The sequence below is a fragment of the Tetrao urogallus genome (assembly GCF_951394365.1).
Source record: "Tetrao urogallus genome assembly, chromosome: Z".
Taxonomy (NCBI): Eukaryota; Metazoa; Chordata; class Aves; order Galliformes; family Phasianidae; genus Tetrao; species Tetrao urogallus.
Window position 1 is genome coordinate 65,401,567 of NC_136816.1, and position 64,128 is coordinate 65,465,694.

At 41.6% G+C, this 64,128-nt stretch overlaps 1 protein-coding gene across 1 annotated transcript; it reads right to left on the bottom strand.

Annotated features, from left to right (window-relative positions):
- Positions 1 to 49,841: 49,841 nt before the first annotated feature.
- Positions 49,842 to 59,897, bottom strand: SUB1 (SUB1 regulator of transcription; the record flags this gene model as incomplete). Its single annotated transcript, XM_079548634.1, has 4 exons — positions 59,684 to 59,897; positions 58,000 to 58,119; positions 52,209 to 52,317; positions 49,842 to 49,921 (listed from the first exon to the last, which is right to left on the bottom strand). Exons 1-4 carry the CDS (start codon positions 59,753 to 59,755, stop codon positions 49,842 to 49,844), a joined length of 381 nt encoding a protein of 126 aa, XP_079404760.1. The 5' UTR covers positions 59,756 to 59,897.
- Positions 59,898 to 64,128: the final 4,231 nt, after the last annotated feature.

The window sequence follows — 64,128 nt, forward strand, 5'->3', positions numbered from 1 at the left end:
GGATCTCTTGCAGGATTTTCAGTATGTTCTGCACTGACTAGAAAATACATGAGATCAGGTAATCAAAATAAATTATTTTTATTTTAGAATGGTTCATACAGATTCTAAAAAGATTCAAAGTGAAGTAGCCTGTATAAATTGGTTGAAGGTTGAGGAGAATAACTCCTTTTAATTTTTTGCCCTCCTTAATGCACTTTACTCTTCATCAGTGGCATTCAGGGAAACTCTACCCTTGGCAGACGTACTTCCCATTTCAAGCACAACCCTCCCCTTGCTCCAGCACTGCCTTGCTGCTGCAGCACCTTCTCTTGAAATAAATTATTAAGAACTTGTAAATTGTATGCCAGAAATTATTCTTCAAAAGGTCAGGCAGATCAAATGACTTCCACATCAGCTCAAAGCTACTCCATCAAAAATGAGATGAAAGCACTGGTGTGCCTGATCCTCATTCCAGTCGTGCATCCCAGGTTTCAAAGGTCAATCTTTTTTTTTGAGGTTAAGGGTGTAGTCAGCTACCTTGAAGCTCTCAGAGGTTTTCCTGTAAGATTTGTTGTCTGTCTGCACTTTTGAGCACATTGATCAGATCTCCAGCATTCACACCCATTGGGGTGGCCTTTTTATCATGATCGCAGCTGAGCAGGATTTATCTTTGCAGCCTGCAATGTGACAGGAAACAAAATGCCATCTTCCAGCAACAAAGTTTTGAAAGAGACATGGCTGACATTGTTTTGCTGGTGAGCTGAACAGCATCTACATCCCACCACTTGTTACATCATTGCTTTGCATACACCATCCTCTTTCCCACCAAGGATTATCAACAGCGAAGGTTACTTGCAGTTCATAGAAGCTCTCCCCAGAAGAAGTGCTTTTCCAGGTGCTATCTGTGAGAAGGAACACAGCCACTCTGAAGGCTGAGCACACATGGAAACATAGACGCCAAGACTGGTGGAGGCCAACCTTGCTGTGACCCACAGGGTGGGGCCAGGAAGTCTGCAGGGCTGCTCATACCTGCTCTGTCTTCCTCTTTACAGTTTGCTTTTGTTATTTGTTTCTCTCCTGGTCAGTGGTTGAGTCTGATGACAAAGTTGTCCCTTCAGTAACCCAGGTGATGGTCAGAACCCACTGGTCATCTGCTTTGTACACAGACTGTAACGTTCTCCTGTTAAGTTCTCCCAACGGAGTTTAGGGGAGGTGATCCAGACAGTGCTGCTTTTACTCCTGTGTTGCCAGCTGGGCACTTTGCAAGGAACCACAAGGGTGCAAGTACATACAGCCCTTTTGGGAGGCAGTAGCACAGTATTAGATCTTTTTCACACTCCAAGAAAAGCCAAAGTCAAAGTCTGCAAAGAATGAAACACAGTGACTGTGACTAGTTCAGAGAAAAAGTGAGCTCTGGCCAGGCCTGGACAGCATCCATACATCACAGTTAGAGAAACTGCAGCACTGCCACCATGAGAAGAAGCAGCCACTTACCCCACAGAAGAAGCTAACGTGTGAAAGCTGCTTGAATATCCTGCTCTGTATTTTAAGTATTTTAAGAATGAAAAGCTTAAGATTTCATTTCACTTTAAGATTCATTCTTAAAATGCTACTCAGTCTTAAAATTTGCAGAGATTGAGGAATTTGAGAGAAGTCTTCCAGCATCAAACATGTGAGAGTAAGTTCACTGTTCATTTTAATGCATGTCATAGGGTATAATGATACAGCAGTACTGTGGATGATCTACAGCAGCTTTGTTTGCTTTGCCTATGGAGATGCTCCATGCATGAATGTGGATGAGGGTATAGACCACGCTCAACCATGCCTTTAATCAAGGCAGTGGAACAGTACACTGAGACTTCCTAGGAGTGACATGCTGAAATTCAAAAAGATACTGCAGCCCTTGGGAAGACACTGATAGAGAAAGTGCAGTGATGTAAGACAAGCTGGTTGCCATGGGTTTAATTCTACTCTCATTCTTTTACACCAAGTTTTCCTTTTCAAGGCAACAGAGGTAGATTGTTATATACGTATATACACAAGTACATAAATAACAGGGCTCTTCTGGCAAGAAATGTTTGAAAGTAGTGCGGGAAGCTCCCTTAAGTCACTGAACAGATCCCCACCACTGTAAATATGAAGCCAATGATGCCAGCTCAGGTTTTTTGATAAATAATTTAGAAGAATAGAATTATGCTGACTTGTACACACTAGAGAGATCAGCTTTGAAGACTTGTGCCAACAGAAAGATTATTAAAGTGTCTATAAAAAATATCTTTTTTTATTTGGTGAATAATATACATCTCTGCTGTAAAATGGCTAGACCAAATTATGGAACCTATAGATATCATCTAATGCTCAATTCTGGAGTAATATATTTAAAATTAGGGTGATTACTCTTCCTTGTAGGTGTTAAGGACACAGGTAGTTGGATACCAAAGTTGTATTCAAATTCCTTTCTGCTGTCACATTCTGGTATGACCCAGGCTGGTAGAGATATGCAACATCTGCTGCATATGGTGTTGTCATTTCTAAAAAATGTCAGCACTGAGCAAATATTTGCTGGCCAAAACAGAGCCTCAGGTCAGACATATGTGGGCATGTTTAAGTCTCAGTGAAAGAACTGCATTCTTACCCTTCCAAAAGTTGAGATGTGAGTGCTTTAAATATGTATGTCTCTCCTTCAAGATTTCTTGCAAAGAGAAGGAACTGCTTCCCTCCAAAGAATTCTGGGCAGAGAAAAGACAAATTTTAAGCAAGGAAAGACAGAAATGCAAGGAAAAAAAAAAAAAAGGAAAGTAAAAAGCAGAAACTTCACTCTGAGCTTCAAAGAGAGGTGGAGATGTTGGAAACTTTATAATAGGTATTTTTCCCTCTTCATTAGTGCCCAAAGCTCTTTCAGCAAAGCACTGCTTCTGCTAGGATCACACAGGGGCACTCCGTGGTAACAGGAGTTAACAGGAGTTCAGAAGGCATAGTTATACTGTCACAGGATATCCTAGACTTCTCTTCAACAAAGCTAAATAGTAAAAAAAATCTAGAATATCCAGAATATCCAAATAAATACATGCAAGACTCAAACAGAGGTGTAGGGAAGAAATCAATCCAATGTAAAGGTATACCTATGTATGCTCCTTGCCAAACTGTCTGTCTTGCGTACTCCTTGCCTGCGCAAATGCTTCTCCTCCTGGTCAGAACACCTTGGGAACAAACAGACTGACCATTTTAAGGATCCAGGTGAATTTTTGGGAAATAGTATTTTCTGTGCCCTCAGACAGCTTGCAAGTTTTTTTGGTTTTTTTGGTTTTTTGTGTTTTTTTTTTTTTTTGTGGTAATGTTTAACTAGGACCTTTTCACTGTGAGCTGATTATTAACATGGATTTCACACCACTGAGAGAATGTGCAAAGTCTACAAAGAAAGACATTGTCTGCTTTGTTTAACAAATGACATTATTTCCCTTCTGCCTAGCAACCTGTAACAGCACCAGAGGATTTGTAACAGGGAGCTATTAGGACAGAGCATTTCAAACTAGTCAACAGGTTTCATGCTTTCACTGCACTGTAGCTTAGCCAAGAACTTGTAAAAGGATAAAAAAAAAAAAAATCAGATACTTAAAATTTCATCAGGACTATAAGGAAATACATTTTTCAATAGTGTTTCAAAATACATTTTTGGAGAACAGTTAACAACTTGAGTCTTCCCAAAATAATGGAAGCTTTAAAGGATACTTATATCTTTCTGTGCAGACAGTAAGATTGCCACCTTACCATGATGTTAATTTTCATAGTGAGGAATAAAGCAATAAAAATATGACCATGTTACTGTAAACATGAACAGATTTGTAATCTGGGCTATGTTCTCTCACTTCTTCATAGTGACCATAATTCTCTTCATGTCTCTGCTATACTGAAAATTAAAGAATATCTGCATTTTAAAATTTCTTTATTTGAATGAAGTTACTTAGACTTGCCTACAGCCAAGCCATATGAGTTATGTTCTGTAATTCATGGACAAGAAGATGAAAGCAAGAGGTAGGTTAAAGATTATAGCTGTCTTCCTGGACGCAGCAGTAGGTCTTGTGGATGCTGTACAGCTAGGAAGTGGAGAGCGGGACATTTCTACAATACTCATTTATCAATCTAGAATGGTTTGATGAGCTGACATAGCATCAGTTGAGACTGAAAGCACATCAGGGAGCAGAAGGAGATGCATATCTTGTACATTATGGCAAGGTAGAACTGAAGGTGACAAAAAGACTTCAAGGAAGTGACAATACCAGAAGTCCCATTCCACAAGACCAGAGTGAGTAGTCAGGCTGACCACAGCCTAGGGATCACCAGACAGGTCCAAGGTGATGAGGCAGGGCCAAGACCAAGCCAAGAAGGCAGCCAGATCCAGGTGCCTATTTGCTGGCCATGAGCTCAAGCATTCAAGCCCAAGTAGATATTGGACAAGGCTGAAGAACACGTTGGTGCACACAAGCCATGGATTACACACAGAACATCATGCCTTTCCAGTTTCTGCCTGGAATAGAAAGGACATGAAAGTTCCCTACCTCTTTAAGATACTGAAGGGCCTCAAAAAAAGCTTCTGTCATTGAGGCTTAGAAACTCCAACTGCAGGTGGTGCTTGGTGCCTCCATAGATCTCACTGACAGAAGCTGCAGTGATACACAGGAAATGTTGTTCATCTCAAGGGGAGACCAGGCAAGTACAATGAAGAGAAATCCACTGACAGTTACATAGAAAACAGGCTTAACAAACACCTGGGCTAAAGACAAAGGTTAGAAGTCTGCTTCAAAGAAACATCCTATTTGCTTTTCCTGGATTTGCTCTTCCCTGTCTATTACTTACAGCCTCTTCAGAAACAGGATGCAGAGCTGGAACAGAACTTGGTCTGACCTGGGATAGCCACTTTGATGAACTTCCTCCTCATCCTAGAGGATCAGCTTCATCCCTCTTAAACTGGGAGAAATTCAGCTCCTTGCACAGTTATTAGAGAGAGAAATGAACCTCAGAAAGGCTCAGCCAAGAATCATCTTGCTCCATTCATCTTGTAAAGAACAGTTCCTCAGATTCCTAGTCGAAATGAATCTGGGTCCTAATACCCTTGATTGAATTTTTCTAAAAGTGAGGCAATAAAACATGAGTTTTCAAAGTCCTTGTTTCTTTGACAATTATTCATGGAAGTTCAAAAACTTAATTTTTTCAAATAATTGAAAAATTTGGCATATTTTCAAGGATATTTTTATGATACGTCCCTTACTTTATTTCCCACATATAACAGGTAAATTATAAATAGGTATAACCCTGTGAAGCATCACACAATCCTTTCTGCTGGTACTGTTTCTGCTTCTTGAACAGCTCTGCCAAAAAATCAGGTTCTTTCTTTATCCCTGTCCAACCAAGCAAACTGAACTGTGATTCTGTAAAACTTTGTTGGGGACAGGCAAAACAAAGCCCCATACAATAACAGGTCTCTCTACAAATGACCTAGCCCACCTTTTTCAAGCCTGAGCTGTCTGAACCCAGAAGTCCAGAAGACATTAGAAAATGGCCAAAAGCAGTTAGAAAAATCCTACAGCACACGCATTTACACAGAGACAAGGCAGCAAATGAAATACTATATGAACAGTCAAATCTCAGACCAACTTTCATTTGACTGCAAATGAAAGCCATTGTTGCTATACAGCACAAGATGGCTTTGAATTTTCTAGTTGTCTCTTAGAAGCTGGGAAAAGCCACGTTAGTATTTTTCTACAGTTTAAAATTTTTAAAACTTTCTTAAAAGGACCCCTGAATGTTTCCTTCTACATATGTTTAGGCAGCAGTAATTTTGGATAAGAGACTATGTCACAAGTAATTGTGAAAGAAAGATTTTGTAGATATAGGTACAGATTTCCCAGGTAACTAGCATTAGAAGAAGAGTTAATAGCCTCAAGTTGCAGTAGTGGAGGTTCAAGTTGGATATTAGGAAAAATGTCTTCTCTAAAGGAGTGATGGCGCATTGGCACAGGCTGCCCAGGGAGGTGTTGGGGTCACTGTCCTTGGAAGTGTTCAAGAACCATGGAGATGTGGCACTGAGTGATGTGGTGAGTGAGCATGGTGAGGATGGCTTGGGGTTGAACTGGATGATCCTAGGGGTCTTTTCCAACTTTAATGACTCTGTGATTACATGATTTGCACTCTACATATAGATATATAAGATAATATAACAACAAAGCAAAACAAAAGGCTGGTATATTTTTTAATGAACTCAATACTCAGAACTCAGATTAGGGTCTACACAGGTAGTGAAACCCATGGTATCTGATAATTAAGCAATACAATTAATTTTTCATTGAAGGTACCATACCTATATACACGGATGCGGAGCATGCACATACATGAGAAGCAACAGTGAACTTCGCTTCTTTCCTCCCACATCACATGGATTCAGTGATTATTTTAACAGCACCATTTGTTTTTCCTTATTTCCATTGTTTAATTGGAACAAAAACAACTTGCAGCCTCACTTGCAGAAATCGTAAATCTCCCGGTTCAGCAGAGTGCTCAATCGAATTGTGTTGGAGCTCCCAGGCTGCATGAGAACTCAGGCAGTCCAGGAAGTGTTTATGCAGATAAGAGATTTGCAGTGAAAGAGAAAAAAAAATAAAAAAGTTCAGGGTTCATGTGGGATTTCAGTTATTCGTGGGCTCGGAGCAGAGCGTGGGTTGCAACGAGGGCAGCATCACACCAGGATGGTCAGCTCAGGAGATGTGAGCACCTCGCACACTGCCCAGAAAGAGTTAACGAACTGCGCAATGCATGGCGTGGCCTGCAAACAAAAGCCAAAGTAAACAAAAAGCAATAATTTATCCCTCAGAAGTCATCAATTTCCCCCATTCTCACACCAAGCACTGCAGCCAGCAGCAGGAAATCCGGACTGCCTTTAAGCTTACAAGGATTGCTCGCTACACTGGGTTGGTGTGGGATGTGCAGGGGCCTCGTGAAGGAGCCCTGTGGAAAGGTCAGCATGAGAGAGAGGGTATCAGGCTGGTCCTCTGCTGCTTTCCTGATGGAAAGTGAGCAGGAAGAGAACCAGGATTGAAGGTGTCATGGTGCTGAGAGCCCAGGTTCTAGGGCAGTGATGTCACACAGCGTATGCAGCAGAGAAGACAGGATTGATGACTCATTCTTAGCTGTTAAAATATTATGTGGAGTCTTAATGTCAAAGGACTTTTAACTAATTAGAAAAATACTTCATCCAAGTTTCTGAATGAAGTTGTTCTGGGAAACTTTGTGAAGCTGCTGGATCTCATGTGAGCCCAGTGACAGGGGCTCCTGTTCTGCTTGCACGAGCAGAGCGAGTAATTGAATTAAATGCAAGTAATACAGGATGTTTCCTTAACCATGCCAGGAGACACTCTGTGATCCTCAAAAGGAAGGTGCTGGAGGAGCACAAAAATTGCATAAATTCATGATTTCACGGTCACTGCAAAAGTTATTAAGAGCTAGGTAAACAAAGTTATTTTCCCAGTAGCGTGAATGAAGCAGGAACTGAGAGGCTTAGTTTGATTTAAATTGTGACAAAACACTCACAAACCATACTAAGGACTTAGGCCAAGCAGTTAGGGTGCTTTCAGAGCACAGCTCCTGAGCCAGGTTGCCTTGTCTTATTAACAGTGGGAATCTTAAAGGTCACAAACGTAAGGCTGTCCAGAGAAGGTCTGGAGATGGCATCAAGGTACCAGTCCTGTCCTCTTGATTTTGTAATTAGATAGCACAAGTGCAAAAGCGATATTTCCATGATTACTAGTTCTACACAGCAAACCTCTATTCAGGTTATTCCAGTATTTGCAACAAGCAACTATCAAATACAATCCAGAAGAGATAATTGGGGGATAATAGGGGTGGAAGCAAAATCCCACAGCAGGAAATACATGTTTAAAATGCAGGTGCTGTATCTGACTGACCGGGGACATAGATTGAGTTATTATAGACAACATGCTTAATTCAGTGTACAGCTGCAGACAAGAGCTGCTTTTGAGATGATACCAAACATGTTGAACTTCTACATTTAAAGTAACAGAGTTTAATTTGATCAATTTGGAATATGCTTTTAGGGATCCTCATGCTGGTAATTCCATGTTATAGCTTTCCCAGATACATCTCACTTCAGTTGGCTCCTCTATTAATACAGATCATAGAATCATAGAATCGTTAAGGTTGGAAAAGACCACTAATGTCATCTAGTCCAACAGTCAATCCATCACCACCATACCACTAAACCACATCACTCAGTGCCACATCTCCATGGCTCCTGACCACCTCCAGGGACAGTGACTCCACCATTTCCCCAGGTAGCCTATTTCAATGCCTCACCACTTTTTGAGAAGAAATTTTTCCCAGTATTCAACCTGATCTCCCGCTTGAGTGACTTGAGGCCATTACCTCTAGTTTTCCTCATCAAATACAATTGCTTGTCATTCAAAACACCCTCCCAGAGGAAGTTCATAGTCCACCACCAGAATTCCACAGCCTTTGTTTTCTCTGGATGGAACCAGACAGTGGAAATTACCAGGCATGTTACTTGGGGGATGCAAAGGGTACAAAGACAGAGCCGGGTTCTTTTCAGTGGTACACAGTGCCAGGACAACAGGCAAGGAACACAAACCAGAACATCAGGATTCCATCTAAATATTGGGAAGCACTTCTGTGCTGTGCAGGTGACAGTGCTGGCACAGGTTGCCTAGAATGTGTGGAGTCTTCTCCTCAGAGATCTCCAAATCCACCTGGATATGGTACTGAGCACCCTTCTCTGGGTGGCTCTGCTTGAGATAGATGGAACCAGAGCTCCTGCCAACCTCAGCCATTGTGACTCTGTGTTTCTGCAAAGCTAGGAGTCAGCTCCTTTCTCACTGCATCCATCTTGGAGATGGTTTGTTTGTTTGTTCTGCTCTATTGAAAGAACTCCTCTGGAGTGGACAAAAGTTAGTGTTTGCCCAAGGCTGGGAAGCATCAGCAGCAATGCCACAGCTCTTCCGTGTTGCTCTGGACAAAACAGAGCTGAGTCCAGCAGAACAAGTGACTTCATTTTTGTGTAAAAGAGTCTCCAGCCTTAATATTCAGGCAACAACATGCAGCTCCTACCACTAACATCACCCTGCAACCGACTGTGTTCATTGGCATGCTCGCTTGTTTACTTAGGTGTGTGACAGGCTTCCGTTGTTATTTGGATCAGACCTGCCTCATTATGTTCATTCCAAGCACTGCTTGCATGCTGTTTTGTAGACATCTCCTAGACATGCAGGGCACCAAGGGGATTAATAACATTCATCCAAATGTTTTCCCAGAGGTTGGTGTGAGAAAGAAATATTCATATTGACCTCACAGACTTGGGATACAGATCAGATGTACTCAGAATATGGAGAGAGCTAAGACTTGATGTGATGGAGGGAGAATATCACACTTCACAGGATTTCAAGCTGGAGACTTGGAGCCTTGGAGATTTCTTTTGTGGAGACTCAGTGTTATTTCCTCTACCATGAGACCAAGGAGAAACTGCTCTGTGCAGTCTGAGGCCTACAAAGAAGGGTACAGAATCACAGAGTTAAGAATCACAGAATCACAGAATCACAGAATGGCCCAGGTTGGAAGGGACCTCAAGGATCATGAATCTCCAACCCCCCTGCCACACAAGCAGGACCACCAACCTCCACATTTAACACTCGACCAGGCTGCCCAGGGCCCCATCCAATCTGGCCTTGAACACCTCCAGGGACGGGGCATCCGTAACCTCTCTGGGCAGCCTGTTCCAGCACCTCACCACTCTCTCTGTAAAGAACTTCCCCTGACATCCAACCTCAATCTTCCCTCCCTCAATTAAAAAACATTTCCCCTTGTCCTGCTGTTATCTGCCCTTTCAAAGAGTTGATTCCCCTCACGTTTGTAGACTCCCTTTAGGTACTGAAAGGCTGCAATGAGGTCACCCTGCAGCCTTCTTTTCTCCAGGCTGATCAAGCCCAGCTCCCTCAGCCTGTCTTCGTAGGGGAGGTGCTCCAGACTCCTGATCTCCTCTGGACCCTCTCCAATAACTCTCCGTTTTTCTTGTACTGGGGGCCCCAGACCTGGACACAGTATTCCAGATGGGGCCTCACAAGAGCAGAGTAAAGGGGGACAATCACCTCCCTGTCCCTGCTGGCCACCCCTCTTCTGAAGGAGCCCAGGATACCATTTGCTTTCTGACCTGCAAGAGCACACTGCTGGCTTATGTTAAGTTTTTCATCCATCAGGACCCGCAGGTCCTTCTCTGCAGGGCTGCTCTCAAGGACTGCTCCTTCCAGTCTGCATAGATGCCTGGGATTCCTCCGGCCCAAGTGCAAAACCTTGCACTTTGCTGTGTTGAACCTCATTAGGTTCAACTAGCCAATGTGCTGTGAGTGATTCAGGTAGTAATCTCCTGAGGTGATTTTTTGGGCAAGGTGGCCCTTGATTACCTCTTCTCATTGCAGAAGACGTGTATATAGGTATTTCCTAAATGAAAGTAATTTCAGATAATGATGTTGTATGTACGCATGTGTATATTTCTTGTGGATCTGCTTAATAGATGGTAGATGGGCATTGCAGAAAAACAACCTACATGCTACGACTATAATGAAATATCACCTCCCCATCCTTTGTACTCTGCTCATGGCAGCAGTGTGGGTCAACAGACAAGGACAGGTTTAGCCAGACATTTGGTGAGAGTGAGGATCAACTATGGTGGGTCTGGTGGTCCTGGTGGAGCTCATGAGTACAAGCAGGGTCTGGAACAGTAATGTGAACACTCGAATAAATCACCTGAGCATGAATACAAGCAGGGCGTGAGAAGAGAAATACAAAAGTGTATCTTTAGTAGGTGTAGTTAATATCAGCATGATGGGTTATAACTTTAGCATTACACTTAGAAAGAAAGAATAGGGACTATGTGTCCACTCTTGTTGAATGGATGCAAAACAGCAGTTCACCCCATGGAAAGGAAGAAGCTGACACATAGTAAACATGACATTCTCCACACCCCCAACTCAGGAAAAAATTAGATTAGTAGAGGTAAGAACTTGCATATAGTTGACTTAATACTCTTGTACTTTGACCAGCATAGATTAAAGATACTTGCTCACTTTCCTCATTGCATATGTACAACCCCAGATCTGCCATTATCAACTCTAGAACTAGAGAAATAAATATTAGTTTCATTATATGGTCAGGTAAGGTTCATGCTATTTTTGGATGAAGACAGGGTGCAAAATCCATGAATGATTTCATTAAGGAAACAAAGATTTACAAAAGAATTTACCAACACACAAGTGATGATTGGAAGAGTGCGGTTATACTCCCAGGGCCAGTTGGGCATGGGAAATTGGAGGCTTTTTGTTTTGCTTCTAACAAGAAGTAATTCCACAAGTGGAAATCATGTTTATGACCCTTTTCATAAACCTTTAAAGCTACTTGTTTCTGTTGGACACTAAACAGGATTTTGGCAAAGGACTGACAAAGGAATAAGCTTAACACTCAGTGAAAAGCACTGTAAGAACTGGATAAAACCTTGCAACTTTTGACAATTATTACCCTTAAATAGGTAATAGGTTATTACAAGGAACGATCCCGAGCAGTAACCATCTGCACTCACAGCTATTACTAATTCATAGGCACTTAAACAGAAACATCATTTCAACTTCAGCCCTTTCCAAAATCAACATTCACCAAGCTCTTGTTGAAATCAGCAGGCACAGGGCCAAGACTACGCATTCTTACCAGTATCTTCAGCTCCACTGAGCTGAAGGTCTACCAGCTAGAGCTGGAGTTTTTCGCACATGGCTGAAGCCTGCTGGGATGTGGGAGTGGTATCTGAAACCAGATGACTCTAGGTATGGTTGATTTGTCGTACCACTGACTTACAACGTTACTCATTGTCAACTAATGTTTTTCAGTTCTTGTAGCCACACTGACAAACCTATCTTGCTTTTCCATTCTACATTCACTTTTTAGATTTCTACTGATCACAAAACTGTAGGGGCTGGAAGGGACCTCTTGAGAACATTGAGTCCAACCCCCCCCGCCAAAGCAGGCTCCCTACAGCAGGCTGTGCAGGTAGGCCTCCAAGCAGGTCTTGAACATCTCCAGAGAAGGAGACCCCAAGACCCCACTGGGCAGCCTGTTCCAGTGCTCTGTCACCCTCACTGTGAAGAAGTTCCTTCAAATATTTGTGCAGAACTTCCTATGCTCCAGTTTATGGCTGTTTCCCTTTGTCCTGCCCCCACTAACCACTGAAAAAGGTCAGCCATGTCCGTCTGACTCCTGCACTTAATTATAAACATTAATAAGATCACCTCTGAATCTTCTTTTCTCAAGGCTGAACAGACTCGGGTCACCTAGCCTTTCCTCACAGGGGAATTGCTCCTTTAACATCTTTGCAGCCTTCTGCTGGACTCTCTCCAGGAGATCCTTGTCTATTTCGCACTGGAAAGCCCAGAACTAGATACAAGTGACACCTGACCAGGACAGAGTAGAGGGGGAAGATCACCTCCCTTGACCTAGTGGCTACCCTCCTTTTAATGCACCCCAGGATCCCAGTGGCCTTCTTGGCCACCAGGGCACACAGTGCTGGCTCATGGCCAACCTGTTGTCCACCAGGACCTCCCGGTCCTTCTCAACACGTTTCCTCTCCAGTAGGTCATGCCCTAGCCTGTACTGTTACTTGCAATTATTTCTTCCCAGGTGCAAGACTCTACACTTGCTTTCATTAAGCTTCATCTGCTTACAGCTGCCCAGCCCTCCAGTCTTTCCAGGTCTTGCTGAATGGTAGCACAGCACGTCTTTGAAATACATGGAGGAATGAACTAGGCTGTAAAAAATGCTCCTATTCAATCTTTATTTCTACAGATTACTCTAGGGCAATCAAGTCATATCTTACATTGACAGTTCCACACTTGGAATCCATTCCTGGACCTCAGCTTTCCCAGAAGCCATAAAATGGACTAGTTCCTTCAGCTGTTCTCTAACATTTAGCTGTATAATGTAGGCACAGGATTCTAAAAGCAGATACTTCACTTCTGGTCAAGTGCTTGGTCATCAGACAAACTGAAGCCCTGCTGCCACATCTGCCTCCAGGTTTCACCTATTCCACTACTCTGTCATCCAGGGTCAATATACTGGCCTTGTACCTTCCCCATTAGCATCCCATAGCACACAAATGGACACTTTTCCAGAAGTTTCTTCATGGAACATACAGCAGTCTTATCTCTGTCCATCACAAAGTCCTGACAAAAAGTATCCCAACACTTCCAGCGCACTGCAAGCTGCACACAGAGAGTGAGGATGTTATATACTATAGTAGCAAGAGGCAAGTATATTGTCCATTGCTTACATAAGATCATAAGGAATCAAAACTTCATTTAAAAGCCTCTGATTTATCTTCCCTTTTCTCTGTTTTCCACCAGGACTCACTCACTGACTTAGTTTACAGCAAAGAACTGTTAAAAAGTACTGCACTGAGAACTGTTATGGATCTCAGCTGCCAGGAAATGAAGTGTGAAATGGCAATAAAGTCAGAAAGCACAGCACACTTTCAAACCCTGCTCTCAGTGGCCTAGTTAAGAGTTCTCTCAGAGGGCTGATGGACTTACCTCACAGGGTGCTGGGATGGTCTGTCTGTGTGCAGATTGCTGGAATATCCAACTTTCTACCTCCCAAAACTTCTGTTGTTTCAGAGAGATGATAAGGAGAAGGAAGGTCCACAGGATACAAATTATATTTGTATCAATTAACTGAAGAAAAAAAAAAAAACAAACTGAAGCAAGATTTAGGGTCAGAGAAGTTAAGGTAATCAAGTTTCTTGACCGCTTTTGGATTTCTTCAGTTTAAGGCAACATGAGCTGTTGGATATTAGGCAGTGCTTTCCGGCTTGCAAGAACCTACTATTTCTCTGTTCAAGGAAATAAATCACTGCGTCAAAAACAATATTGAGATACAGAGAAGGACCTTGACAGTCTGAAGAAAAAATTCTCCCAGACCAACTAAAACTGCCAAGTATTATCAGCCAGACTAATGTTATGCTTTCAGACTCCCCCAGTGTTTGCCAACAGTAGAAGAAAACTTCATCCCTTCTTTACAGGGTGCAGTAGAGAGAAAAATGTTACCAGTCCCAAAGGCTTTATTTTAGGGCTTCTGTGGTTTACACTTAGACTTCATTTACAACACCAGAATACCAGCACAACATAAGGGAACTGTCCATTATTGGTGATTTTCAGCCTTGATCATCAGCTTCGATTAATTATTTTAGTGGTAGTCAGTTCACATGTTAAAATAATTTCCCAATTAAATTCTATCCTCTTCAGCAAGGGAGAAGGAGTGGAGAATGTATATGGCAGTCAACTAGCTTCTCCTTCCCCAAAAGGAAGGACTATAGGTCCCTCCACCATGATTTCCATGATTCCTGCATAGCATAATTTCTGTTCTCTTGGGAGACCTTGGTCATCTTCAAAACAAGGACTAAAAAATCTACAATTTCAATTTTTTAAAAAAAGATCTATAAAAATTGCTAGCACTATCAGTCCAGTGCCAATTTGAATTGCCTTTGGTTTAACCTGTGCCTTACCCTGAAAATCCATCTACCAGTGAATAATCTTTACGATAGTCTTCCATCACTGGATAGTGTGAAGCAAAGCTCACAACAAGCTGTGCCCCTTCCTGACACCCCACACTTATTTTGTTGTTGGTTCCAGGCTGGAGAGCTGGTGGAGTGCATTCTTGCCAAGCCTAATCTTAAAATCATAGAGATTTATACAGTTTTGTATCAGCCCTTCATCCTAATTCTAGAATTGGGCAGATGGCAGAAAGCAAAGTGTATTCTAAGAGTATGTATTGGAATGCCATAAGAAAAGATAATGACTAAAATTTGTTTTCATAGTGAAATATTTAATATGCATGACATACACTACACAATTACACACATTCTTAACATGAAATGGAAAAACGTTTCCAGAAGGCATCATCTTCCAACAATTCTTTCAAGTGAATGCCAAAGGAGGGGAAAAAAAGCTAGGAAGATTTCTGTATAGAACATACCATCATTGTCTCCAAATCTATCAGATGTGTTTTCATGAAAATTAGAGTCAGGTTAAAAGAGAGGCATCCAAAATTTATTTTTTCTTAGGGTGGAGATAAGTCAGTGATTCATGTAAGATCACTGTTTCACGTAAGACATTCTGTTTCCATTAGGGAAAGTCTGCCTATGACAGCTTCCAAAACATATTTGTCTGTATTTACAGTTTCAATTAATGTTTAGTTTAGGCTAGATAAGATAAAATATCCCATAGAGGAGGGTAAAACTATCCCGATAGTATATCCAGCAACACCAAAACCTGTTCATTTTTAAGAAAATGTTCTTATCTGCTTTCTGATTTCTGTTCCATTTGCTTTCTGACCATATTTCAATTACTCGTCCACTCCTCTTGCATGTATGGCGTGTGAAGCCATCCCAAACCAGCTGCAGTCCAAAAGCCTCCCCTCTGTTTCCAGACTCCTATATCTGCCTCTTCAGTCATGAGCTCTCTATCTTTCTCCATATAGTTTTAGAAAATTCACTATGATTGCTGATTTAAGAGCCTGGTGCTAACTTAACATTGAAAATGATATGTCATTATTCCACCATCACTGTAGATGTCTATTTCTCTGACTAATCACGTGAAAAAAAATGCTATTATTACTTTCTTGTCTATTAAATGCTAGGCAAGCAACAGACAGCAACACAAACTAATTACATTGATAAGTGGTGTCCCTCAGGAGACAGCACTGAGTCTGACGCCCTTCAACGTCATCACGAGTGAACGGCAGTGGGACGGAGCGCACCCTGAGCAGTTTGCGGATGACACCCAGCCATGCGGTGCGGTCGACACGGCCGAGGGACGGGATGCCGTCCAGAGAGACCTGGCCAGGCTGAGCGGTGCGCCCAGGGGAACCTCCTGAGGCTCAACACATCCAAGCGCGAGGCGTCGCACCCGGGTCGTGGCAACCCCCGCTGCCAGTACGAGCCGAATATACTGTATATAAGGAAGAAATTTTTTTGCAACCTGGAATAGGTTGCCCAGAGATGCGGTGGATGCTTCATCCCTGGAGACACTCAAGGTCAGGGTGGATCAGGCTCTGAGCACCTGATGGAGCTGTGGGTGTCTCTGTTCATTGCAGGGAAGTTGGACTATGTGTGTTGTAATACTCCCTTCCAACTCTAATGATTCTATGATTCTACAGTTCTATGATTCTACATTCTACTTTCAGGCTGGGATTATATCTAGGTTTTACAATAAAATGAAGATTGCTAGTATCACCCATTCACTATTATTACATTTATTTTTGAGTGACACTTATTTCAGACAACACGCTGGCAACATTTCAAGACTCTGATCCAGGAATCTTCAACATATGGGCTCTACTAATGTGCTGAATAGAGGTAGGGTATAGCAGAGCAGCAAGCAGGAGAAAAGCAGACATTGCAGTGAGTCAGCTGCTGTGGATGCAGACATCTGTACAAAACCAGGCAGTGATGTGCAGCCCCATGCCCTGGGCAGGTCTCAGGAAGCTGGAAACTACAGGCTTGTTGTAGGTTCCACTCTTAATTTCATGCACCCAAAGCACTCATGGGATCTTTGTTCTATTCACTAGTTGTTTTTTTCCTAGATTTCTCTTTGAGGCTTATTTCAGTAGTTGATTTTCCTCCCCTGACTTCTACAGTACTTCATATATTTTTCCAGGGATGCTTTCCTCTCCTTTTCTGCTTCTTTTTCCACTTTCATAGTATTCATTTATGCAGCAATGGCCACTTTCCCATCATTCCAGGTATCAATTGCACCAGCGACAGGCTGTCTGTTCTTCCAGATGAACACAAATGGATAACACAGAATTAGACTAACTTCACTTCTGTAATTACTCAGTCAGTAGAAGGAGACATTATATGTGATATTAAACCATCAGGAAGGAGCTTTGTCTCCTGCTTTGAAGTGCTGGGCCACTATCAAATTTCCTATCCTTATCAGTGCAACCGTCTGTGTGGCTGGTGATGTGTCCAAAACATTGGAGGAATAAAAGGCCCATAATTTTCCATCAACTTTTCTCATTATAAAAATGCCATGTAATATTTCTGCAGTATTTTCTGTTGCTAAGACGACTCATTACACATTACATTCCATTTAAGTAACTGTTTGTAAAATGCTGACCCGCTCTGTTTTTGCTGCATGTCATCCATTCCTGTTGTCTGTGAAGGGTTACAGACGCAATATTTCCCTCAACTATGCTGTTCATTATGACCAATGGTTGCCCTGATGCAGTTCAAACCTAACTGCTCGCAAAAAGAGCATCAAAATGTCTGATATCAAATGGCAATCGGCAGTTTCTGCTGAAAACCAGAACTCTGCTTCATCACTGAAAGTTTAAGATGTAATTTTACAGAAGATATGCAAAGAAAAACAACTTGTAATGCACAATTTACTAAAAGTTGCTAACTGCAAGATAATTGAAAACATCATCCTTCCTCTGCTGGTAGTTACACTCACTGAATTTTAGACTGCTTTGATTACAACTCGAGCTAGAAATGCATTACAGATGTTTCACACTGACACCCAGCTGAGGTGCACAAAGTCTGAGCAGACATCAGTTTCATCACTAAAGCGTTGTTCTCAAACACATGGGTTCCAATTTGTACAAGGGCTTGTGATTCACGGGAGGTTCAGAATAGATATCAGGGAAAGGCTCTGCCCCACAGGGTAATGGGCATGGAACAGGCTGCCCAAGGCAATGAGCACAGCCCCAAGCTGCTGGAGCTCGAGAGGTGTTTGGACACTGTTCTTAGAGATAGGGTTTGAATTCTGAGTAGATTTCTGTGCAGCCAGCAGTCAACTTCAGTGATCCTTGTGGGTACTTTCTGACTTGGGATATTCTATGCTTATCTGATTATTTATTAGTTATGGTGTGAGACATCCATACATCTGCCTTTGATCCTTAGAATGCAGCTACGGCAGAGATAGGCAAACTAATATTCAGGTCTCCCTCCTTGGAGAACAGCCTTTGTGAAGAAAACGAGAAAAAATAAGCAAAGAGGGTTACAGCACAGTTCATTTACTACCAGTGGATTCTCATCACATCCGTTCTGATTTTACTGACAACATTCATCCCTGCAGGCCAGTAGCATGTACAGGGTGGGCATATCCCCCTGAATGCAAGCGTCTGAGTCCACACTTCCTGCTAGAGATTTGGCTGAGACGGGGGGCAAAAGGAGGATGCTTTCCTTGCTGAATCCATGCCAAGTATCAAAAGATACTTCCAAGTCACATATCATAGAATCAAAGAATGGCTTAGATGGGAAGGGACCTGAAAAATCACCCAGTTCCAACCCCTGCCATGGGCTGGTTTCCCCCATCAGCTCAGGCTGTCCAGGGCCCCATACAACCCAGCCGTGAGCATCTCCAGGGACAGGGCATCGCAGCTCTCTGGGCAGCAGTGCCAGCACCTCACTGCTCTCTGAGGGAAGAATTTCCCATTAAAATCTAATTTAAATCCCCCCTCTTTTAGTTTAAAGCTCTTTTCCCTTTTCTATCACTATTGGACTATCAGACTTATAACAGTTCCTGATAATTTTAGGCACTTACAAGTCAAATAGGTACTACAAATTCTTTAAGGGTTTTGAACTTTGATGCAAGGTACACACAACCAACCTGCTTCATATTTCTGTGTCTTTTTATGGATCTTAGCTCCTCTTCCTTGCATGTTTTCTCCTTTGGTAACAGTTCTTTAGACAAAGAGTGCATTTTATTTCATGTAAGGAATGTGCCTACTGCGCCCTCAGCCCACCATCCAGCTTGAGGCCTCCTGAGGAAGAAACAAAAACCAAGAATAATAGAATAATGAGTTGTCTTTAGAATCCTCTTTAATGCCGTGTGCCCCACTGTGTGTCCTGTTTTAGTCCCCTCCTGTTGACTGATGACTGGGCATGTGAAAGAAGATGCTTGCTGCAGGGTCATCCTGCGGAGATGGGTTAGCTATTCTAACCAAGTTCTGGGAATAACAGTACATTCTTCCTCTTGCAGAAACAAGATACAATAATAAAGAATTTTAGTCAGATATTACACTGTGTTCTCATCTTTGGCGAGCCTGAAAACATTTTCCACATGAAAAGAAAATCAATAATCAATAAAGGATTTTTCCTCTTCTTCTTTTTTTTTTTTTTTTTTTTGTAAAAGTAACACATGCTGCTGAAAAACATCATATGAAATTACAAAGTCAAATGCAGTGTGTTTTTATACTGACCCATAAAATGTTTTTAAGCATTGTTTATTTTCAGTACCATGGACCACTGAGCATGCAGTAGATAGCAAGGCAGCATCTGATTCATTTTTATAGATATTTTTCTCACAAAACTTGATTGCATATTCATCCAAACACACCACATGCCAGTTCTTCTCCGTCTGTGATAGTAACGATTGCTGAATGCCATCTCATTTGCAGCAGTTTCCTATGAAGACAGGAATGTATCATTGACCCAAAAAAATAAAGGATTGTGATGCCAGTGGGTTCACTGTTTTTGAAAGGAAAAGCATCATGTTTTAAAGCATTCAATACATGCAGGAAGTATGCTTCAGAATGCCTCTCCTGGTGTGTTTTGTTTCCCTTGCTGCACTGCAGACGGCTCTGTATTGTTATTTTCCTTCTTTTCATACCCAAAGCATTTAATCCCTGCTCTTGTTGCATTCCAACACAATGGGAAAAAATATTTTGTCCTGCACTATGCATAGGAATTTCATCTGAAATGCTCCATTCTGCAGGTGAGAAAGGACAGAAAAAGAAGAGTCACTCCATGCTGCTGTGAAGGATAATCTTCTAGCAACTGCTGGGGTCGGACACTGTATCCAGTGGGAAAACCAATAAGCACAAAGGGTCCATCATCCATCAGCCCAGCCATAGGGAATCAGCAGGCCACAGCATTGTACCACTGGCTGTACAGCTCATTCCTTTCTTCTCTGCCACAGTTGGTTCAAGCCCAAGTCTCTGCATATGTGACTGTCTAAAAACACTCATAAAACAGAAAATTTTGCCAGCATGATTCCAGAGAGGCTGAGCTCCAACACTAAACAAATAATCAGGCACTTCAAATTCAGTTTTTAAGGATATTTAAAAACCTAACTCTTTCTCTAATGTGCTTCTGCCCTTGATGCACAAAGTGTCTCCTGCAGACTACTGAGCAACATATAGATGGATCCAGCTTGGTTAGCTTATTTATTATCTGGTTTTCCCATGCAGTAGGAGCAGAACCACTCTCCAGTTTTATACAGTACACTATAGTATATGCATGAAGACAAAATTTTAACTGTGTTACAAAAATCAGGACAAGTGGTTAATTCTCCTAAATCTCAGATCTGCCCTTTTTTGTGTGCCGTCTGGCCCCAGCAGTAAAGGAAAAAAGATTTGCTTTATATTCTGAATTTCGAATATATTTTGCTAGTAAGGTCTTAATAGATTACTGATTTTGCACAGCTACCCGATTCTCTCCTTTCATTTCTTTTTGAATATGCATGCATGGTGAAGGTAGGATGAAAGGATCAGATGTAATGTCCTCGAATTGCTCCATAGGATTGGATATTAGGAAACACTTCTCCAAAACTGTGGAAAGACATTGGCACAGGGTGGAGTCACTCTAGAGGTGTCCAAGAACCATGGAGGTGTGGTACTGAGGGGCACAGTGAACGCAGCGAGGGCAGGTAAGCGGTTGGACTTAGTGGTCTTTTCCAATCATAATGATTCTAAGCTATTCAGATGCATGCTTTCCTCCAGCCTGCTCTGCATCTGGGTTTCCTGGAGTGCTTGGGCTAAACTCTTTAATGGGCAGTGGAAGAAATTCTTCACATCAAGCAGCAAACGAATTGAAATAGTTTTACAAAGAAAAAGATAATATGAGTTAGAAGGACTGTGTAGGAAGTGGCAGATTTATCAGAGTACCCAAGGATCTATTGCCCTTTCACTCATCACAGAACTGAGCAGCAAATGCTCTGTCACTGACAGTAGCCTGCTCTGTCATGGCTAGGGTGATAAATCATCCCTCTGGAACACTGTGGCTTTATCTGGGTGCATGCTGAAGGCTGACCTGTGACACAAGGCTGACCAAACAAGTGAAAGGCTTCACTGTAGGCTAGATTTCACTCCAAGTTCAACTGCCTTAACCAGCAAGATCCAGAATAGCCTTGCAACCCTCAATGGGTGGCAAGTACTACTACATTTACCCCAAACTGTATCCAGGTACATATGAGCCATACTGGTGCAAGCCCTTAGTAGAATTCACATTCCAGCAGAATCTGGAAGATGTGAGGACAAGATCCATCTGTAGGACTGCCATCTTCAGTTTGCTGAGAATCCCTTTCCCTCAGCAACCCCTCTAGTAGCCAGGATTCAGGCCTTGGCTCCCCATCTGTTTGTCCTCCTTTGCAGCACTAATAAAAACATTGCATATGCTATCTACTGCTAACTACAACATAAAATAATTAAAAAGAAAGGTATATATTCTTGGCAGGTCCTTCTTAAACAAACAGGTCCAGGCTTCAGGCAAAGGGCCATTCTTGGCCAGGGGACATCTTGTAAGCCAGAGCATGCACCTGGAGGAGCCCCAGACTGCACCAGGAGACAGATGAAATCCATTATCACTTGGAAATAACAGTGGAGCAGTGAGTGAAGGTGCAGGTGCAGAGTGAGGGATGACAGGAGAATCCACTGCAGCCATAAATCTGGGGGAGAAGCAGATGTCTCACCCCACCTCTAAAACACACTTTCCTTAATGTGGCTCCAGCCAGGCTATGTCTCCTTTTTCAAGTGTCAAAAACCATTCAGCTACGAGTACGTGGTGAAAGCTGTCTGGTGCCACAGAACAGGAGGCAGAGTGGAGCTTGAAGCAGCACATTTCTAGGAAACCTTCCCATGCTTCTAAATTCCCCCAAATCCCTGCACTCCCTCCTTTCTCCTCCTTTCTTCCTTCCTTCCAGGCAGGAAGCACCTAAGGAGGAATGACAGCAGGAGATGGTGGGAGAGCTGATGAACTGCCTGACCTTTCCTACAGGAAGGCATCCCACAAAAAAAAAAAAAAAAAAAAAAAAAAAAAAAAGTTTCTTCAACTGCCCCAGTTTCTTCTTTCACTGAATTTTGAAGAGGTGAAGAAGGACCTTTCCTGCCTCTGAAGGGAAGGGAAGGGAAGGGAAGGGAAGGGAAGGGAAGGGAAGGGAAGGGAAGGGAAGGGAAGGGAAGGGAAGGGAAGGGAAGGGAAGGGAAGGGAAGGGAAGGGAAGGGAAGGGAAGGGAAGGGAAGGGAAGGGAAGGGAAGGGAAGGGAAGGGAAGGGAAGGGAAGGGAAGGGAAGGGAAGGGAAGGGAAGGGAAGCATAATGTTCAATCAATTTTAACTGTGAAATTTACTTACATGTTTTAGAGGTGGTTCAATGCTGCACAAGTGAGTCCAAATATCAAGGCCACTGGTCTGAGTACAGCTCTGTTTGCCTGCAATGCACCTGCAAGGTTGTCTGTATACTTGTGTCTGCTGTTGGCATTGCTCTCCTGCATCTCTACAACCGACAATCTATGCAGAAATGGGTGCTGGAGACTGAATTCCTATATATATACCAAACACCATATAGGTGTTTGGTTTCTTGGTCACTGAGACTAAGATCTGTCTGGAGCATCTGCTTTTTGGTCACACAATGTGGATCTTACACCAGTGCAGAGCTAGGATGTGACCAGGGAACAGTTCTGTAATGCTGGAGTTCAGAAGTGTGTCTATATTCCTGGGACAGACATAACCTAGTTTTCCGAAGAGAACTGAGAAAGATCTTGAAGCCTGAGCTTAGGAATAAAAGGCTTGTAAATTAAACATGCATGCATTCATAGGGTGGGAAGGCAATGCCACCTCATCAGCTCTAGTTCCATCTAAAAGGCAATGCTACAAACTAAGCAGAGCCGAGTAAATTATCTCAGCAGCAACAGTGCTGGTCTGAAGTAAGTTTAATAACTGCATTCTTCTGACTACTCTAATTATTAAGTATTTCAGTTACATGAACCATAGTTGAATGCCAATCCTCCTCCCAGTGGCTTTAGCGTGTATACGGGAAAAACAAAAAGTTTGTGCAGATAGCTCAGACATGGGGCTCAAACTTTAGAGCAATCACAGCATCTCTTACATAAATACCAAATAAATGGAATAAAAGAATGTTCTGAAGATAGTTTGGTGGAGTATGTACTGTATCAAATGATGAAAATACCTCTCAGGACTTGCCCCACATCAGGGAAGTGTTATGGTGTTATTCTCTAGCACAGCTATTCTCTAAGCAACAAGCTTCACACTGAATATAAGTACAGAATATGGACATTATGTCAGAAAGCATTGGATTTTATCATACAGACATGAATCAAAAAAGGTGTTTGAATAAATTTAACCCCTGATTATCTTTCAGATTCCAAAATAAAAATCAGTCTTGAGTCTGAACATAAAGCTCAGTGTAACTTTGGCTAAGGAAAGCTGAAATCCAGTTGAACAGTTTTTCATACAACTCTATACCTTTACAGAAACCTAACTGAAGAGCCTGGTTTACTGCTCCCAAATCAGAACTGATGTCAGAAAAAATCAAATAATAACCCATATGAGACACCATCAGTAACTGACTTCTGAATCTCAGAAAGGTTGAAGCCTAAAAGTGCTGTAACTGAGAAAACAAGATCTCATTTCAAGACGTTTGATTGGAATAGATGATCAGATGCCTGCTTTGGCCTTCCCACATGGAATTACAACGTACTTTTGGTTTCCTTACTGATGTAAAATAATCAGCTGTAATAGGATCTATTTTCAATGTAAATATCAGACGTTGCCAGAAAGTGAACAAACAGCTCTGATCACTGAGGAACTGCTGGAGCAGTTATGCAGTAATTCAGCTGGTGAGGTATCAGGTATGAGTATGAGTAATGGGATTTAAACATGAATTCTATGCAGAAATTCTGCGTGCTGGGTTTACTGCTTTGTTTGAAGGAATAATACCGCTGGTATCAACAGGAAATCAGGCGATTGTTCTTAGAGATCCCGTCAACTTTTACTTTAGGAAAAAATTAAGTAAAATCATTGCTTTTCTCTGCAGAGCAATGAGTAGAAAGGTAAATCCTTTCACTGGGCTACAAACTGTAGACAGCATTGAACAGCTGCCAAGGATTATTCCTGACATTTACAATGAAATCAGAGGTGAGTAACACACTTTACAGGTTGAAAAACAAAACCAGTCATAACTGATTCGGTTTTAGCACATGTAGCAAATGAGAGTTGTTTCCCAAATAACCAGGGAAGCCAAGGAAGAAGTGGGTGTTTGTTTCCCAGTGAGTGTCAGTGGGGTTTGGACACAAAAATTAAAGTCATAGGACAAGAGAGTTGCAGATGGCATTTTAAGCCTGTGAATTATCTCCCTGAACTAAGGCCATGGTTAAAAGAGTAGCTGGTGTTACTCGTCTGGTGTTACACCCAGCTGCTTGGACTGAAAGAACAGGTGTTTTCTTTCTCACCACTTGAATTCACAAGCGAGTTCACACACACCTGAGGAGGCTGGAGGTCAGTTACCAACTGCGCAGAAAAGAGAGTAAAGAGAAAAGCTATTTCTCTGCCTTTTCGTATTTCACATTCTGAGGCATCCAGACTTAAATTTCAGCTGGGACAACAGAACTTCAGAGGGAAAAGACAATGCTTATGTTACTGCTTTCCTCCTGAAGGACTTTCCCATTCCAACTATTCAAAATACATGATGACAAAGTTGGATTTTATCTTTCCTTCCTATTCCTTAAATTAGTGGAACCTCAGGATATGGTTTCACATACAGGTAGGGCTGAACTATGCTCACAGCATTACCCAAAGCATCGCACTCTCCACATATTTTCAGATCCATGTTCCTGCTCCTTCCTCTTAAGTTCAGCACCCAAAGCTCCCAATCTACAGAAGGCAATCAGCTCAATTTCAGATGATTTCACACACACACAAAATCGGTTCTTCAGCTGCCAAACTTAAATAATCAGAAAATCATAATCCATCATCCTCTTCTCTGTGCACAATATTTCTGTGTCACCCATGTGACCTGGGAGCCCACATAGTTCTGTGGCACCAGGGCTTCCAAACAGGCAAAGGCAAAATTTGAAAGCACAGAACAAGCGAAGCGGAAGAGGCAAAAGTTTCACACCATATATAGTAAGCTAAAAGAATGAGAAATCAAGATGCAAATCAAGGATAGTGCAAAAGACAGTTGGAATAGGTACGGGCAAGAACAAGGTAAAAGAAAATTGTCTGTCAGAAGGATGGAGATATCTCCAGTGAAATGCTATTCACAAAAATGCAGTTTGTTAAATGTATGAGAAACAGAAATGAAGAGAGGCATCTAACAAAGACCTCTGGGGGACAGCCAGAGAAAGCCATTAGTGGTAGATGTATTTTACAAGTAAAAATGAAATGAAACTACACTAAACACTGCTCAGCTTCATAATGCTTAGCTTGAGTAATGTACCTTATAGCTGTAAGTGAATCTGTAGATCTGCATGCTCTACATCCAAACACTCCACACTGAACACATCCAGAAGCATAGCTTAAGTGCTTGATTTGTGTCATGAAGGGGAGATACCAATACTCCTCAATTATCTAGCAGTAAAGGTTAGAAAGCTATTTTCACTGTTAAAAAACAATAGGATATTCCTGTTCAAACTAAATATTTTTTCTTTTTCCCTTAAATTCAAGGTTACTATTTGGAAAAAGTAAATTTCCGGGGGGCTGGAGGGAGTGAGTTGGGGGAGGAGAAAAAAAAAAAGCATATCTCCTACCCAGCAAGCTGAAGAGTGAAAGACTTCGGTAAATTGTACCTCCTATGGGAAAAGGAGGAAACAGAACAGTTGTTACAAGGGTTGAAAAGATCAAAAAGGGACCTCAGTTACGGCTTGATAAAAAAAATTGTTTTGTGAGTGTGTTTCCCCTATGGGCAGCTTTGTACTCTGTCACGCTTGTGCTATGTGATATTGTGATAAAAGGTCATATACTCTGTGTTCAGCAACATACAAATCTGAAAGGGGAGAATTGGCTGTGCCATTGCCTGTAACAACACTGAACATTTTAAAAGCTATCAAAGTGCCTCCTTCTTACTTTTATTAATGCAAATACTTATTCCCGAATCAGAAATCACCTGAAATATATCATTTCCTTCTAACCACATAACTCTTCACCTTCTTTTCAGTCTGGACAGGCTTACAATTGGTGTTAGTTTCTGGTGCCAAAAAACAGGACAGCCTAAGGACCTCCAGTTCAGTGCCTTGTTTCCAAAAGCAGCTGCTTAAAACACCTTTCTGATGGAGGCAATACGAAAAATCTTCCTCTGCAGAAAACTGTCTGCTGCAGGCTGTTCCAAAAGCAGGGCGTTTTCAGTACTTCCCCACAGCAGCTTTGCTGGTCATGACATAGACGTTAAACATTTCTGCACCCACCAATTTCTATGCAACAAGAAATATGGGGACTTCTGTCAATGTGAACACATTTATAAGATGAATTTATAGATTAAGCTGTCTCAAGAGATTGTGGAATCGCATTATATCCCAAAAAGCATTCCTTTCCTTTCTTCTACATCACCAGAAAAATCTTTGTTTTCCTGATTGCATCAACAAGTTGCATTAAGAGCAATGCAAATGTCATCTGTAGGATTACAAGCTGAACCACAAAAAACATAAAAGGTTATAGAAACAACTTTTTGCTTAAATCCCTGCTGCCATTTACTGTGGGGCTTGAATAGCTAAGCTTTTTGTTTGGAATCTTATGTATGTGAAGTGGTACTATTGTTCTGTGCTCGATATTAAAAATGGACACAAAGAACCACGTGGATCAGATTATAACATAGCTAAAGAATGTAGAGAAAACTTTGAAGAAAAATCACACAAATTCGCGTGATCGGATTCCATTAGATCAGTGGGTCAGTTTGGAGCAGGAGGAAAAGAGCCAAGACAGTCAAATGAAAAGAGGTTCACCCTCAAACTGGCTTGAAAAAAAGTCACAGAAAGGAAAATATACATTTGAATGTTTTTCCATCTATGCAGTTAGGATAGATTCTTATGCTTTTCGATAACTTTTTTCAAGAATGCACTGAAGCACTGCTCTCTAGCTAAAGTAGGCTTATATGCAATCTGTCATATATTGCTTAAGTTGCAGATCTTCCAAAAATAAGGAAAATATTATTAAATGCTGAAAGAAAATATTTTAGGATTATATTTCAATAAGCTAAGAAAAGATACAAAGAGCCAAATTAATCTCTGTTGCCATCATACTGACAACAACAGAACTGTGTTTGGAAAGGTCTGCATCGGTATTGCCAGACATATATCTGCAACTTACAAAACAAGAAACACAGTGAGCCGAATTGCTGCTGCTATCTGCATCCCTGCAGACTCATTTGCTTTCACAGCCACTCAGAGGGAAACTTAGTGCATAAGTCCAGTCAACCAGTCCTTACGGATAGAGACCTCATCTCTCTGCTTTGTTAGTGTGAAGATACGAGTTGAGACGTGTAACATTGCCAGTACTGTTATAAATTGCCCTGGTGAGTCAGACCCGCGGTCTGTTTAGCTCAGTACTAATGTAGATCTAGCAGTGGTAAAGCGAACACTCTTTAGAGTATGACTTTGCAAGTCCTACTGTTTTAAGCCCTGTCTTTTGCCACCATCCAGAAAGATAGACGTCATTGAGTACAGCCCTATTTTTTCAGTACCCCTTTCTGCACATGCCTTTGTGACAGCTTTTTTCCAGCCTACCTTTACCACTCCTGAGGCAGAAGGCTCTAGATGTGCTTTTCTTTTTCTGTTTCAAACCTTTCCCTAATGCATATCACTAGTTTTTCCATGTCATCTGCTACTCATGTTGTAGGACACAGATCAGAAATTCTTCATTTCAGTTATGCATTGCCTTCTAGATTTTCTTAATCAATCACAAACCTCCCCAGCCATTCCCCCACAGACTGGGGAGTTTCAGCTTTTTCTGGGGTGTCACAAAGGTACAGTAACACCATGGATCAGTCTAGTGCTGGCCTGTACTGCATAGTAAATTCCATGTTTGTGGCCAAAAGAAAAGAGCAGGAATTTCAATTCATTACAGTTAATAACAGTTCGGAATGAAATCAAGATGAAGAATAGTTAAGCATAAAAGTGAATTTTACTCATTACTTTGCTTTTTTATTATTATTTTTTTTTACTAATAGGACAAAAGCTCTTGGAATTATGGGTCTGTACTAAACACAACTTAAACACATGATTTCACTAAGTTTCACAGAAAGGGCAACAAAACTGCTGAGGGGTCTGGAGCACAAACCTTATGAGGAGCGGCTGAGGGAGCTGGGATTGTTCAGTCTGGAGAAGAGGAGGCTCAGGGGAGACGTCATTGCACTGTACAACTTCCTGAAGGGAGGCTGTGGTGAAGAGGGATTTGGCCTCTTCTCCCAGGCAACGAGCAGGACACGGGGCAATGGCCACAAGTTGTATCAGAGGAGGTTTAGGTTGGACATAAAGAAGAACTTTTTCTCTCAGAGAGTGGTCAGGCAGTGCAATGGCTGCCCAGGGAGGTGGTGGAGTCGCCGTCCCTGGCAGTGCTCAAGAGGTGTCTGGATGACGTGCTGCGTGACGTGGTTTAGTGCTTGTGGTGGCAATGGTGATGAGGAGACAGTTGGACTAGATGATCTTATAGGTCATTTCCAACCTTGTGATTCTATGATTCTATGATTCTGGAAAACCTGTGATTACAAGCAGCTTGTGGGAATATCCACTCTGCTCAGATCTGCTGGGATTAGACTGTCCACTTGAAGCTGAGCTGTTCTGTCAGAAATCATAGAATTGTTAAAGTTGGAACAGACATCTAAGATCATCTAGTCCAACATCAGCCCATCCTCACCATGCCGGCTAATTGTGCCCCTTAGTGCCACATCTACAAATTTCCTAAACTAAAAGATCATAGAATCATAGAGTCATAAAATGGCCTGTGTTGAAAAGGACGACAATTATCTTCTAGTTACAAACCCCCTGCTATGTGCAGGGTCACCAACCACCAGACCAGGCTGCCCAGAGCTACAACCAGCCCGGCCTTGAATGTCTCCAGGGATGGGGCATCCACAGCCTCCTTGGGCAACCTGTTCCAGTGCCTCACCACCCTCTGTGTGAAGAACTTCTTCCTAGTATCTAACCTAAACCTCCCCGTCTTAAGACCATTCCCCCTTGCCCTATCACTATCAACCCATGTAAACAGATATTCCTCCTCCAGTTTACACACTCCCTTCAAGTACTGGAAGGCCACACTGAGGTCTCCCTGGAGCCTTCTCTTCTCCAAGCTAAACAAGCCCAATTCCCTCAACCTTTCCTCATAGGAGAGGTGCTCCAGCCCTCCAAGAGCTCCAGGTCCTTCCTGCACTGGGGGCCCCAGGCCTGGACGCAGTCCTCCAGATGGGGCCTCACAAGAGCCAAGCAGAGGGGGACAATCATCTTCCTCTCCCTGCTGGCCACCCCTTTTTTAATGCAGCCCAGAACACAGTTGGCCTTCTGGGCTGCAAGCGTACACTGCTGGCTCATGTCCAGCTTCTCATCCATCAGGACCCCCAAGTCCTTCTCTGCAGGGTTGCTCTCAAGGAGATCTTCCCCCAGTTTGTATAAATACCTGGGATTGCCCCGTCTCAAGTGCAGCACCCTATACTTGACCTTATTGAACCTTACTAGGTTTTCATGGGCCCACTTCACTGGGCTGTCCAGGTCCCTCTGGATGGCTTCTCTTCCCTCCAATGTATCAACTGCACCACTCAGCTTGGTGTCATCTACAACTTGCTGAGGATGAACTTGATGCCATTGTCTGTCATTGATGAAGATGTTGAAGAGCACCGGTCCCAAGACCGACCCCTGAGGGACACCGCTTGTGGCCAGCCTTCATGTGACCCAGAACCATTGATCGCAATACTTTAGAGAGAAGGATGTGGTGAGGGACCATGTCAAAGACTCTGGGAAGTCCAGATAGATGACATCCACTGCCCTTCCCCCATCCACTGAAGCCATCACTCCATCATAGAAGGCCACCAGATTGGTCAGGCATGATCTGCCCTTGGTGAAGCCATGCTGGCTGTCTCAAATCACCTCTTCACCTCGTATGTACCTTAACAAAGCTTCTAGGAGGATTGCTCCATGATCTTCCTAGGCACAGAAGTGAGACTCACCGGCCTGTAGTTCCCCTGGTCTTCCATTCTCCCTTTCTTAAAAAATGGGGGTAACATTTCCCTTTTTCCAGTCACCAGGGAATTCACCAGACAGCCGTGATTTTTCAAATATGGTGGGGAGTGACTTGGCAACCACATCAGCCATCTCTTTCAGAACGCTAGGATGGATATCATCTGGTCCCATGGACTTATATATGTTCAATTTCATGAGGAGGATTCATATTTGTTCAAACCATTACAGTGGGACATAAACCACACCCCACTCCTCCTGCCTGTGTACCTGTAGAATCCCTTTTTGTTATCTTTCATAGAATCACAAGGTTGGAAATGACCTATAAGATCATCTAGTCCAACCATCCTCCCATTACCATTGCTACCACAAACTAAACCATATCTTGTAGCTCCTCATCAAGATGCCTCTTGAGCACTGCCAGGGACAGCGACTCCACCACCTCCCTGGGCAGCCATCGCAGTGCCTGACCACTCTCTGAGAGAAAAAGTTTTTCCTCATGTCTAACCTAAACCTCCTCTGATACAATTTGTGGCCATTGCCCCGTGTCCTGCTCGTTGTCTGGGAGAAGAGGCCAAACCCCTCCTCATCACAGCCTCCCTCCAGGAAGTTGTAGAGTGCAATGAGGTCTCCCCTGAGCCTCCTCTTCTCCAGACTGAACAATCCCAGCTCTCTCAGCTGCTCCTCATTAGACTTGTGCTCCAGACCCCTCACCAGTTTCGTTGCCCTTCTCTGGACACGCTCCAGGATCTCAATGTCTCTCTTGTGAGGAGCCCAAAACTGAACACAATACTCAAAGTGTGGCCTCACCAGAGCTGAGTACAGGGGGATGATCACCTCCCTGCTCCTGCTGGCCACACTATTTCTAATGCAGGCCAGGATGCCGTTGGCCTTCTTGGCCACCTGGGCACACTGGCTCATGTTCAGCCAAGCATCAACCAACACCACCAGGTCCTTCTCTTCTTCACACTCATCCAGCCACTCATCCCCAAGCCTGTAACGCTGTATGGGGTTATTGTGGCCAAATTGCAGGACCCGACACTTGGCCTTGTTGAACCTCATCCCATTCACCTCAGCCCAGCCATCCAGCTTATCTAGATCCCTCTGCAGGGCCTCCCTACCCTCAGGCTGATCAACACATTCCTTGCAAAGTTCAGCTCCATCTGCTTTCAGTTTAAGCTGCAGGTCCTTGCACAGCCATGACAGACACCTACCTCCCCTGCTCAACTTCTGCTGGGAGAGGGAGAGCCTTTTCGCTCTCTGAAGGGTGTCCTTAAAGAGCTGCCAGCTCTGATCTGTGCCTATGCCTTTAAGGACAGTTTCCCAGGGGATCCCACTCAGCAGTTCCTTGAACAGCTGGAAGTTTGCTTTCCTAAAGCACAAGGTCCTAGCTCTGCTTTTTGCCAGGTCTGCATTCTTCAAGATCACAAACTCCACCAAGGCATGGTCACTACAGCCCAGGCTGCTTCCAGTCTTAACCTCTCTAATGCTCTCCTCTGCATTAATGAGCACCAGGTCCAGTATGGCTTCACCTCAGGTTGGTCCATCTATTACCTGGACCATGAAGTCGACTTGAGAGACTCCAGAAATCTCCCAGATTGTCTACCACCTGCCATGCCACTATCCCAGCAGATATCCAGGTGATTGAAATCCCCCATCAGGACAAGGGCCCGTAAGTGTGATACCTCCTGCAGCTGAAGCAAGAAGGCCTCATCAACAGCCCCCTACTGATCAGGCTGCCTGTGGCAGACCCCAGCCACTAGATGCCCTTTACTGGACCAATCACTGATTTTTACCTACAAGCTCTCAATCTGATCGTGGCTGTTGCTCAGACACAACTCTTCGCAATCAATCCACTTCCTAACATAGAGGGCAACTCTGCCAGCCCTCCTACACTGTCTATCCCTTCTGAAAAGCCTGTAGTCCTCAATCAAGGTATTCCAATCATGGGATTCATCCCACCATGTTTCCATGATAGCAATTAGGTCATACTTTCCCAATAGTGCCATGGTTTCTAGCTCCTCCTGTTTATTTCCCATGCTGCGCGCATTGGTATAGAGGCACTTCAGCTTAGCTATTGGTCTTGTTGCCTTCTCAGAGGACCCCTCCCTAGTACCTCCAGGATAAGTCTGGGGTTTTCCCTTACCATCTCCCAGGTGACAGTGTTCTCATGTGCTACTCTGTCACCTAGTACACTCCCTTTCCCATCATATCTGGTTTAAAGCCCTGCTAACCAGCCCGGTCAGCTTGTTCCCAAGAATATTTGTGGCCCTTCTAGTCAGTCAGCTCCTGTCCGCTGTCATCATTCCCCCTTTCTCAAGGCTGGGTCCCAAGCCATAGTACCCAAAGCCCTGAGGATGACACTATTCTCAAAGCCATTCATTCAGTCTGCCCACCCTCCTCCTTTTGTGCGGATCCTCAGTGAGGAAAGAGGAGAACACAACTTGCACTCCAGATGCCTTCAGAAGCCCTGAAGTCCCTTTTGTTTGCCTGAGAATTTCTTTTGCCTACCTCTTCATTTCCATGGAAATGAACTGGTGGAAAACCAGTAGTGGATAATAATCAGAGGGCTTAACTAGGTGAGTAATGTTCCTAGCAACATCTCTCACTCGGAGAGTGGGTGATGGGAGATTTAGATTAGATGTCTGGGGGAAGTTTTTTACTTGGAAAGTGGTGAGGTGCAGGAACAGGCTGCCCAGAGAATCTATGGATGCCTCATCCCTGCAGGTATTTAAGGCCAAGTTGAAAGGGACCATGGGCAATCTAATGTAGAATTTGATCTAGCAGTTGGCAACCCTGCCAGTGGCAGGGGAACTGGAATGTGATGATCCTTGAGGTGCCTTCCAACCCAATTCATTCTATGATTCTTAAGCACTGCCAAGGGACACATTAGAAGGAAGGGACGCCATCCACGGGGATCTCAGCAAACTCGGAAGTTGGATCCATGTGAACTTACTGAGGTTGAACATATCCAAGTGCAAAGTTTTGCACTTGGGTCAGAAGAATCCCAGATACATATACCGGCTGGGAAAAAAACTCCTTGAGAGTAGCCCTGCAGAGAAGGATCTGGGTTCTGGTGGATGAAAAACTGAATATGAGCCAGCAGTATGCACTTGTAGCTCAGAAGGCAAATGGTACCGTGGGCTCCATCAGAAGAGGGGTGGCCAGCAGGGACAGGGAGGTGATTGTCCCTCTCTACTCTGCTCTCATGAGACCCCAGCAGAAGTACTGCATTCAGGTCTGCAGTCCCCGGAACAGAAAAGATGTAGAGCTGTTGGAGAGGGTCCAGAGGACAGCCACTAAGACGATCAAAGGACTGGAGCATCTCCTCTATGAAGACAGGCTGAGGAAGTTGGGTTTGTTTAGCCTGGAGAAGAAAAAGCTGTGAGAAGACCTCATTACAGCCTTTCAGTATTTAAAGGGAATTATAGAAAGAAGAGGAATCTACTTTTTACTCAGGTAAATAGTGATAGGACAAAGGGGAATAGTTTTAAGGTCACCAAGGGAAGGTTTAGGTTGGAGGTCAGGAGGAAGTTCTTTACAGAGAGAGTGGTGAGGTGCTAGAACAGGCTGCCCAGAGAGGCTGTGGTGCTCCTTCGCTGGAGGCGTTCAGCCCAGGTTGGATGGGGCCCTGGGCATCCTGATCTAGTACCAGGTCTGGAGTTTGCTGGCCCTACCAGTGGCAGGGGGTTGGAGCTTGATGTTCGTTGGAGTCTCTTCCAATCCAAGCCGTTCCATGATTCTATGACAGGCCCCAGTACTGACTCCATAGGATCACCACTCATGACTGGTTGCCAGCTGCATTTAATTCAATTCACCATCACCTTCAGACAGTTCTTTATCCAGCCAAGAGTGTATCTGTCCAAGCCATGAGCTGCCAGCTTCTCCAGCAGAATACTTTGGGAGACAGTGTCAAAGGCTTTACTGAAGTCTTAGCAAGTTATATCCATAGCCCTTCTCTCATCCACTAGGCAGGTCACTTGATCATAGAAGGAGATCATGTTGGTCAAGCAGCACCTGCCTGTCATGAACCCACGGTGGCTGGACCTGATCCACATGTACTGTGTGATCACACTCAAGATGATGCTCCATAACTTGCCCAGTTACCCACATACTCCTTACCTTTAAGGATAACTGTCCTTACTGTTAACGACAGAAGCAAATCAGGCACTGAGTACCTCAGCCTTTTTTCTCATTCTTACTGGTAATCATAGTACTGCTGTGTCTCGAACCCTAGCCCTGACCTGTGAGCACTCAAATTTTAATTTCATCTCTCGGACTTCATGCTATCAATTTGACCCTTTGCAAGTGGGGCATAACGAGACAATCAGAACAGCCAATCTCTGCTGGGTGAAGCAATCATAATAAGACATAATGTATAAAGGTCATTAAATGAAATTACCTGGTTGGAAATTTTCAGACACTCAAATACTCAAATATAAAGCAAGGTGGTTGCAAAGCAATCGGGTCAACAACATTTCTAAAATACACTGCAAATATCTTGGCAGGATTCATGGCAAGGAATAAAATTTTAGCTAAGGTTAATTACAAACCTTCATGGTATTCTCCACAACAACCAGCTTTTCAAATATAAAATATTATTCTGTAAAACAAATGGGAAACCAACTGATACTGTCTTTCCTTCCAGACTCCCTGCAAAGCTGTGTGTCTAAACCAATTGTGCTCACATTTCAGAAAACATCAGCCTCCCAGGCTGAACATTCGTCTGCCAAATTGTAGTCTGAAAGGTATTTGGGAGTAGGGGACACAATACCGAATGTTTAATTCCACCAGGGGTTTTTAATGGAAGCACTGACAGCACAACATCGTAACTGCAACTCTATCTTCCTGGATGCTCTCTCTCTCAACTGCTGGTTTGCTTCTGATTCAAAACCACGAGCTGCTGAGATGTATCATTTCCAGTTATTTCTTACGTTACTTATACTAGGTGTAAACTCTTCCTGAGAACTCAGAGTCCCCCTTCCTGCAAGATGATGCATGCAACCTTGCACAAACTCCCATTATCTACAACAGGGCTTTGTGTGAGTGTAAAAGTTTGATCAAATCAGTTTACAAATAAAAGCCTAAGAGACTACATTTGTGAGCATTTTTTTCTCTGACTCCTCTCCTCACTGCAGCTGGGCCATAGTTATCTCTCCCCCTGAGACATACTTCCTTTTCAGCTCAGTGAATCAAGGCTCTCATCCCATACTTCACAGCATTGTACTTCAGATTTCCATTCCATCCATTCCAATGCTCCTCATTTTTTACACAGCAGAGAGAAATTTTTATTCATTTTTTTAGATTTTACCCCTGCAAAAACTCCAAACTCTCAGGCTCAGCTCCTCATAACCTTCATTCATGAATGAAGTTGAAGAATAGCCTACATTTTCATGAAATAGAACATAGCCTCAGCACAGAAGAGACGTGGAAGTGCATTCAGAGAAGGACCACAGAAATGATCAGGATGGAGCAGCTCCCTACAAGGACAGGCTGAGAGAGCTGGGGCTGTGCAGCCTGGAGAAGAGAAGGCTGAGGGAGACCTGAAGGCGGCCTGTCTCTGTCTAATGGGGGCTGTAAGAAAGACAGGGATAGACTATTCAGCAGTATCTGTAATGATAGGACAGGAAGTGGCTTCAAACTAGCAGAGGGGAGATTTAAGATGTAGGGAAGAAATTTTTTACAATCAAAATGGTGAAGCACCAGAACAGGTTGCGCAGTGATGCGGTGGATGCCAGTACCAGGAGACATTCAAGGTCAGACTGCACTGATCTCTGAACAACTGATAAAGCTGTGGGTGTCCCTGTTCATTTCAGGCGAGTTGGACCAGATGACATTTAAGGGTCCTCTCCAACTCAAATGATTCTATGATTATATTTGATTCCCCAAGCAAGAATTTGGCTATTAGTGGTTTGTTGTTTTTTTTTTTACTTAAAGAGCTTCTTTGCACTAAGTTATTTAAAATGCATTTCTAAATAAAAATCTTTGCAGCAAACCAACAAAATGAGCATGGTATAACAGTTTTCATTTTGAAGCTTGGAAAACAACTGAATATATACTGAGGATCCTTGACTCTCCATGGTGCTTGAGCCTAGACAGCTTTGTTGTCCCAAAACTGTTGCTGGATTCTAAATATTTAGTAGAAATTAAGATCTGTTACATCTTCTGTAAAGGGTCTTTCTTGTCTCAGATTTCTGATCTACTATGCCCATATTTCACAGAGAAGATGAGGTTGAAAGGGACCTTTGAGATTATCTAGTTCAAACCTCCTCCTCAAAGGGGGCAATTACAGCAGGTGATCCGGGGCCGTGCCCTTGTGAGTTTTGAATATCTCCAAGGTTGGACACTCCACCAGCTCTCATGAGAACATATTGTAACTTTGGATCATCCTCAGAACAGAAAAAAATAGTTTTCTTACATTTAAATGGAGTTTTATATATTTCAAACTTGCAGCCACTGCCTCTAGTACCCTCATTAAAAGAGCTTGGTTTTGTTGTTTTTACTGCTCACCTCACCAGGCATAATAAACACGTTGATAACTCCAACCAAATCTCTCAGTTTTCTAGGTGAAACAAACAGGTTCTCAATCTTTTCCCACAGGATGGATGTTCCAGTCCCTTTGCCATCTTCATTGAACACACTCCAGTATGCCCACATCACCGGCAAGACCAGTACTGAACCCAGCACTTCAGTGTCAACTAGAGGCGAAAGATGACCTCCTTCAAAAATTTGCTATCAAAAATAAAGCCTCTTTTCAATCCAAGCAAAGCTATGCAACTGATCATCTCTTCTTACCTCAGCTTCCCAAGATCCTGAAAACATAGGCCCACAACTAGTCCTGCTCTACAGATTTATTCACTAACATATTTCTTAGACTGGGATACACGAGGCATTTATAATTTACCAGTTAATCCCAGACCTTGGTTCAATCCAGGGAAACTATACTGGCATAATGTAACACACAGGTGTGTGCAACATAAGCGTGCACACCAAATCCAGAACAGAAGTTAAGCACATTTCCACACTGTTTTCCTCAGGTCTATTTACACTGCTTCCATTGCTGGACTTGCAGCTTTTTGTTTTCACAGACATCAGTAGCATTTCCTTTAAGATAAGGCTTAACTTCGTGTTAGCTTTTTTTTTAAAATAGGGACTTTTTTTTCAGAATAGTCATTCTGGAAGATATTCTTGGTTTAGAAATCTATAAAGACAGATCCAGTATTCCTTGATAATTCATACTGAATACACTGTCTCTCTGAACTCTGTACAAGCTGGAAAGCACTACAGTCTTGCAATTTTATCATGAAGATAGACTGCTTTGGTTTTCACATTTCACTGTAGCTAGTCACCTTTTCTCAGCCTAAAATCTCTGCTGATCGGTAAAGCCTTTAGCCCAGGTATCTTCTGCAATTTCTACTGCTGAAATTCTTATCTACACAGAACACTTGCTTGCTGAAATGCATTGAGTGTACCTTGGACATAATTCTGAGTAACTTAATGAGTGGTTAGATCTTGTTTCTAGATTTCCCTCTCACAGTAAAGAGCTTTTGCAACAGATTAATTGCAGAAGTACTTCTATTGTAGGGAATAGTTGTCTGACTTCCCCATACTGTTTTACAATCAGTCTGCTTCCTGAAGATTTATGTAAATATAAAAGAGGTACATTCATTTAGATGGACTCTTTCAAGAAATCCAAACAAAATGGATTTGGGGTTTTTTTTGAGCTGCCTTACATCCTACAGAACTGAAGAATCACTGCAACTTCATTAAAAGAGTTATCAGAAACAAAATAGTTGTACTTCGATGCCCTACAGAGAGCATCTCCTGACTACAACCCACCTGGAGAAAGGCCTCACCTAGGACACCCCAACAATCTTCTGTCCATCTACTCCTGCCAGACACCCTGTCCATGCACACCTATCACAAAAAATGGATCTGCCGCCTTACTCTGTACCTTAGGCCTTCAACATCTTCTTGCAACCCAGAAAGAGGTAATGGCATTATAAACTGTGATGCATATCTACTAGAAGGTATGGCACGTTCAGTAGACAGAGGTGCTTTCAAATCATTGTGGTGTAAATTTCAGAGTAGTGTGGAGATTTTCAGCATGCACAATCCTCCCACCTTTTGAAAAAAGCTGAAGGGCTTCTACCCGCAGATCCACAAGTGTAGGAATTACACACATCCTATCTTCTGACATTTTTCCATCGTTTAACTGGTCAGAGTAGAACAAATTATAACACACACTTTGCCAGTGCTAATTTTTTGCTCTCCCTTCTTCTCCCAAAGCAACAACACATTTTTGGGGGGTTGGGGAGGAGGGAATCTATTTATTTTTTGTAATTACTTCTGGTCTCAGACCAAGTTTCCAAGTGAAAGCAAATTTCTATATCCAAGTTATAACCTCTGAAAACAGCATATAATGAGAATGCTGACACAATATTAAGTGGAGTGACATGAACGGCGCCAACATAATGTAGTCAAAACATGTGGGAAAGAGTATTTTGTTCCAGAAGGATATGAAATTCCCAACTCAAAATAAAGTATATGTCTGGTATTTACTGGATTCTACCAAACATAACAATTTTGAAAAACATATAAGGGCTTTGGGGAGTATAGAATTCAATAACACTTCAAAACCTCTTAATCTCAGATACACTTGAGACAAAGGGATCCAAAAGCCTCAGTAAGGGGTAACCTCTTTCCTTCCTCTGGAATAGCAAGAGGGGATTCACTCCAAGTGATCAATGCTAATAGACAAAATAGGAGTTCAGCAAAAGATTTGTGTAGGACAGGCATTCAAAAGCCCACATAAAATACAAAACATTATAAACCATTTAAAGTAGCATCTATGCTGCACAAGAGCTATAACACAACAGTAGAAATTAATCCTTTGCAAACAGCAGAGGTAGTTTCAACACTGACACAAAGTTGAACGTTAGATGAACTATTATTGCATTGTTTTTTATTAGTTGTTAAACACTGATATTATATTTACTTCTTCACCTGAGGCCCTCATCCTTAGGGAATTACAGCTGCAGGCCCTCTGTCACTTGCTCAAGCCGGTTTATAAAGCCTCTCCAACTCCAAATGTCAAGATGAATAAAGAGATCCACCACCACAAGCCACATGGATCCTCACCACGTCCTTCTCTCTAAACTGGAGATTTGAAGGATGGACCGTTCTGTGGATTAAGAATTGGTTGGCTGGATGCAGCCGAAGTGTTGCAATCAGTGGTTCTGTGTCACGTGAAGGCCGGCCACAAGCGGTGTCCCTCAGGGGTCGGTCTTGGGACCGGTGCTCTTCAACATCTTCATCAATGACAGACAGTGGCATCGAGTGCATCCTCAGCAAGTTGCAGATGACACCAAGCTGAGTGGTGCAGTTCATAGAATCATAGAATCATAGAATCACCAAGGTTGGAAAAGACCTAAAAGATCATCCAGACCAACCATTCACCTATTCCCAATAGCTCCCACTAAACCATGTCCCTCATCACAACATCCAGTCTTTCCTTGAACACCCCCAGGGTCGGTGACTCCACCACCTCCATGAGCAGTCCATTCCATTACCCTTTCTGAAAAGTAATACTTCCTAATGTCCAGTTGATACATTGGAGGGAAGAGAAGCCATCCAGAGGGACCTGGACAGCCCAGTGAAGTGGGCCCATGAAAACCTAGTAAGGTTCAATAAGGTCAAGTATAGGGTGCTGCACTTGAGACGGGGCAATCCCAGGTATTTATACAAACTGGGGGAAGATCTCCTTGAGAGCAACCCTGCAGAGAAGGACTTGGGGGTCCTGATGGACGAGAAGCTGGACATGAGCCAGCAGTGTACGCTTGCAGCCCGGAAGGCCAACTGTGTTCTGGGCTGCATTAAAAAAGGGGTGGCCAGCAGGGAGAGGAAGATGATTGTCCCCCTCTGCTTGGCTCTTGTGAGGCCCCATCTGGAGGACTGCGTCCAGGCCTGGGGCCCCCAGTGCAGGAAGGACCTGGAGCTCTTGGAGTGGGTCCAGAGGAGGACCACTAAGATGATCAGAGGGCTGGATGCACCTCTCCTGTGAGGAAAGGTTGAGGGAACTGGGCTTGTTTAGCTTGGAGAAGAGAAGGCTCCAGGGAGACCTCAGTGTGGCCTTCCAGTACTTGAAGGGAGTGTGTAAACCGGAGGAGGAATGATTGTCTACAAGGGTGAATAGTGATAGGGCAAGGGGGAATGGTTTTAAACTGAGACAGCGGAGGTTTAGGTTAGATATTAGGAAGAAGTTCTTCACACAGTGGGTGGTGAAGCATTGGAACAGGTTGCCCAAGGAGGCTGTGGATGCCCCATCCCTGGAGGCATTCAAGGCCGGGCTGGTTGTAGCTCTGGGCAGCCTGGTCTGGTGGTTGGTGACTGCACACAGCAGGAGGGTTGAAACTGGATAATCTTTGTGGTCCTTTTCAACCCAAGCCATTTTATGACTCTATGAAACCTTGTGACTGCACCAAAAGCATAACAAAGAAACAGCATGAAGCACTAGGAAATACAGAAGGAGGTAATGACATTTTTATAAATCACTTACTATGAGAAATACAAAAAAAAAGGAAATTGTTAAGAGTGATGTGAATGGTATGAGGCGGATTAGTGAAACAATGGAAGCAACAGAACTGACACAGAGCTGAAAGCTGCAGAAGACACTTTAAGAGCTCTACTCAGCATCTTTGATAAGGCATACATGGAAAGGAAGTAGAAACAGGAAAAGAGGTTGGAAATTAAGGCTTGTACAGGACAGGCTGATGTTGCATTGGTCAAGCAGGAATCATAGAAAAATGAGGAATCGCAGAGTTGTGGAGGTTGGAAGGGTTGCATGAAGATCATCTAGTTCACTCCCTGCTAAAGCAGGTTCCCTACTACAGGTTATGCGGGAAAACATAGGGGCAGGTCTTAAATATTGCCAGAGGAGACTCTGCCACCTCCCTGGGCAGCCTGTTCCAGCAGTTCACCACCCTCAAAGGGTGAACATAACAACAAAGAATATAATTACATCTGTCAAAAAGAATTTCCCCTCTGCCTTCCTTCCCTTGCGCTCTGACTGCACACTCTCTCTTGGTGCTGGTTTGGACACTTGTCTGATCAGGGAGCTGTTGTCTCTCCAGAATAAAACTCCTCACTTGTTCCTGCTCTGTTACTTGATCTACCGAATAAGCAATGCTGAGAGCACCATCTTTTCGGTATCAGTGAGCTATTACATCTGTTTAGCCGACACTCTCCCTAAGATGCAACCCTTAGCTGTGCACAGCAAAGCTGAAGAGCTATGTGGTACAGAAGCATTTTGTGAGCATTTCACAAATACAACAGCCACTAGCCTATTGCACTAGTTATCAAGTGTCATATTAGGCATTACGAACCCACAGACATCTACTGACTCTAACCTTGAACATACAGCATGACTCCTACTACTCACAGTCAAAAATGAACTTCACTCCAGCACAGCTTGAATAGGAATGAATAAGTGGCTCTGCAGTTGATACTTAAAATAATGCTGACATCTAGTGGCTGGATCGACTCACACACATCTTCTTCAAGTCACTGCTGCGTACATCTAGATTCATTTCTTAACCTTCAGTGACGAAAGGTTCCACCTGGCAGGGTAACACCTCTCCTTGTAATATACTGTTCAGTTCAGATGCATCCCAGTTGTGCAGAGGTCATAAATTTTTAATCATATAAAAAGGAGAGGGAAAAAAATGCTATGCTTCCCCTCTTGGAAACTGAAATAATCACAAGTCCATAGGATAAAATAGATTTGAAAACAAAACCTGCTAGTTTTTGCACTCATTGCAGGGAATTTGGACTAGATACCTTTAAAGGTTCCTTCCAACTCTAAGGATTCTGTGATGGGGTTAAGTCTTCAGCCAGATAGAGCTGAATACATCTGAAGTAGAGTCCATCCTTACCTAAAATGTTAGGAGCCTCAAAATTATCATATTGGATGAGCCGGAGCCAGGCACCCACTGACATTCATCAACACCTGCTGAATGTTTATGAAGACCAACCAGTGGATGTGAGCACAGGGAGGCAGCAGGAGGTGCCTTCCAGCAGTGGCAGTAGCAGGTCACCCTCTGCTAGGGCAAGTTTTTACAAGCACAGCACGAAGGCTCTTGTTCATTGCTTGTGAAAATCATTGAATCACAGAATCATTCAGATTGGAATAGATCTAAGACATCTAGCCCAACCGTCAACCCATCCCCACCATGCCCACTAATCATGTTCCTTGAACACCTCCAGGGATGATGACTTCACCACTTCCCTGGGCAGCTGGTTTCAATACATCACCACTTTCCAAGATGAAATTTTTCCTTATAACCAACCTGAACTTCCACATCACAACTTGAGGCCATCATCTTGCATCCTATCACTGTTAACCGGGAAAAGAGGCCAACCCACCTCACCACTAACACCTTTCAGGTAATTGTAGAGAGCAATAAAGTCTTCCCTGAACCTCCTCTTCTCCAGACTAAACAATCCTAGTTCTCCCAGCTGCTCCCCACAAGACCTGTGCTCCAGACTCTTCACAGCTTTGTTGCCCTTTTCTGGGCACTCTTAAGGGCTTCCTTGTAGTGAGGGGCCCAAAGCTGAACATTGTTCTGGAGGAGCAACCTCACCAGTATTGAGTAGATAATGCATAGCTAGTGGTGGTGATTACGTTGAAGAATAGTGTTTTGTAGCTGAGAATTGGCTCTGTCAAATAACATCATTGTGCTTGCCATAGCTATTTCCATTGAAATAAATAGGAGGCATTATTTTCAGAGTGACCTATGTGCATTTTCCAGTGTAACCTAAACATGAGGCCTTCAAAGATCAGAAAAGCTATGCATATATTCATGTAATCACTGAAGTGCAAGATGGTTCTATTTCAGAGTTAAGCATGCTAATCTGAAATTCCCTAAAAATGGCATTAAAAGGGAATTCATTAACAGAAGACAAGCATATCCTGCATCATATCTATTGCAAGTATAATATACTCCAGAAGTCAGTAGCTGAACCTTACTTATGCCAGAAACGGAGCTTGTCCATTTTCAACACAAAAAAGGCAAACCCTTCCTGGAAATGAGTTAGTGAATTAGATACACATTTCCCGTGTTTTTTTCTCCCTACCAAAGAGTCCAAAGAGGCTGCAGCTGTGCTTTGCCACAGTACCTTACCCCATTTCAGAGCAAGCTTTGGAGGAAGAAAGCTGTTCTTCCTCCAGGTGTACAGAGTGCTGGAGATAACAAGTTAACAGGTACTAAAGCAGACAGCAGGTAAAGTGCCAGTACTCCAGGAGGAATGCCCATCCACAGAGAAGCTGCTTAAGGGAGAATTACATAAGTAGGGCCATAATAAGATTGCCAACCACTAAGGAAAGAATTGTTTGTACTAAAGAGGTGAATTAATGCTTCATGTCATAAAAAAAACAGCCTATTACAGCATCAGAAGAACAGTTAAGAGTAGAACTCACACACTGCCAAAGTACAAGCCAAGCTCACTTACAACAACCCATCCTTTCACATTTTCCCAAGGAGCCTTCAAATTTATATTCACAGCAGTGAAAGCTCAGCAGTGCCTAAAACAATGAAGCTGCAAGGCAATAGACAATGCTATTATGGCCTGTGTGATCTGTGGTTTTTCATATTGCTCGGTCAGCATTCCTACATGCTGAAACACAATTCTTAGCAACTGAAAACACCTTATTCTAAGTATCCTGCACAATGAACGCTGTCTTGTTTGAACATATTGCTCAAAGTACTTACATCAAGACAAAAATGTACGTGTAAAACATTGTTCAATTAAGTCATCGAATGGAACTGACACAGGAATGTCTTTCCTGAGGGCTGAAGACAACCGCTCCTAATATTCTCAATCCCATCATTAACATACTAACAGGAAGCTACTTAAGACAGTGCTTCTAAGTTCAACTCACATTGCTTAGAAAATGACTCAAATCCTTGTTCCACCAAAGACAAAGCATTGCGCACAGCTTTGTGTGTCGAGTAGTGAAAAGGACTCCTGCAAATGTTCAATTTCCAAACGCCGCAGCTGCCTGCACAGTTGGCAGCCAGCAGTACAGAACACTCAAACAAGATTTATTCAAAATTCATCACAACCGCCAAGCTAGCCTCAGACCTCATTGTTTCCACAACAGAGCCCTCCATAAAGCAGGGGAGGATTTAACCCTTAAAGTCCAAGTAAGGTACAGAAAGTATTTTCATTCAGAAATATTTGAAGAGATAATGGCTACTGTTTGGCACTACCTTAACACAGACTCCCATTCTAAATACCATATAGATTATGCCTACATTTGCACACCAGCAGTCTGACTCAAGCAGAAATGCAGCCAGATACAAACCAGAATTGGGAAGTTACCTAAACCACGTGTAAACTACAGAGTTACAGATTTCTAGATTATGTGCTAGTCCCAACCCACTTGAGGACAACACAACACAAAGTTCAATGCTTTATTTAAAAAAAAAAAAAAAAAAAGTCCATCAAAATTTTATTTTAGTAAATGCATCAAAAACTCTTAAAAAAAAAAAAAATCAGTGATGCCTTTCATGAACAAAGCAGACTGCTCATAGCACAGAGGCAATACTGATCTGAAGTAAATCACTCTGGTCAAAACACCCAGCCGTGTTTCAGCACGTTTTAGCTGCATAATTCTCTCTTCTCCTTTTTGTAGGGCAAATCAAAATGGTAACTTTTCAGTTCTGACAGATACTTGCACCTCTTTTCAGCAGGTGCTCAGATTGCACGGCCAACGGTCTTCATTAGGAAAACAACCTATGAATCTGAACCTGACATAAACTACTAGAAATGCATCCAAGCCAAAGTTTAATAAGTCTATTTTCAAAAGCTGTAACCAGAGCATGTTCAACAATAATATAAAGGAGTTGCAGAACTGTGGGGATCACTGAAAAAACAAAACAAAACAAAAAAAACCATACATTTGTTTCCTGCAGAGCAGCAACACAAGGTTAAAATGCCATGAACAAATTCATAGCTATATAACTTATCTACAAAATTCTGCCCTAAAGCGTTATTCCCAAAAATTCTTAACAGATAAATCATTTTCCACAGCTCACTGCAATTTCTTCTTATAGGTAAAATGCTGCTATTAGCATGGAGCAGTAATGTCACAGATGTGCCAAAATCAGAAAAAAGACACCCGTGCATTCTCCTTCTAGCAGTTTCAGAGAGTGACACAATACACCAGGAGGAACAGCTCTATGCAACCAGGGCTACACAACATTAAAATCACAGACAAAATCAACATGCATTAAATAGAAAAAAAAAAAGAAAAAAAAAGAATGAAGGTGTAGGCATGCATCCCTACTTAGGACAAGAGGGTAAGTCTTTACACTTTTGTTTTTTCCACTTGGCAGTTTAAGAATGTCTTTCAGGCTACAAAAGCAACTGTTTGCCTTCCATCAACCATTTGCAATTACAAATGCCCTTGTTTTGGCAACAGGTGAACGTCCAGGTAATAATTCATTTTTACTCAGGAACTGTCTCCCCATAGCATTTTTTCAAGTTGTTAGTATCTGCTTGCAGGGAAAAGCATAAGATAGAACGAAGAAAGTCTCCTTTGGGACATGTCAGCTGACTCAATTTTGCATACAGTCACCAGAGCTAGGATCAAAGATGGATCCTATCAATAAGGAGAAGACAGTAATGGGTAACAGACAGACAACCTTCTACCAACTCCAAATTGTGTTTCTTCCCTATGAACTACACTCTTTACTACTTCTGCGGCCATGAAATGCTGAACTAATCAAAATTACTTTAAGAAATGTTTGGTTCAATCACAGAATCAGATAATCCCGTCGCAGTGAGTGCACGAAGAGACATTTTTCCACACCAACCTAATTAGTGATTTAAAACAGTGGGAGAGTAGCTGTTTTCTACCTAGTCTACAGTGACATTTATTGTCAGATAAAAAAATTCCACTGAAAGACAATTGCCTGATTTCTTAACAAAAGTGACTTTTCAAGCCCTTCCGCTCAGGGTTTGAAAATGTGTTCCTATCTGCTGCTTCCATATTTGCAAGATAATTGTTCTATTCAAAAAGAAAAAACTTCTATCCTTTTGGGCTACACAACCAAACCACCTCCCACAAACACAGACCCAACACAAAATTAAGTATTCTAATTCCCAAATTACAATAGTTGCAAGAAACAATCAGCAATTTTCACAAGAAAAAAACAGTGCAGTTAAAAAATAACACTATTTCAACAGAAGTCTTCATTTATTTCCAGGTGTTCAAATTCGTATTACACATTTGCCATTCAACTTTTTTATTTGAACATTAAAATTACAATTGGAGGGCTCGTATTTCCAGTGGTCTCTTTGCTGTAGAGATCACAGAACAAAACATAAAACATTCTACATGGTTAACAATATGACATTTAAGTCACCAGAATTACAGTTCCCAATTTTTTTTTCCAACAGATCACATAAGAATCACATAACCGGGGCATTTCCTGTAACAGAAATATCAAACTTAGTGCTGCATTTTTAAATTTCAATATGAATATTTCTACATAAGAGCAACATCATATGTGACAGTTTGATTTAGCAAATGCACGGTACTTTGGCTGGTCTAACTGATGTATTTTTCCTCTTCTGATTAATTGTAATTAAATTCATAAAACACATTGCTAATATGCTAATATACCCTGCATCAGTATCATGTAACAAATGCATCTTTCTTTAACAACTTCAGTGGGAAAAGGAGTAGTGTTTATTTTTACCTCACATTAGCCTTTTCATACATGCACAATTTTCTTCTACTTGTACCCTAAGTACTATTTCATCTGCAAGAAAATAATCTGTACCCAAAAATCGGAGTTTTCAAGTAAGAAGTAGTACAGCTGAAGACAACACGACAAATCACAACCATTAATTTCAAAGTAACACTGAATGTTTAAAATACAAGTCAACTAATTAGCCATCAGTCATTTGAGGTGGAAAGAATTTCCTCACAATTCATCTGAAAAACTGACAATTTAATTTAGCTACCCTTTTTGGTAGAACATCATGCAGATGTTAACACCAGTTCAAGTAAAATATATATATTTTAATCCATATTACAGGCAGAAATATAACTGGCAGATTGGAAAGCTATTTTTCAATCCACAAGCCAAGTAAAATCAAAGTGCCTCAAATTTTATCTATAAAATGGGCTAAGCAGCTCTGGTAGGTATCCCCACAAATACAGTAAGTGTTGTCTTGTAAGAACTGGGAGTAATTTATTTGAACATTTGCGTCACAAGTTTCCACAAGAGAACTAATCACAATACTTTTTCACTTACTCTCTCCAAATGAATGAATTTAATTCTTCACCTTCCTGAACATAATTGTCTCATACTTTGATATACAACTGCCATCCAATTACTTATTACCACAGTAATCTAACTGAAGACAATGTTCCTTCCATTGTGATAATCATGCATGTCAAGGTACTCATACGAAGGTTTTAAGGTTACAGGATACAATCTGGTCACAGAACTTTTGTATTTAAAGGAAAAAAAAACCTGCAAATACATATTGCAAATTAAAAAAAAAAAAAAAAAAAAAAAAAAACCACCAATAAAAAAAACCCTGGAACTTCTCAGAGACCTAAAGCAATTTATTTCATGCACTGATGTTAACAGGTATTTCATTTTTGTTTATTTTGGTCCAGATGTCCCTGCATGTCATTAGCAGTTGAAGAAAGTTGTGCCCAAAAACAGTGCAGCTACAGTAAGACACCTCTTCACCTTTTATTCACCCTCACTGTAGTTCCTAAATTCATATTTCAGTAAGTTATAAAGCAGAATGACATACCTTACATAATATTCAAATTAAACAACACATATTTAATATCATTAAGTCACTTTCTCTCACCCTTCATAAAGCATGTGTATTGAATTATAAATTCTGCAGCACAAGAACAGTCTGCATATGGCACTTAGCAGAACAGGATGTCCATGCATGTCTTCAGTATAAACAATTGCATTTCGTTACTCCAGAATTAAGTAGCAAATCTTGTTTACCTATATAAAATTTAAAAACACTTCTAAGTTTTCCATCAAGTGGAAAAATCATGGGAAGCAAAAAATTGTACATTCATTACATATTCTTGAAATGTCAGTTCTCATGAAGTTGGTTCACCTTCTTTCTGTTAACTGCAGTCAAACAATGAATTCTTTTCCATTTCTGCTAATGGAAAGTTCTTCTTCACTGTAGTTTTTGTGTCAGCTTTGATTCTTCAATGTTAATTTCTCTACTGGAGCGCCCATTATCTCTTCAGGTTTTATACAAACATCATATTCTCCCTTTTTCATTCTATAACCACAACACCTACAAAGATCTCCTTAATTTGAGGCAACACCTAGTCTAACAGAATCCCCACTGGATAGAAGCTTCTCTTATCAGAATAGTACACTGGTGAATGATTGAAGTCTGCTAGAGTCACGGATTCACTATGTACCAGCGCTCCATTGTAAGCACTGTCTCTAAAAAGATAAAAGTTGTGCACATGTAAGCTGCTCAAGGCAAGCCAAGTTAAATGATCTGGTCAGGCAGTGAGGGCAGGGCAAGGGCATGATAACCTGATCTTTTGGCTGTGTGACTGTTTAACCTGTGTTACAGCCTGGTTTAAGCAGTGTTGTTTACACAATACTCTCAAACAAACAGAACCAGATGTCTACAAAGACATATTAAATCTTGTTTTCTATAGAGTAAGTAATCAGTATGAGTTCAAGAATAAATTTAATGCAAAGTTTGAAAAGGGTACCTAAACTAATAACCAAGTCTGGAAGCATTTTAAATACTGTCTTACTCTGAGGTATATGTCTATTACTGTAAAAGTTTATGCATCGCATTCTAAGACCTAGAGACCTTGAATAAAGTCTAATTGTATTTCCTAAGTCAAGCAAGCTATACAAAAACTAGAACAGATGATGTGTGGATGGTGTTCCAGTGTTACTGTTCAGCATAACACTTCATGCAAATATGCAAGAAAGTCTACATACTCAGGACTGTTTACATCTGAATAAATAGGGTAAATTAGCAAATACAGTATTTAAAATTATCTACAAAAGTGTGTTTTATCAGGTATTCACTGTTTGTATCAAGTTTTAAAGCTGAAAGCTGAGGGAAACAGCAAAGGATATGAAACAAAACAAAAAATTTAAACAGACACTTTTCAAATCCCCTTAGAAAACAAAATCAGTAACTATTAACTAAATTTAAAAAGCCTACAATTAGTTGGTGGCCTTGTCAGCAAACATTTAAACAAAAGGCCACAAACAAACACAAAGAGCTTTACATATTACTTGACTTGTTTATTTTACACCATGAGGTGAAAGCAACACATTCCCTTTCAGTAAAGTATACACAATTAGCCTCACTCAGAATACATGTTTAATGCACATAAAAAAATTATTCATTTTACAAATTGTTTCGCAATCCAAATATACAATAGCTTGGAAAACAATATTTTAGAAAACAAAAGCCAATGTAAAAAGACTGCTTGAAACAACTAACGTGATAAAGATTTCTGTATGGCTCTGTCTTTACAATTTTCTTACTGCATCATCAATATCAGAAATCTGTTCCTTCAGCTGGTTCCACTGCTCTGGATTTAAAGAAATACCTGAAATGCATTAAAAACAAATATTTAGTACAAAAAAGAAAACCGTAGTTCAGTATCTTGTATACTTACAATCCAGACTGATTTCATACACAAAGCCTACATCACAATTATTAATGCTCCAGATACATCAAATTTAGTAACAGACTGAAATCACTTACTTGGAATACTTTAGAAACTGCCTATCTCTAGAGAAGTTTACCTTACAAAGAAAACAGGCAACAACATAAATTCATTCACACGTTTCATAAATACAGGAAGAGAAACAGAGCTCTGGATCTGAAAGGAGGCAGCACAAAAGCCCTGCGTGAGATGTAGGAAACCAACTGTATTTCTATTTGCTCCTAAAAGCCAACCTCTGTGGATGGAACTTCATGTATTTATGATGTAACATGATTCTGGTTGATTATTGTTTCTCCTTTTTTCTTAATGCACCATGAAGAATGAATCCTAGCACTCACAACTCAACATAGAACATCTTGCTTAGCTGCCTTTGTTCTTGCTGTTCAATTTAAGATCACTACAAATGCTTATGACATTCAACTAATTAGCCCCCCTCAATCCATCTCCTCAGTTCTGAACATTTACTTGTTCGAGCTACAGACCACATTTCCATTGTGCTTTACCCTCCTCACTCTTTCCCTACAATCTCTATGCCAACTCTACGCAAGCAGAGACTCACACGCCTACCTCACTCTCTGCAGCGAGGCTCTTCTAATATTTACCCCCTCTCTATCCCTCAGTCAATTCATTGCCTTCTCCCTGTACATAGAGCAGGACCTGAAAACAGGTGAAACTATTAATTCCACCTCTGGGGAGCATCTTTTTTTTTTTTTTTTTTTTAATTATTTTTTTATTATTTTCCCCCTTTCTTATTACCACCAGAGTTCCATCATAGAATCACAATTATTTTAAGCAGAAAATCATCTGCATGTCTCTGCTTTAAGCAGTTGTTCCAACAGTTCTTAGGGGAAAGGTTCTGAAAAGTTGGCCAGGCATTGCTGGGATAAAAAATATCATCAAGTTGGCCAGAAACAACACATCCTAAGGCATACATGCAGGCATGTATTTCAAACCTGCTGGCTGAAACAGTCTGACATAAATTTCTAACAATCAGATTTCTTCTATTTTTATTACAAATTTACAATTGTATCCTTTTTTTAGGATTCCTACGTAAGCAGCCTTCAAGTGTACCACTAGAATATCACTCAGATGCTGTATCTGGTTAGCAATTTTATCCTAATTAAATCCAGACTTGTTTGACGCCACTACAAACATTTTCACCTGTATCATATAATTTTTGTGAATTTGCCTGTCCATTAAGAATCACTGTGGTTTCCCACTCAAGCTTTCAATTGCTGTATCTTGAGGTAGAAGTGAAAAGCACAATTTAGCCCTTCAAGCTTGGAGCAACCACTTTTGCTAAGTTGCAGTAACACATTCAACAAAGACCTCCTTGTACAACCTGTTCACATAAACCTACAGTGGTTATTTAAGATACGCTGAAAACAATTCACAAGCTTTCCAAGTGTTTGTTCACTGTGTTGCTCCTGGACACACCAGGAAAATACAATAACCCTTATGCTGATTCTAGATTAAATGACTTCAATCTTCAGAACAGAACAATTCGTGCTAACCTGTTTCATTGGTACAATATGAAAAATAATATGTTTCTAAAGAAGCAACAAGACATTAAGAAAAGCACTACTACTGCAATGGTCAACCCATCCTTACTTCACAGATAGCAAAAGTCCTGAAAATGGTCCATTAAAATGATGCCATAAAAATCAGATAGGGTAGTGGTAACTAAAGACTAAAGGCTTATGTGCTGTGCTGCAAGTTAAACAGACACAGAAAGTGTTATATGAAATGTTTCTGTTATTTTAATCTGAAATTAAATAAAAACTGAAAAACACAATTGTTTTAAAACACTTAATACATTATTCCAAATAAAATTAAACCTTTTCAGTCTATTTAGAAATAGAAATCCTATTGGAATAAAGGTAAGAAATTGATTTAAGGAACAGAGGGGAAAAAAAGTATGGTTGCCACAATAAATTTTAATTGATGCTGTATTTCCATAAATTGTGCAAGATCCACTTAGAAAAATGGACTCAGGCCAACTCTGCTTTTGTTGCTTTTATCTACAGGTAAAACTAATCATTTTTTATAATTAAAAATATTATCCTAAAAATATCATGCAGTAATAAACTATATAAATCTGACACAAAATTTCCCAGTAAATTGTAAGCAATGTTTTGATACACAACAATATAAAACAGAACAGTACCTTTTCTGCCAGGCTTCATTTCACCTTCTTGATCCATCCAATATTCTCTGATATCAATTAAAACTTTCCCTTTAAAGTCACGAACACTGACATACCTCATTTTGCCAATCTGTTAAAACACAGAAGACATTTTATGCATTTTACAGATTACAGTATTCACTTTTCCAAACAGTATTAGGCTCAGATGTGTGACACGACCCACTGCAGCTTATTTTAGACACCTGAAAAACAACCAGCTCAAGAGCTTAATCCAGAGTAGTCAGTAGGTTAATAAGTAATGACAGTATAAATGGATGAAGGACTTAAAACCAGTTGAGCATTCAACACTTTTTTTTTTTTTTGCAAATCTCACTCTCCTGAAGTAAAAAGCCTACATCCTTAGCAAGTGGCATTCTTACAAGAGTATTCAGATTTTCTGATTTTTTTTTTGTCTCTATCATAAACATCTTTGTTAACAGCAGTTGTAAACACAGAGGAAGAGAGAGAGCTCTACTCCAAAATACGTATTTCAGTACTATCCCTATTGACAAAAAAAAAAAGCAAGTTAGATATACACACCAGTTGAGTACAATTTCTAGACAGGTCTTAGTGTTATTGGTTGCTTTTTTGTTGTTGTTGTTTTCTTGTTTTTTTTTTTTTGTTTTGTTTTGTTTTTTATAAACACAGCAGAAGAGATGAAAATGAAAGGAAGACACTAACTGTCCCACACTTGCTCCTCTTCCTCCAGGTATACTTAATTGGAACAGTGAGTAAAAAACATAAAAAAAAACTCTGAAAGTTTACCAACACATACCACAGCATGAAACTGGTTTTGTTAAAGTGATGCTTTTGGAATTTCATCATTTCAGTACATTTCTCTATTTTTTTCTTTTGAGAGGGTGGGGAACTACAGGAGGAACAACAGCAAACTGCTTCACACTTTGGATCGCACTATATGTTTAGACTTTCTAAAGGTTTTCACACATTTAATGGAAGTATTAGTTCACACCAAATCAAACTACAATGGAAATTTGAAAATCAGAAATTAGATAATCAAAACACACAAAGACCATTACTTTAAGAAATGCATTTTGTATGCATCGCCTGGATAGAGTTTAGGAAGAAAGAACTCATTCCTAAATAAACAAATTTAAAATAGAATATTTGACCTGGATTGCTGAGCTGGGACAATGGGATTAAGTTTAACAAGACCAAGTGCTGAATTCTGCACTTTGGCCACAACTACCTCAGGTAACTCTACAAGCTTGGGACACAAAAGCTTTTAGACGGTGTGGAAGAAACAGACCTGGGAATGTTGGTCAACACACTGCTGAACATGAGCTAGCAATGTGCCCAGGTGGCCAAGAAGGCCAATGGCATCCTGCATTCTATCAGAAATAGTGCTGACAGCAGGAGCAAGGAAGCGACCCTCAGCTTTGGTGAGGCCACACCTTGAGTACTGCATTCAATTTTAAGCTCCTCACTACAGGACAGACATTGAGGCCCTGGAGTGTGTTCAGAGAAGGGCAACAAAGCTGGTGAGGGGTCTGGAGCACAGGCCTTACACGAGGAGCAGGTGAGGGAGCTGGGACTGTTCAGTCTGGAGAAGAGATGGGTCAGGGAGACCTTACTGCTCTCTGGAACTCTCTGAAAGAAGTTGTGGTGGGGTGGGGGTCAGCTTCCTCTCCTGTAACTAGCAATGGGATTTGAGGAAATGGCCTCAAGTTGCACTATGGGAGATTCATGTTGCATGTTAGGAAGAACTTCTCCATAAGAATGGTGAAGCACTGGAATGGGCTGTCCAGGGTGTGGTGATGTCACCATCCCTGGAGATGTTCAAGAAACATTTACATGTTGCACTAAGGGACCCGGTTTAGTGGAGAAATACTGGTGATTGGTGGACAATCGGACTGGATGATCTTGGAGGTCTTATCCAACTTTGGTGATTCTGTGCTTGATTACTTTCTAATAGAACTAATGCATATCTTCCACTGACAATTTAACAGTGGATCATGTACATCTTACTAGCATTAAGTCTGACCAGAAAACATGAATTCTCAAATCAACAATCACCCACAGATGTTTAAGTCAGAAGCCATTACTTCACAAAATAGATACAAACACGTATGCTTTAAGTACAGTTAAGGCCATTTCTTCTTATACAGATCATGTTGAATTAACTCCAAAATTTTAAAGCATTTTTAGATACTGTAAGCCTAAAACGTGTTTTTCTTACTTCAAAGTATCCTTTTAAGTGAACGATAAATTTCAGTTTATATTATTTTGCAATTGATTTATTAAATACTTCCACAGCACTACAAATACAGCAGACAAAAATAAGGCATGATGTCAGATGAGCTGAGTTCTTTCAGACTTAACTTGGTATGGCCCGTAGGATTGGCCAAATCTGTCAGCACTGTTGGCAAAGAATATTACGAATAGCTTGCATAAAAAACATTTCATGGTTTTTCACTGCAATACTTCACCAGCTTCAAGTTATTAATACTTAAAGCAGCAGTACTCCGGAATTTCTATCAATTAACTATTAGTACATTACCAAATAATTTCAGCATTTTCTGAAATGGTCTGGTGGTTGGTGAGCCTGCCCATGGCAGGAGGGTTGAAACTAGATGATCATTATGGTCCTTTTCATCCCAGGCCATTCTATGATTCAACAATTTTCATATCGGACTATTTCTAGTTAACTTAGACTTGTTGACTATGTGATGTTAGCTTAATGTTTTTCTTCTCCCCTCACCTTCTTATTGTAGGTGAATTAATATAGGTGCTCTCAGTTTTAATATTCAGATTCTAAGCCTTTCTACTGTATCTGCATCTCTAATCCACTGTGTTTTTATCAGATTTTATTTCTTAGAGCAAATCTGGGATTCTAAGTTACATTTAACAGTTCTGTCCACACATCGTCTGAATGCTTACATTAAATAAATTTAATGTGACCATTAAGCTGAGCTTTATACAAAACAGTTGTCACTGCAAAAAGTTTTAACTCTCGTTTCTGAAGTAGCTCTTATTAGCAACTAAAGTTACTAGAATTCCCCAAAATAGAGATTTACTCAAGAAAATTGGTATTTTTTTTCTCTTTTTCTTTCAAGTTCAAATACCTTTCGTTCTAGCATTAAGTCATCTCTGAACAACTTTTCAATGCAGCAGCTCATAGTACTAGAATAACTTCCTTGGGCCCTGGGCTCAAGCACTTTGTTATCACTGTAATCACAGTAGTGTTCCAAAAGAGTATGATTTATAGCAGTGTAATTTATGATGTTCAACTTTCATGCACAAGTCCATATGCTTTTTATAAAATACCACAGCTTTATAGACATACCACTCTACTAAATTAAGTACATCAGAAAACACAATTTCCGAGTTTTCATTTCTTAGAATACAACACACTGAACTGCATCTAGGTTCCTTTCGCAGCTATCCAACTGACTTCTTGTACGAGTTTCACCTTAATCGACATTTTCGTTCCCATTGCCAGTTTCCTTTAAACAAACACATTGAAAGTAGAAATTGCAAAAAAGCAGCCATCTTTGTACTGTGAGGAGCACAGAAAGATAGTATAAACCCCTAGAATGCAGAGTCCTGTAAACAGCTGGGCTCTGCAACACACCAAATTGGTTTAGAACACTAATTCTGAAACTGATACGCAACATTACCTCTCAAACACCCTTCCAGATCATTGCAGACATCTATTTTTAGGATCTTACGATAGGTGAAGACATTGCGTTTGTGAAACCGATGAACGTGTTTCTGACAAGTCAAAAAACACGTACAACTTAACTCTCAGAAAGGAGGCAGTGGGGTTTCTTTTCCAACACAAAGTAGTAACAAATTTTGTGAAACATCCTGGCTCCATTCTGGACAGTTACTAATCCTGACAGCATTAACAAACCTTACCCAAATTAGGCATGAGTAGAAGACAGGATTTGTCAAACTACCCAGAACACGTGATGCAAACCTTATATGAGCTGAAGCCACAGATGGGAATCTAATGCAAGAAGACTAAAACCTTCCACACAAATAACACTTGTCCTTAGGACGGCTAGTAACACATCATGCAAGGAGCAAATTAATTTTCTGGATCTCAATTGTGCCCAACTCCCTTCACCAAATTCCTAAGTATACAAAGCTACCTTTAAAGTCTATAAAGGCCAAGACACATAAGTAAATAAGTAAATAAATGGTCATACTGAAAACAATTTCCTACCACTTATAATAATTCTACACTTCATGAGCTTCAAGTATTAACATTCATTTTAAATAAAAACATTAACACACAGGTCTTGCAAAAACTGATGTCATATTGAGCTCTACACTAAAAAGGAAGCTGCAATTCTTCCAGAATACAGCCTAAACATTTAGAACCTTAAGTCTCTATGTTTCACATCATTTGTTGCCACTCCCACACAAAAAATGGATATCACAAAACTGAATATCCTGTGAATGCTCCACATCCTGATTTATACCAGTTCAAGTAGGGTGTTAAGTCATACTGCAGTGCCAACCGCAAATCAGAGATCACTTTACTGCTACAAGGAACTAAAAAGGAGAGAAAGTTTTCTGTATTACTAACAGTTTCAGAACAAACAAAATTATACCTAAAAATTTAAAGACTAGAACTTTAAGCATGATCTCCTGGGTAGAGCAAAGAGAGAGGAAGTAACTACAGACTCACAATGCTATTTCTACACCGAAACAGACACATCTCAGTTAAGGCACATAAGCTGATGTAGCACTACAATGCTTTCATAACAGAATAAGCAACCTAAGAAACATTTCTGTTAAGTAACTAAAAGGTAGGCAAATACCAAAGAACACTGATGGAAGAGTCCAGACATTAACATGCATTCAGTTGAAGTCCTCCCACCAACTATACCTGAGTAAAGACCGATAATTAGTAGCAACTGATCTGCATTACAACATCAGTTATGCAGATCTTTTGTCTGGAAAACAATTTTTTTGCTATATTATTTTGCACAGCAATAGCCCAAAGCAACTTATTTTGCCTTACCCAGAAATGGGATCATTCTATTAAACATCTTCCCCAGACTCCTTCAGAAGCTTAAGAATAAGAGTCTAAGTTTCTTCTCTACTCTCTGCTTTTATTAATCCAGCTAGTCACAGACATTTACTAATTCCAAGCTACATATATTCTTACACAGCTTGCAGTACACATTGCTACTGCCCCACCTAACCCTAAAAGTTAGTCTACCACTCTAAGCTCACAAATATATTGTGCTGAGGAAAAAAAATCTACATTCACACCATCTAAAACAAGAACATCAGAATGGCAGTCCTTCTGGATGTTTAGTGAGAAAAACCTGCATCACAAAGAAACAAGCAAAACTTATTCCAGGGCACTTCCTTATAACACAGAAACCAAGTTGCCCTTGACCTAGTTAAATAGGAATTAAGAGACCCTATTTCACTTTCCAAGAACATTTCTTTCAAAACCTCTGATTAAAAGAAGCGTCCACGCAGAGGTCGTCCCAATTTAACATTTCCAGTGTATCTATGATAAGTGCTGCATTTGCAGACAAAATGACTACCCACAGAGTTACCACGGGCAAAATGCACGAAGGCTGGACCAATTGCCACAACTCAGTTTCTTTTATTTTACTAAGACCTGATGATTGTTTTCCTGAATACCTCACCTGCACTGCATCATTCACTGTAACCCCCCCCAAAAGGACACTTCAGGAGAGTAGGCACCATACAATAAAGACATCAACTCAAAATTTATATTGAGTATGACGTAAAAGGCTGCCTTAAAAAAGTCATTAATTTTTACCTGAAACATATTCTCATCTCTGTTGCTGCTTTGTTTAGAAGAAGCGGCACCTTTTGAACTCTCACCCGTCTTTTGTTTCTTCACAGGCTTTTCTGGAACTGCTTGCTTTTTCCGCTTTGCCTTGGAGCAAGAATAAAACAAATGCATGAACCACAACTCATTCTTACCAATTACAGAAAAGCTTACATTAGAGGCCACAAACTACTATCATGCAGCACACACTATCACTTTCCTTTTGTGAAGGCAGGACTCCAGTGTCATACAATTTCAAAATTAGTCTCCAAATGAGTCTAACTCTGTTCTTTGTGAAATTTACCAGAATGCTTCAGCTTCAAAAATATTATACTATTTCATTTATTATTTTTAAGAGCCCACTCTTTTTGTAACAGCAATGCTGTTGGTCCACTAGTTTTAATTAAAAAAATAAAATCTGTTGAAAGTTTCACATTCCTTTCCAGTGAAAGCAACAAAAATGCAGGACAGCTAATAACACTTCTGAAAAAAAGACAAAATAAGAGATGATGAAGAAAAGATCTGGAAGTCACCTCTATCAGGAAAACATTTTTTTCCATTTTTTAATCAGAGTCCAATCTCTGTCCTTAGCAAGATAAATTAAACACGTTTTTAAAACATTCAGATCATATCACCTCTATATCACATTACTTGCAGTTGCTATAAAGTTACTACCTTTACCAATATTTATACCAGTAATCATGCTCCTATAGCTCATCTTCTCTTCATCCTCCACTTCAAAGAAGTGATACAGATATCAAAAGTTATTCTCAACTGTTAGAACTACACTGTGGATAATTTATTTTAAAGAGGAATGGTTGCAACAGATGTAGGCAGTTGTGACAACAAAACCCACCACAGCAGACTGTTCAAGTTTAATTTGTCAGGAATGCATACCAGTTTTTGAGAGAATACTATACAAATACAAATCCATACCAGGATTTGAGAGAATGTCTGATTTGTTTAGGGCAATTAAGTCACATTTTAATCAGTAGAGCAGCCTATGTTTTCTCAAGTACTGACTATAAGTCTGCATTAACAGCTAGCATTAACTCCACTGTATGCTGGTTCTGTTAATAATGACAAGCATACTAGCAGAAATTTACAAATTAAATGATTACCAAAAATAACTGTGAACACTATTTACACATTTAGAAATAGCTAACACATTAAAATTAATCAACTGAAACACATCCAACTTGGCTGAGCATTTAAGTGAGGAAATAGCAGACGGAATAAACAGATCATACTAAAAGTCAAAATCTGAAACAGAAGAAAAATATGTATAAACAAGAAAAGCAATTGGCAGGGATGACAGGGCAGTTGGAGGTTTCCATTTTGAACCAGCAATAAAAAAATAAAGAGGGGAGGTTGGGGTAGTCTTAAAATTAATCCATATTCTTGCCACAAGGGGCAGCTGATACCAAAATCTTTTCTTTCTTGACACAAGGCAAGAAGGAATTCCAGGAGGATAGTCTAGCTATACCACATGGAAAAACCTAAATAAAGCAAAATACAACCTAAGAAAAAAGTTCACTGCAAATCAAAAAGTATATTTTCTACACAAGCCTTAATAATATTTTTTCCAAGCGTCTGATAAATGATACGGAATGACACGTATTTTGATACATAAACGTTAATACAATCAAAATGAACTACATATAATTTTCACCTTTTTGTCAACTTCACTATCTGAATCACTGGCAGATGAGCTTGAAGACACGAGTTCCTTTGACTTAGGCATTCTAGGGTGAGAAACATAATATAAGAACACTACACAAGAAATAAATCACGTTACATCAAGAAGGCAAACTTGATACTGTTTGCTGTCCTGACGACTTTCCTGACTTTTCACACACTTTAAGGCACATTAGAATGCAATCTCATACACAGTTCCCTTTTATAGCTTTTCCCCTTTTTTTTTTTTTTTTCCTGCAACTGCCTTAAGTTTGGCATTTCAGTTTCAAACAGTTTAGGGACAGTTTTCTGCTAGTTCCATTATGGTTTTTAAAACAAAAAAGGGAAAAATACAATACAGTACATGACTATCCTCAGTTTGAATTCTCAATACTACATTAATACATTAATTTAATCTACAAAGACCACAGCATTATCCATATTCTTACACAGGCATTATGGCTAGTTGAATTTGCAAGCAAAAGCTATACAATAATCTTATAAGAAGCTAAGCTCCCCCATCAGTAATACAAGATCTGAAAAAAACACGTTAGTTACAATGAACAACAGTTCTGCAATTATTTCAACTGCAGCTTTAACAGATCAGTCACTAGAGTCTATTCATTTGCCAGACAAGTGGACATTCAACTTTCCTTGAATGCATGTTGCCAGATGTACTTCTGCATCTCTCCACTATGCAAACATGTGGTTAGATACAGCAGCAGAACATCCTGCCTGCTACTAGAAACTCTTCGTAATAAATAAATAGCTCATTTGTTCTTTCCTATTAACAAGCATGACAGAGAAGCAAAGATAAGCTAAGGAAAGCTAAGAGAAGCAAGTCTTAGCAAAGGAAAAGGAACAGCATCGTTTTCAAGTCGGTGGTGAAATCACAGAGCACAAGTATAACGCTAGTAGCTCGATGTAGTTGAAAAGTGGGGCAAGTTCTGTCGTCACAGCTCAGAGTACAATGCTGGGAACTGCAGCACTGAAAATGAAACGGGGCACAGGGAAGCAGAGCAGGACGGAGGCAGAGGGGATCTGGAAGAGGACAAGCACAACAAGGACTTGAAGGTGGGGCACAGAAAGAGGCTGATAAGAGGGGGCCAGGGGCCACAAGCCCTTAAGCCTGCCTTGGAATGCGCGAATGGCGGCACGGAGGAAGGCGGGGGAGGAAACTGCAAAAAGGAGAAAGTGGGAGCGGAACGATCGGCTGGAAAGAGGCAGGCAAGCAGCGCGAGGAGACGGCGAAGCGCCGGGGGAGCGAGGGCGGAGTGAGACGGGCCACGCAAAGACGAGGCGAGGGAAAGGAGAAAGACAGGCCGGGAACAGCCGTAGGCGGATCCAAGCCGCCATCTTCCTCCCCTCCTTTCCACAGCTCCCGCTGCCCCCCGGGAAAGAGGGGCGAGGGGCCAGCGGGGCCAGGAGCACGGCCCGGGTCCTGCGGGCTGGGCGGAGCTAGGGGCCGCGGCTCAGCGCCGGCGGGAGGCACGAAAAGCCGAACAAAAAGGAAGAAAGAAAGGAAGGAAAAAAAAGGGTCTGGGGTCGGCTGCGGGCAGGGCCTGATCCCGGCGCGGGGGAAACGGAGCCGGGCGGTTCCTCGACGCCATTTTCTCCCTCCCTCCCTTAAATCCTCCTCGCCCCCCAACATGGCAGCGACTCCTCCCCGCCCCAGGCCCACCGCACAGCGGGGCATCCCCCCCGCGGGGCACAGCGGGCGCTCAAGGAAAGGAGGAAGGCTGCGCCGCACGGCTTTCTCCGCGCCTCCCCGAGGCTGGCCGGGAGACGCCGAGCTCTGGCGGCCGGCCTCAGGAGGGAGGGCGGAAGAAAACGGCGGGAGGCTGCGGGGGGCTCCGAGGGGACCCCGAGACTCACGTCCTGCTCCGCGCGCTGCCCTGCCGTACCAGGAGAGGAGCGGAAGTGACGCCAGCGGAGCTCCCGCCCCCGCGCCGCGCCACGTGACGGGGAGGAGTGCTTAAAGGGCGCGCGTCCCTTTGTTGCTCGTTCCCGCTTCCCTCGTGCTGGCTGTGGGGTGGGCTGTAAAGTGCCGCTCATGAGGGAGCAGCGAGAAGCAGAGAGCGCAGGATGGCTCTCAGCGCCCGAGCGGGGCCCTCGGCTGTATGAACTGTCGCTCTCAGTTCCTCGAGCTCCGGGGTGGGAGAGGAAGTGCAGTGGGAGCACGGCCGCTGCTTTGCATGCCGAGACCGCAGGCCCGGCAACACCTGAGGCCGCTCCGCAACGCGCCGCTTCCTCCTTGTCCGCTTCCGCCTTCCCTCCTTTATCCTTCCCCCCTTTCTCTTTGCCCGCTCTGCTCCAGGGCCGGGGGAGCAAAGTGGAAAAGCTGATGATGATGAGAAGTCCCCCTAGTTTGTGCAGAACGACGCGGTGCAATAAATCAAACGAAAGGTGACTGTAAGCACCCTTGACAGGGCAGCTTGCCGACCTCTGTTGCGGTTTCACCCCAGAGCCTGCTGCACCAGAAGACCAGCGCTGATGGCGGCTGCACAGTGGTTTGGAAAAGAGAGGAGGCACGGCTGCTCTAAAGTGCTCCTCGGAGAAGCCAAAATAGCACCAATTTTGAAGGAAGGGAGTGAGGAGATGGGAAGGAAGGCTTCTGCCAGTCTCGCACTCATGCCATAGCTGAACAACCTCTTGGCTTGCCTGAGCTATACTGAGTGAAGAGGGATTGTCTTGTGCCGTGTATAAAATATAATTCATGTATAGATGTAACAAAACTTTTGGTTTTTTTTCTAATTAAAACATAAAGAGGGCAACAAAACTGGGTTTGGGATGTTTGACCTTGTTTCTGTGAAACATGCACCACTGGTTCAGTGGCAGAGGTTGCCATTCTCAAGGAGCTTGTCATGAAATTTTACTCCTCCTGGACTTCACCCTGGAAAATGGTTGTTCACAAATATAAGTGCTACCAAAAACTGATGATGTGAATAAGGGGTGATGCAGAAGTAAGGGATATTTTTCTCTGATAAGAAGCCTCTTACAGAAGTCTGGTAAAGTAATACAATTAGCCTTTTCTTTGAATAGATTGTCTGATTGTAACTCTATTTCTTTGTGCCAAGAGGAGGACACTGCAGGTGTTATAGTTACTCTTACCCTCCCAAGAATAACAGTTAAAAATTCCCAAGCTGCATACCCTGTGTTTCATTTTCCATTTGTAGAAGTTACCGCATTCAGAAGTTTCACTGATTGGTTATTTTATAGCAATTTTATATCTGCTGCTCCTTTCCCAACTGTGAAGTAGAGTTTAGGTGAGAAAGTTTTGAAATTATGCCTAATTTTGAAATATGTACTTATTTTTTCTTGTATTTTACTTTCATCTCTGTTTTAGATTTTATCATAAAATATTTAATGTTACTTTCATGAGGAAAAAAGGGGCTGCTAAATACACAATTTGGCAAATTTATAATTTTGGAGGAAAAGTGAATAAACTTAGGTATAATACAAGTTTAATAATTAAATCATAAAACTTGCAAGTCTCTTTCATAACAAAAAACACGTGTCTTCACAGGTACACACACATATATGTAGGCTGAAATATTATTATTGGCAGTCACTGCATTTTACCCACCAGGTGCACATGCACATGTAATGTGCAACTCATGGATCTTGATTCGACCGAGTGTTTGTGGTAGGCGTGAGTCGTGGAGCTGGCACTGCACCATGCACTCCTCTCTGCAGTGCTCTGTTGTCACCAATGCAGCCCACACTTGAGCTACTCACAATCTATTCCTGGAAAATATTGCTAAAAATCACACAATAATGTTATAAGATTATTATAAACTTACGTTAAAGGTTTTGGGATGCATTGCTGTCTGTCCTGGGGCACGTACAGTCTTTTGGCTACGGACATGCCTGACGTGTGCTGTTAGAGGATGAGTGTATTTCACAGGTAAAGCCAATGTGGTTGCAGAGGTTGTGTGTGGGTGAGCATCCTCTGTGGTTCCAAGAGCAGTTACCTCTTAATAAAAAGTTTAAAATCAAAAGTATTGGGTTTTTAAATTCCAAAGACTTCTGTTCATCAGACAGGATAATATCCAAAGTCAGCAAATGCTAAGCAGTCCTTCTAAATACTCAGGAAAAGGTAGGTTGGGGGATGAAGCCGCTGGAGAAGACTCACGGAGTATGCATAGTTTTCACTGTGAATTGGCATATGTAGGCTCTCAATGTGGCTTTTGACTTTATTAACAGAAAAACAGGAAGTTAATATGAAAAATTAGAAGTATGCTCTTGTAACTAATTCTTGTAAATTCCCTGTTTCATAATGCTATTTCATATCTTGGAAAATAAAAAGAAAAAATATACTGTTCTTCATACAAACCTCTGGAAAATGCAATGTATGTTTAAGCACAATTGAAGCACAGTTATGTCACATGCATGTAAACAGTGCAAATGTCAAAATTGTCAAGCCATTTAATCTGGAAG